At 38.7% G+C, this 72089-nt stretch overlaps 4 protein-coding genes across 5 annotated transcripts; 2 read left to right on the top strand and 2 right to left on the bottom strand.

Moving 5' to 3' along the window:
* The first annotated feature begins 26518 nt into the window (after positions 1-26518).
* LOC103421565 (CDPK-related kinase 3-like) lies at positions 26519-33019 on the top strand. Of its 2 annotated transcripts, none has more exons than XM_029099700.2 (11): positions 26519-27328; positions 28478-28608; positions 28770-28811; positions 28891-28999; positions 29102-29180; positions 29991-30287; positions 30961-31070; positions 31939-32046; positions 32138-32200; positions 32388-32555; positions 32662-33019. In XM_029099700.2, exons 1-11 carry the CDS (start codon positions 26780-26782, stop codon positions 32797-32799), a joined length of 1794 nt encoding a protein of 597 aa, XP_028955533.1. In that variant the 5' UTR covers positions 26519-26779; the 3' UTR covers positions 32800-33019. The 2 variants fall into 2 exon arrangements, 1 of the variants encoding a protein (XP_028955533.1); XR_011582531.1 differs by having other exon boundaries at positions 26522-27328; positions 32138-32341; positions 32437-32555.
* Positions 33020-38902: 5883 nt separating this feature from the next.
* LOC139187904 (uncharacterized) lies at positions 38903-39292 on the bottom strand. The gene has a single exon (XM_070804533.1). The coding sequence runs from the start codon at positions 39290-39292 to the stop codon at positions 38903-38905; it is 390 nt and encodes a 129-aa protein (XP_070660634.1).
* A 21135-nt stretch (positions 39293-60427) lies between these two features.
* LOC139197288 (uncharacterized) lies at positions 60428-62846 on the top strand. The gene has a single exon (XM_070824282.1). The coding sequence runs from the start codon at positions 60716-60718 to the stop codon at positions 61358-61360; it is 645 nt and encodes a 214-aa protein (XP_070680383.1). The 5' UTR covers positions 60428-60715; the 3' UTR covers positions 61361-62846.
* A 7993-nt stretch (positions 62847-70839) lies between these two features.
* On the bottom strand, positions 70840-71721 carry LOC103406235 (auxin-responsive protein SAUR32-like). Its single transcript, XM_008345239.4, has one exon. It carries the CDS (start codon positions 71412-71414, stop codon positions 71043-71045), a length of 372 nt encoding a protein of 123 aa, XP_008343461.1. The 5' UTR covers positions 71415-71721; the 3' UTR covers positions 70840-71042.
* Between the last annotated feature and the right edge of the window lie 368 nt (positions 71722-72089).

The raw sequence follows: 72089 nt of genomic DNA, 5'->3' as shown, positions 1-72089 counted from the left end.
GACATGGATTCCTATTTTTCTCTGAGGACCCATTTTGGTACGTGGCGGAGGCGTTATTAGCACATAAATGGCGCACCTAAACACCTGTAAATGCGAGACGTCAAGCTCGTATCTAGTGACCAACTGTAACGGTGAATGTGGTTGAGTAGCGGTGGGCCTCAGGCGGACTAACATAGATGCGTGTAATATTGTATAGCCCCAGGCAGATACCAGCAGTTTGGTTTTCATAACCAAAGTCCGAGCTATCAATTGAAGACACTTTATGAAAGCTTCTGCCAGGCCATTTTGGGTGTGAACATAGGGTGCAGGATGTTCCACATCAATTCCTACTGATATGCAATAATCGTCAAAAGTCTGTGACGTAAACTCTCCAGCGTTATCCAGTTGAATCGACTTAATCGGATAATCAAGGTGGTGAGCCCTTAGTTCAATGATTTGAGCTAGGAGTTTGGCAAATGTTGCGTTGCATGTGGACAACAAGCAAACATGTGACCATCTTTTTAATGCATTAACCAACACCATAAAGTATCTAAATGGTCTGCATATTGGTTGGATAGGTCCACAAATGTCCCCTTGAATCCTCTGAATAAAATTAGGGTGGTCGTGAATAATCTTTGTATATAAGGGTTGAGTATTCAACTTCCCTAAAGAACAAGCTTTGCATGGCAGGAGTCCAACATATAGATATAACTTATGCACGTGTGAAGATTTGAGGATACGGCACATCATGTCACGTCCAGGATGTCCTAAACGGTCATGCCAAAGCAATAAAGTGTCCTGGAACTCAAGCATAGGGCCGGCCACACTGTGGGATTCTATGCCGTGAATGGTTGTGATGTACAACCCACTCGGTAGACGTTCCAACTTTTTGTGAATACGCTTATGGTCATATTCGTATGAAGTGATACAAAGAAATTCAGAACCATTATCTTCAGTGGTTTCAATATGATATTGATTAGAATATCTCTAAAACTCAGCACCGTTCTTCCGGAACGTGAAGAATAGAGTGCCTCCTTAATGGTCAAGATTGTACCATTAGACAACATGATACGTGTCTTTCCGTATCCTTCAATCAGGTTGGATGAGCCTGAGAGAGTTGTCAAATGAGCTTTATTGGGTATTAAGTTAGTAAACTAGTGTCGTTCACACAAGATGGTGTGCGTGGTTGCACTATCTGTCAGGCAACTAACTTCCCCACTAGACATACCTAGAAATAAATTGATTGAATTGGTTACATGCATAAATATAAGTCCATTCATTCAATTAAGCAATTCGAGAAAATAATATCCATTCCAATAACAATCCATAATTCAAAAAAAAACAAAACCAAACAAATTATTCCAAATACTTAGAAAAATTGTTCAAAATTAAACCATAAACCTAGAAAATAAAGGGATAGGGCCGACCACTCCTAGTGGGTTCGGCCACTAGGGGTAAACACCCTAAAAGCATGTCTAATTTATTCATCCATAGGTGCTGACGCCTCTTGAAAATCTGATATCTCCATTGATGTAGTTGTATCATCCGGATGATCCACATATGCAAAGTTAGACTCACGACGGGAATAATACTTTGCAATAGCCTCACGGGAAGCTCGACATACGTGTGACTAATGATCCCTTGATCCACGGTGATAACACATGTCCAGTTTAGTAGAAGCGGGCTGAATAAGAGCTTTGCCCTTGTTTTTGAAGTTTAAGGCCTTAGAGCGAGTGATGGACGCTGCTAGGTCACATTTCTTCCGTTAGGTGCAACACTATGTTGACCTTGGGCCCGTGGTTGGGCTTGCCACCCATTGTCATGGACACGATGATTCTTTCGTTGTTTATGGCTGCTAGAATAGGTCGCATGCGCTTCAGGCCCAGCGTTCGAGCTAGTGGGTCGAGCTTGATGATTCTTCATCAAAAGCTGGTTTTGCTTTTCAGCAAGAAGTAAAACAGAGATTAAATTGGAAAACTTGGTGAATTTATGTGCCTTATATTGTTGTTGCATAACAATATTGGTGGCATAGAAGGTGGAATAGGTCTTCTCCAGGAAATCTGATTCGATTAATTCCACTTTGCATAATTTCAACAGTGAATGAATTCTACAAACTTCAAAGTTGTATTCATTCACAGACTTAAAGTCCTGGAAGCGAAGATACTGTCAGTCATGTCTTACTTCATGCAAGTATATGTCTTTTTGGTGATCGAAACGGTCGGCCAGAGTAAGCCAGATGATGCGTAGGTCCTCCTTAACGAGATACTCAGTCTGCAGTGCATCATGGACGTGTCTTCGAATGAAGATCATTGCAGTAGCCTTCTGAGCTTCGTTAACATGTTTGTCGGCGATAGGTGCCTCGATGGTGGCTTTAATGCCTTTTGCAGTCAGATGGAGCTTCACATCTTGAACCCACTTCAGATAGTTTCTTCCAAAGACTTCTAGAACAGAGAAATTGAGCTTGTTTAGGTTCAACATGTCCCTAAAATAGAAGGAAAAACGTGAGTAGTCATATAGTAAGCCATAAACATATATAGTAAAACATACGAGTTCTATAGACATGCATTGGTTTAACTTATGCATGAAAACTACAGGTTTCATGTGCTTTGTTGTGAATGAAAACTTCGGGTTTCAAAGGCAATAAATTTGAAACTACAAGTTCAATTTAGTTTTATGAACAATTAGTTCATAATGAAAGGTTCCTGCAAGAAACACAAAATGCAATATACTAATTTGAATATAGTGGATTTGAGGTTCTTCGAGAACTCAAGTGTAAGAGCTTCATTACTATGAAAGTATGTGATGGTTCAAAGTATAAAAATAAATTATTGAATCGTTAATGTCCAAAAGTGATCTTCAGGTCAACAATTTTAGATTCATTATCATATTAATAGACTGCATGTCACTTTTAATTAATTCAATAAATCGGGCCATACGAGGTCAATTGTAAAAGCTAAATAATATTAAAATAATATTATTGGATTAAAAATATAGCATAGCCCAAAGAATGGGCTAGGTGCCGTGAGCAAAAAGGGCTCGGGTGGTTGCGGGCCACTAGTCCAGGGAGAAACCCCAACCGCAGCTGGGTTTCATTGTAGGCCGAATATGAGGGCACGGGTAGGTCCAACACAATGCTGGCCTGAGGGTTTTAGGAGCAGGAATGCTGAGCCCAGTCACAAAAATGGCTGGCTGCATGTGTGCGTGCCGCAGAGACCAAGTCTAGCCTTGTGGGTTGGCATGGAGGACACGGCCGTGGCGCAGGCCAAGGTAGCAAATAGGCTTGGGGCTTCAGGACCTGTCAAGGTGAAGTCCAAGCTAAGGCCTGGTTTTTGTGTGCATAATGATGGTGTGGTGGGTGTGCCGCACCATGTCTGATCCCTTTTTTTTTTTCAAAATCCTTTAGGGTTTAGGAAACCCTAAATATGCTTCTAATTTAATTTAATACTTTGACTCACAAATTCCACATAACAATTTAATTGTACGATGCATGAAACAAATATATATATATATATATATATATATATATATATCGGAATGAAAATATAAACATAGAGGGGTTCATGCATCATGAGAAATGTTCTCATGCTTCGTGGATGTTTCAAATATCTTCTTTTATTTTAAGTGTACCTGATTAGCAGAAAACGAATGAGCCTTTGAATTTGGTGGATGATAGCCTCCTCCTACAATGTGTCAATTCCTCAGCTTCTGGCAAAAGCGTGCTGATAACGTGTTATAGGCCTATTTGATTGAAAGATCTAGGGTTTAGAGAGAGAGGGGGGCTGGCAATATTGAGGGAGAAGAGAGAGTGATTTAATTGTGAGGTGTGTTTGATTCACCTCATTGTGTCTTTATTTATAGTAGTAGGATATGTAAAAACTTTTCCCTTTAGGATTACTACATTTAATAGGTAATTTACTCATAATAGGAATATAAGATACATTCTCATATTTATTAGGATTTACACAATCACATTCATATTCTAAATATGACTGCAACATAAACATATTTATCTTTAATGTTTAGATCGATAAGATTTTCGATTACCTTCGCTTCACCAACATATGGTATGAATTGTTGATTGTCCTTTAAATCCGAACTCTTAGACTATGGTTCCTTAATTAATCAGATGATTAGCATTTGTCATGCCTTAATCACCTCCATTAGAAAAAAAATTATTTCCTCGTCCATTTTTGTAGGGATTTTCCATGAATTTGCATGAAAAATGTTGCAATTTTATTTATTTATTATAAGTGATATTACTAATTTAAGCTACATTAAGGGAATAGGGGAGGGTTTAAACTAGGGACAGAGTGGTTGAAGAGGAAGTCCCTATTCATTAGGACAATCTTCCATAAAGAAGTTGATCTCACTGTAACTTGTTAGACTTTGTGGTACAACTAAAGATTACTATGGTCTTGTGATATTCATTTTAACTTGTAGTTGTATGTGAGAGGTCTTAAGGTTCAACTTCTGTGATAGTGAGTTTGATGCCAAGTTATTATGGCTGACACAATTAAGGTTCACTACGGTCTTATGATATTCATTTTTATTTGTATGTGAGAGATTTTACGTTCAATTGATATGATGCGAGTTTGATACCAAATTATAATGGGTCACAAATTGTGTGGTTTTAGTCCAAATCTATTAAACTCTTGGGCCCTTGATAAGGAGCTTATAACTTAAGTTGTTAAGAACATTAGTTACTGCACTCAATAAAAACATTAATAAAATTTGAATTTTGAATCAATTGCAGAAATTCAAGTGTTGTATAAACAAGTATATAGTATACACAGTGTTAAAAGGTTATATCAATCTACTCCCACATGTTGTGGTACACTTTTTGAGTTGGAAAACTTGGATGTTCCCCCGTCTATTACCTCGTAATCAAAGTACTACATAAATAAATATATAATTTCATACATAGTTTGAAAAGTATATATTTCTTCATTAGGAGAGATTTTTTTTAGAGCCTCAAAAATTCATCGAGACTCTAAAATTGGGTTATCCACCACTTTTTCAGCTTTGTATAGAGCCTATTGGGATGCTCTTACTCAAACAACTTTTCAAAACTGCTGCTTTTTTTTTTTTTTTTGAACAAGTCATATTATCTACACTAAGGGGGAAAGTGTGTCATCTTGGCCTATACAATGGGTTAGCAATTATATGATTCAAATTCGCATTTGGCGATAATTGAACCTAAGATCTTTTACTTACAAGTGAAGAGAAATATCATTATACCGTAATACTAAGTGACTCCAAAATAGCTTCATAGTACATTAACTTTAACGTTTGATGTTGGCAATTCAAAAGGTTGGAATAATTTAGCAGGACAATGAAACAAGCTTTGGAATTGAGGCTTTGGATTTAATTAGTAACATGCAATGGGATATCGACTGGTTGTTTTTTTGTATTTGTATGACAGTCCCCACGATAGTAACATGCCCACATGTGATGTTCCATATCTACTACAAATATATTTAGTGATGTGCGTTAATTAGTACTTACACCGCAATTAAACTAAAACCAGTTTACAGGGAATGATTTGATCACGAGATTTTAACTTATAATCATTTATTTATAAGTAAAAAAAATATTATTAAATCGTAATATTAAGTGATTAAAAACTTAAGTTTAAATTAATATGACCACAAAATATTTGAGTTATCTGAAAACGTAGTTTATTCTAAATATGTGCATGATTAATAAGCATGTCACAATCATCTCACACACTCATTCAGTTTTAAAGTGCAAAAAATTAAAAGGTAAGTGTCAAAATCGTTGCTAAATATATTCTTTTTGTATGGTAAACGACAGAAGGAAATATTGAAATTAATAAATAAACTAGTAAATTAGGATGAACACCCGGTCGACTATCATTTTTATTTATAAAAAATAAAAAAAATAAAAAATAAAAAAAAAACTTCAAATGTTCAACCGAAAAAAAAAATACACTCGCATCTGTCCACTTCCAACTAATTTTTTTGTCTGTGTTATAGGGTAATTTGAGCTTTTTCTCTAAAGCATTGAGTTTAATATTTATTTATCTTTTCAAAATTGTTATCAATGTCGTACGTATGAAGTTGTGGGAGATGAATTCCACACAAGAGTAGAATTACTCTCGTGCCATACAACCAAGAAAGAAAAGACAAGTGAAACCTAGTCACACTAGTGTGGTGTGAGCCAAAAGTCTTCTAATTCCTAAGTTAGATTAAAAAATGAATCTCAAACTGTGAGTTTCTTGACTAAAGAACAGTTACCTTTCATTGTATGTATGCATGCCTCTACATAGAACATGGCATAAACTTGAAGATGATTCATTTTTGACAAAAAAATAAAAATTAAAAAGATGATTCATTAGGGCACGCTTGCACTCCTTAAGTGGTTAGTTTGAACACCACAGTATCCCGCTCATTTAGCCACCAATGATTTACCATGGAAAACTTAATGAGGGGCACCAATTAAAAGCCCGGTTAAGAGATGACTCTTAACAACATCGGTGATCTTGGCTTAGGAATGATTATCTCTTGAAGATCCGGTTGGATCTTGCATTATTAGGCCTTTCTAGATTGATCTCCTTATATTTAAGGGAATCTTAATGAAATACTCTCGGTTCTATTCACTTTTAATGAAAACGACATTTTTACCTTGAAAAGTCACTCCTTGTACTATTCATTCACACCTTAATTTTTCATTTTCATTAAAACTAAATTTTTTTTAGAATTTTTCGTTAATTTTCCTTATATTTAATTCTCAATCCACACGAGAATTAAGTGTTAGTAGTTAAAAATAAAAGCCCAAAGGTATTTCTACCTTAAGGCCCGATCTATAAAGCATACGGGGTGGCCCACTGGCCCGGGTTAGGGGTTACAATAAATGCAAAGTAGTATGGGCTCGTGAACAACTGTGGGGCTTTTTAGTCCCCACAGCAATCACATGCGTTTCCCCTTGCAAATTTGTCAGAGACTCTCACAGCCTTTGCTCATCATCACAAGGGAAGTTCGCCAATGGGATGTGACAAAATTTATGTAGTTAATCATTAAATATCATTGATATTCGTTGATTTTTTTTATACCTTGTCGATATAGGGTGAAGTTTATATTTCATCCCTATTTCCATATCAATCCTTGATTTTTCGGTTATTTCAACGAAAATATCGACCATTTAATAGATATTTTAAACACTGAATAAGACTACTTTTGGACCTTAATAAACCTTAGATGTTTTCTGATGTTTAAACACGTTAACACATTCTCTAAGGGTGTGTTTGTTTGAGCTCGCTAGCTTTCGCTAGCTTGGACTGGACTAACTGTCACTGTAATCCTGTGTTTGTTGCACACACGGACTAGCGTTAATGAGACTCGCCTACACTAACCCCGACTAAACGATTCGCTAGAGGGGCTTCGCGAGGCCCCCCAAAATCGGGCGGACTGCTAAGACCACCTCTGTCCGCTTCGCCTCTCCTCACTTCGCCCCTCCCATCTGCTTCTTCCTCGCTTCCACAACCATTTTCAAACCCATATCCCGCAAAATTCAAAACAAAAAAAATATGCAGTCGTTCCATTTTTCAAATCCAGATCCAACCTGCAAAATAGAGCCCAAAAAACCGAACCCAAAAACCTATAAAACACACACACACACAAAATCTGCAGTGGATATAAGCTTAAATCAACGATGGGATTGACTGAAGGAAAACCAAACCCAGAAAACATGAAACTCCCTGATTGCAAACCTTCTCCATCTCCCACCTTCGAGGCAATCACACATGCACCCCAACCCCAACTCCTAAATTTTCACTTTATTTCTTGCTATGTGGTTTGATTTTGAAGGTTTGCAGTAGATTATGAAGTTGTGAGAGGAAGTGAAGAGGGAGGGAGGGAGGGAGAGAGAGTCGGACAGGATAAGGAAAAGGGAAGAGACAGGGGAGAAAAAGAAGGAAATGGTTTGACCAAAATAGGCAGATTCTAGAAAATGAAAAAAATAAAAAATAAAAAGTGAATTAATTTTTATTATTTTGTTTTTTAGTCCGACACTACATCAAACGCTTCACTAAGCTAGTCTAGCTTAGTCTAGTCTAAGCCAGTCCAGCTTAGTCCCTGCAGCTAGTCCAGTCCGAGACAGTCCGGTGCAACAAACGCACCCTAATAGAGATAAAAATTCTACTATTTTATCTTTAACTCACTCTTATTAATTAGTGTAAATTTAAATTTGATAGTGATGTGCTGAATTTTATATGTTTAAATACCAGTATTCATTTTGTATGTTAAATAGCATTATTCCTTTTGTATGTTTAAATAGCATTATTCGCCACTTAATACTACGATCTAGTGGTATTCTTCTACACTTATAAGTGAGAGGTTTTAGGTTCGATTATTGCCAAATGATAATTTGAACCACATTATTGTTAGCCCTTTGTGGGGCTAAACCTACCTTCTCTCTCTTAGTGTAAATAATATCGTTTGTCAAAAAAAAAAAAAACTTTATTCCTTACAATCCCATACTTGTGCACGTGAACAAAAGCCTTTAAGATGACCTGCAATTTGAAAAAAAAAATAGCATTATTCCTTACAATCCTGTACTTGTGCGCATGAACAAAAGCCTTTAAGATGACCTGCAATTTCAAAAAAAGTTTGCAGTGCATGTGTGGTAGTAATCAACAGTCCACCAAATAGATGATGCTACAATCATATATACATAGACTCTTTATCCAAAAGGATCCCTCTAGCTTGGTAAAAATGGGAACTAATAGTGTTGTCCATCATACATCAAACTTCAATTATCCGGACTATGTATTTTTGAAGTCTTTGTTCATAAATCATTTTTACAAAAAAATCAGTTCAATCCGAAACCATTTACTCATTTGATTGTCACAACAACATTTTAATGTTTATTAGAACATAGTATTCGTTAATTTATTTGAACTCAATTGAATGCTTCAAACATTTTCAATTTGGCTAATATTTTGCAACAATGATCTACAAAGTGAAACTTGAAAAATAAATGATTTTGGTCGTTAAAGTTCAATATAATGTGAGCACCACAACTAGTTTTCACTTTTACCGAAAAAAAAAGGGAGATCCCTTTTGAGTAAAGTACACACATATATGTGTGTGAGTGGATGAATATTACAACTGAGGATTATTACCATGATTGATCCTAGCTAACAGTCCAACTCCATTCAAAGTGAGAATCATATGCTTTCTTTAAAAAGAAAGGAGGTGACCGATCGATGAAGCAGCCTATTTTCCGTATGCTCTTACGTGTGTTGCAGTGACTGTGAGTTCCCTTTGAAGCTACTCCAAGAATCTCATCAGTTACCATCAACTGCAGGCTGGCTGGCGTAATCGGAAGGTCATGACTCGTTAGCAATTAGGTGAAGGATAAGATTGACGACATTTGTATGTATTCAATTTCAATAGGATAAAATAATGGAAAACTGGTGACATGCAACGTTTGGGCCAAAGGTACCCCAAATTGCTGGCCTTATTTTAGCACAAATCAAGTTCGTCACTGGTCACTCTTCTTAACTTGGGTTTGATGGAAGCTCACGTTTTGAAATCCAAGACCAAGATTGTTTTGGGCCCCACTAATGTTTCCAAAACTTTGGACCTAAACCACATACACAAGTGACAAGTGATTGGCATATAATAAGAGTACAATGAATTCTCTACGGCGTACATTTTAAGTTACACATCTAAAAATGAGTTGTTAGATCTTGTTGATGGACATAAGTTACGAAACCAATTTTTTGAACGCAACTCTGATATGATCAGAATTAGGGGTGGGTTTAGAAGAATCAAAAATTCAAAAAAAAAAATCCTTATAAGTGCATCTTCACTTCAGATCTGAGCATATATATTCTTAGCTTATGAAGCACCCGACAAATAAGAAGGATAGGTTTTTTCAGAAGTTTCTGACTCTTGACCGAACACCGAATCAAAGCCAAAAAGTAGAAAAACCGAAAGAAAAGAAAAAACTAACTGAATCAGAAAAACTGAACCAAATTTTAATGGTTCGATTTAGGTTTCAAGGTTCGAAAACTATGCCGAATTGAAATCCCCTAAAACGACTGTCGTTTTATGTTTACCATTTAACCCTAAGGTCCTTAACCCTCCAAAGTCCAAACTCAGAAAGCTCAGCTGCTCTCACTGATAATTGGTGTTGCATGTACTTCAACATTTACGAGTAAAATTGCTCTTACTTACAGAAAAACACCATCTTCAATCACAAAGATGGGTGAATGTATGCCTGTTGAGTTTCAATGAGTATATCCCTTGCCATGATATTTCTTATGTGAAAACTTTGTTGCCAAGTTCGAAACTAAGTTTATGGCTTTTGTAAGGAGCATACTAGGCTCAATTAGGAAGGCTACTTCATTGGTTATTGAGGAAATATTTTAAAAGGCGGCTACTGATAAGCCAATATATATTGAGTATGCAAGTTATGTGCTTGGGTATGCTTTGGAAGAACCTCTTTGTTTGTTTGCTTTCGGAAGGGATACTGCAATCATTTTTCTTTTCAATTGGGATTGTCATTGGATTGATTTATATGAACTTGAATATGTAGAGCTACCTTCCCACTTTCTCGCATTTTCTTATTATTAGTCTACCAATGTAAGTCTTTATTTAATTGCTTTAAAAATAAAATAAAAAACCAATCGAACCCAAAAAAAGCAAAGAAAAAAAATCGAACCGAATAACAAATTTTGTTGCCCATTGAAACCGGATCCACCCCTAATCAGAATAATACTACATATTCATCATTCATACAGAAAGCATACTTAAAGAAAACTCTCTTACAATTAAAATAAAGAAGGCAAAACTAAAGTCTTAATAAAAAATATATACGCTCTAAATTCGCATAAATATGAACAAAATCATTCACATGCGCTGCATCGCCACTGTTGTCCAGATTGAGCTCATCCACCAGCTTACCTAAAGCTCGCAAGATTTGGTCATCAGTCCAAACTCCAAAGTGGAGTCTCAATCCAAATATATGGTTGAGATTTTAGATCTATAAGAACAAGGAGGGATGAAAATTGGCAGTGCAAACAGTATAATAAAGATCATACCAGAATCTTCCGTCATACTGCAGAGATTCAGTTGAAATTTAAAGTTGCTTTTCTGAATTAAGAATAATCGATCTTGCTTTCCACTAAATTACAAGAAGATAAATTTAAAGTTTAATGCATTAAGCTAACCAACCTATAAAAATTAAGGGAGACTCAAGCTTAAATTTGAAAACTACTTGTATGAGTTGCGATTTCTTCTTTCGGATTTCTAGTCCATCATTCATAGATTATAGATCTCCTTTTATTATTTTATGTTTCTAGAGACGAAATTAAGGATCCATCATTGACTGGTTCTTTTAAACATCTACAAGAGAACTACCTCAACTTCCTCTCATTTATAAATAAACTGGTTTTACTATATGTATTAAGAGGGTTAAAGTTTGAAGAATGACTTGTATGACACGGGTACACCACTACGATGTCGATGATATTTTGTGTCAATAATATAAAGACATGTGTTAGTTTTTATCTACTCGATTCATTCAAGTTACTCTCTATAGTTTGTGGAGATCACCTTAACTCATCATGGAGTGAGGGCTGGTTTGGTATTGCTGTGCTTTGAAAAAAAGCTGCTGCGAGAATAAGCGGTTGTGCTGTGAGAATAAGCGGATGTGAAATAAAACAGCAGAGTGTTTGGTAAACTTTTTTGTAAAAGTGCTTTTGGAAAAAAAGGCAGTCTGATAGTGGGTCTTTTCATTAAAGGAGCATTGTAGCTCGATGTGCTTTGAAAAAAAGCCAGTTTTCCAAAGCTGCAAATAGCAGCTTCAGCTTTTTCCTTTGATTTCAGCTTATTCTCACAGCAACTTCCAAAATAAGCCTTTTTTTTTCAGTTTACCAAACACCTAAAACCCTCACAGCTTTTTTTCATGGGTGTTTTTTTTGTAAGCACCTCACTCCCAAACTAGGGCTGAATTTTGTGCAGCTTTTTCTGTTGATAGACCTCTTTTTCTTGCTCTAGCACTTGGCATTCTAAATCAACCTCTTTTTCCTGCTCTGCACTCAGCCCCCTATTTTCCAAATTCTGGTCTCAACCTTCTCCCTGAACACACCCACTCCGGATGCCGCACCCAAGACCTTTTTTCAACTCAAGGCTATAGCTCAACCACTCCCTTAAATTTGGTCCTTTTTTCTATTGAAAAGAATATCAATCCTACGTATTCACCTGTTTGCACAGTGAGTAGTTTTACAACGTCCACGATATCCCTCTGAAAACCCTAATTTTGTGTAAGATTAATTTTTTTCCAAAACAGAAAATATTGTGTGTCATTAGAAGCCAAAGTAAATACGTAAATGCTTCGTAATTATATATTATATCCATGACATGATGTTTTAACATGTTTTGATGGAATATCAATTAAAATTGTTTGTTTGTTTGACATTATCTATGATTAAGGTGAAGCAAAGTAGAATACGTAATATGCATGTCCGCAATTTGAAAATATGCGTGAGAGGTTTGGCATTTAATTTAAAACCGTGACGCAAATTAGTGAATCATAATTTTTTTTTAAAATCTTAATTAGTATACACTACAGCCAGAAGGGTAGGTTTCCTAATTACAACATCTATGCATTAAAGTTAATAGTCAGTCGCATTGCTTATATATTAATTATTTGTTAGCTTGTGGTTTTGGTTACGAGTCCTCTTGCGTTTTCTTCTCATGGTTTCTATATTCGAATTAATGTCCTCTCATTTGTGTAATGATGAGCAACATTTTAAATCAATATAATTATTAGGGCGCATGATTACTAATTTTATATGCAAACCTTTTGATAAAGTCAAATAATTCTATGCAATAAGAGCATTGTTCACTTAATATCTTCCTTTTTTCTTATCATTCTGGACGGCTGGAGGGAATTGACATTGAACATATTTAAGTAATAGCGTTGGTAAAATATTCATAATTAACTAGTATTATGCTCTGCATGTATTGATATGAGATACAAATGTTCTATTTGGTCAATCACGAAAGAATGTATGGTCACTTAGTTTTAGATCAGATAGTAAGATAAAGAATAAGTATATGCTTTCGTGATTAACTAGTATTATGCTCTGCATGATTGTATTAATTCTTGGTCACTAGGTAACCAAAAGAACGAGACATTGATATGAGATAATGTTCATCAGCTTCAATATGATAATGAAAAATGATAAAGTGATTAGTTTCAAACTTTGCTTCATTCATTTGTTTTATTAGTAAAAAAAAATAAGGGGTTTCAACTTCAATATTTTTTGTTATTGGTCTAATTTTGCATTTTGTTTTAAAATGATTATTGTTTAACATGCATTAACAACTCTTTCATATAACAATATTTTTCAAGGCTCACATAGGCGTTAGTTATTTGTTTATACTAAGTGTAAGATGATAGGACCCGACCAAATAAATAAAAGTTCGACTTTTCTTTTAGTCAATGAGATTATAGAATTTCATAGGCTCTATTTTTTTCAAATAAAAATAATATTATTAGGGGAGGGAAGTTCGAAACTAATAAATAATTTAAGTGATGAGGGAGTTTCGAAATCATAATGCATGGATGGAAACCCAACACCTTATATTCACCAGAAATTTATAAGCTCTAAGAATCATAAGTTGAAGAAGTAATACAGTATATAATGACAACGACACCGATAACTATTTAAAAGTAATTATTCATGTTGACGATAACTAGCACTTGTGTGTTGTGATGATATGAAACAAATATCTCAAATTAAAAGTTTATTAAATCTTATTAGTGCTTATAAGAAGATGAGCTGCTTTTTATATTAGTAATTAGTTTTATGAAATTTTAACGAAAAACTTTTGGTACTATTTCCTTGAACGAAAAACCACATTTTTACATTAAAAAGTTAATCCTGGTACTATTCACTTTATCTTTTATTTTGTCATTTTCGTTAAAACTCAAAGTTTTCAAGTCATTTTCATTAGTTGTCCATTAGTTTTATCCTTATACGGGACTTATAAAGCAATATTACGACTATAAACTACACTAAGGGAATGATGGAGGGGGTTTGAACACAATAGATTCGAAATGAAGACCCAATCACTAGAGCAATCCACTACTTATAATATGTTAAGAGCAAAGTCTAATGGTAGTAATTAAACCAACGTCATAATTGATTCTACTCTAAAATGATAATTTTGAGCTTTTAAAGTATTTCATAATAGTTTGAATGACAGATAAGTGTCATTTTAAAGGGCTAGTTTGGTCTCTAGCCCCTATACCGTGCGCCTTCCATTAGACTGCTAAGGGACCTATAAGTTGAGAAGTTATTCCTCCTTTAAATTTACTTTATTTTCATTAATCTAGGATAATGTTTTTTTGGACTTATAACAACCTTGACGGTATGATGAGCCACATAAACAAAATGCTAAAATAGATAAGAATCGTTTTAATCTTGCCACATCACTTAGAGCAACTACACCCATGGAGTCTTTCCCCTGGCAATCCATTATTGAATCCACCATTTTGAACAGTAACTGCCTTTAATGAATAGTAACTGCCATTAATGAACAGTAATTGCCATTTGCATCTCCACCCTTGGAGCCCTCCCCCTGGCAATAGGCAATAAAATATTAGTTTTTTTTGTTTGTTTAAATAATACAAAATAAAATTATTTGTAATTTCGGATAAGATTTTTTAAATCGTTCTCGTTGCGCCACGTGTCATTTTATAAAAAAAAAACAATTATTTAGCGATGGATTTCGATAAGATTTTTATCCAATGTCATTGTGCCACGTGTCGTTATCTTTTGAGAATCTTTGACGATAGATTTTGATCAGATTTTAACTCGTTCAAAATTGCGCCATGTGTCATTATCCGAAAATATAATTATTGGAGATCGATTTCGATAAGATTTTTATCCAATACGATCGTGCCACGTGTCATTATCTTTTCAGAATCTTTGAGGATAGATTTCGATCAGATTTCAACCCAGCTAGTGCACAACGCAACATCTTCAAGAAGCAACCAATTCGAACCTGCATCAGTAGCCATTTTGTGGAAAAAATATTGGATTGAAACTTTGAGAGAAAGATAGGAATTTGATTGAAAGTAGTTGAGAAAATATGAAATTGTGGTGTAAGGTAGATGGAGAAGAAGTGGTATTTATAGAAAAGTAAAAACAAATTTTTACAAATTTTTTTTCAGATTTTTTACAATTTTTTCGGATTTTTTACAATTTTTTTTAAATTTTTATTCAAATAATTAATCTCTGCCGTTGGATTTAAAAATTTTGAATTCCAACACTCCAGATTGTGCCACGTGTCACAACGGTAACTTTTCTTAATTTTAAAACTATTTTTTCTTTTTTTTTTAATTTATAAAGCAGATTAATATCAACCGTTGATCTCAGATCGAACGGTTGATATAAAATCAGCTTTTTTTTTTTTTTTACCGTTGTAAATCGGACGGTTCTTATTAAAGAACCGTTGGGATCTAACGGATCGTGGGAAGCCACGTGGCTTCCCAACGGTAACTGGCGCGCGGGCCATCCCCCTGAAATCCTGTCGGGCGACGCGCCCCCACTCGCGAGTGAGGGGCACGCGCCTGACACAAAAAAAATAAAAAAAAAAGGTCGGACCCAGCCCTTGCGTCAGCCTGACGTCACAAGGCTCGGGGGCCAGGCCTGTCAATTTTCCACGGGCCTCCCACTCGGGCTCCCACCCTCACTCGGGCCCTTTCCCGCTGAAGCTGCTCCCACCGGCCCTCGGGCCCTTTCTCCTCCCCTGTTGCCCGAGCAACCAGCATCTGCTGGAGTTGCTCTTAGAGCATCTTCAATAATATAGATAAATGGGTAGCAAACCTTATTTGATGCGCCTCGGAAGCAAAATGTTGCTCCAATAATGTAGGCAAAATTTGCCTACACTCTTCCAAAGTAAGCAATATTGCACGCCTGCTGCAACATGAGTAGGCAGATTGGGCCCCGCATTCCATTTTATTATAATTATATGTGGTCCTTCAATTAGGTTGTATCATTTAGTTTTTTTGGTGAACAACAAACAAAAAGGTGAACTTTTTTTTAATATAATACGGTTTTACCTACTTGGATTGCCTAATTCATAGGGAAATGAGTAGTGTGGAGCTAAAAATAATCTTGAAATTCCTTGAGCTGCTATGTAGGCTTTTACCCGCAAGAGACAAAAATGCCCTTACTAGATTAGCAAGGCCTACATTTATCCCACGCGCAGTTCAACCTCTTGAAGACATAATCTAATGACTATTATTGCTCTAAACTCTGTTGATCATGGCAAGAAGAAAAGTCAAAGATATTAAAGATAGAATTAATAACCAAACTCTATCTTTAAAGCTTTCCTTATTGAAGACAAAATCAAATCAAGAAATGAATTACAATCAAATCCAATGAAGGATATCACGAGATATTCCCTAAATATTATTTCATAAATAATATCTTCGGGATAATACTTTTCTCCATTCAACAAATGACACACCTTGGCCAACTAGATGACCACACATGACTTGGGAAATTTTACACATGTGGCTGACCCTATACTCTATAAATACTTCATTGTACACCAAATAATTGTAAACTTTTGTTACGCAATTAAGCATTTAACTCTATCTTTTTTTTAAAACTGACTTAGGTATTGGATATCCATTGGTCAAATCTTTCTGCCCACTCCATGTGCATGTGACTTTGGTCTTTGAACAGAGGTGCATAATTCTTTTGTAGGAACAATTTCATCTATACTGAAGACGACGAATTTATGCTACCACAATAGACAACATGCCTTATAAGCCAATATATTTTAATTTTTAATACTTTGTTTGCCCACACCATTGGAGATGTTTTAGACTAGAGCATCTTCAATAATGTAGTAAACAAAATATGCAAAACTGTACTACAATGGTTAAAGTAGAAAATTACAAAAGTATGCACTCCACATAAAATATTTAATTATAAAAAAAAAACGTGGGGCTCGATTTGCCAATACTTTGTGAGAGTAGATGATGTTAGAGTGGTAAATTTGCCTACCCAGTTAAAGGAAAATCATCCTTGCCGGATTCTTTTTTTAGAGATCGTAGATATCATGTGATCGTGATCGTTAATCGTACATCGTGTGATTATAAATTATTTTAAATTATAAATTTTAAAATTAAATATAAATAGTATCTAATAAAAATTGACCGCACAATGTACGATATACGATAAATGATCATGATCACGAAATTCATAAGATCTTCAGAAAAAAGAACCGGCGAGAATCCTTTTTGCAAGTTAACTACTCCATTCAAGATGACGTTAGCGTGGTAAGTTTTTAAGCGGGAAGGATTTAGAACCAGAAAACTCCAACTGCCTTTTTTTATGTTTTTTTTTTTTTTTTTTTGTTGTTGTTGTCAAAGTTCCATTAACTGCTTAATTACCTATAGTTTTTTCAAAAGTTACTGCGTAATTAGCTCTACACTTCCACAGTCCACACTTATGAGGTACTTTACTGAAGTAAATAAAACAGCAACGATCAACGGTTTGAAAAGGATAACACAGCAGTCATACTTTTGTGGACACACAGTTGATCTTCGCCTATTTCGAACCTTTGGACCAGGCTGTGCATGTACGTCAGCGCTGACTCACTCCAATCCGCTTTCCAAATATTTTATCTCCTGCTTAGGTCTCCGTGAATGGACAATGTTCCTACCCACGTACCGCCCTGCCACCTGTCAAAATAAGAGCAAGATTGTAATTCCAAAACCCTCACCTAGTCAAAGCCCAGCATGTCCATCGCCTAAGAGCAACTCCACCCATAGAATCCTCTCCCCTGACAATTCACTTTTAAATCCACCTTTTTTAACAGTAACTACCATTAATAAATAGTAACTGACATTAATGAACAGTAATTATCATTTGCATCTCCACCCTTGGAGTCTTCCCCCTGGCAATAGACAATAAAATATTAATTTTTTTGTTTGTTTAAATAATACAAAATAAAATTATTTGTAATTTCGGATAAGATTTTTTAAATCGTTCTCGTTGCGCCACGTGTCATTTTATAAAAAAAAACAATTATTTAGCGATGGATTTCGATAAGATTTTTATCCAATGTCATCGTGCCACGTGTCGTTATCTTTTGAGAATCTTTAACGATAGATTTTAATCAGATTTTAACTCGTTCAAAATTGCGCCACGTGTCATTATCCGAAAAGATAATTATTGGAGATCGATTTCGATAAGATTTTTATCCAATGTCATCGTGTCACGTGTCGTTATCTTTTGAGAATCTTTGACGATAGATTTTGATCAGATTTTAACTCGTTCAAAATTGCGCCACGTGTCATTATCTGAAAAGATAAATAATACAAACAAATAATACTAATGAAATTATTAGGTAACAAATAAATAATACAAACAAATAACAATAATGAAATTAGGTCACAAATAAATAATACAAACAAATAATTATAATCAAATTAGGTAACAAAATAATAATACAAACAAATAATTATAATATATTTTTACCTCATTCGCATAATTTGCCCCACTTCGAACATTACTACTAGCTTGTGTCAAGGCATCTCTCCACGTACTAAAGGAATGGCAAAGTATTTTCCAACGACTGGACATCGATTCTTTGGTTATTTTCCCACCTATTTGCTCAAGAAATTTGGTATGAATTAAACTTCACATTTCTCGCAACTGCATCTCATTACCCGTAAGAGAATTATGAGTAACTTCAACCCAGCTAGTGCACAACGCAACATCTTCAAGAAGCGACCAATTCGTACCTGCATCAGTAGTCATTTTGTGGAAAAAAATTGGATTGAAACTTTGAGAGAAAGATAGGAATTTGATTGAAAGTAGTTGAGAAAATATGAAATTGTGGTGTAAGGTAGATGGAGAAGAAGTGGTATTTATAGAAAAGTAAAAACAATTTTTTACAAATTTTTTTTCAGATTTTTTACAATTTTTTCGAATTTTTTACAATTTTTTTTTAATTTTTATTCAAATAATTAATCTCTGCCGTTAGATTTTAAAAAATTTGAATTCCAACACTCCAGATTGTGCCACGTGTCACAACAGTAACTTTTCTTAATTTTAAAACTATTTTTTTAATTTATAAAGCAGATTAATATCAACCGTTGATCTCAGATCAAACAGTTGATATAAAATCAGTTTTTTTTTATTACCGTTGCAAATCGGACGGCTCGTATTAAAGAGCCGTTGGGATCGAACGGACCGTGGGAAGCCACGTGGCTTCCCAACGGTAACTGGGTTGCTGGGCCTGTGCCCTGAATTCCTGTCAGGCGACGCGACCCCACTCGCGAGTGAGGGGCACGTGCCTGACAAAAAAAAAATAAAAATAAAAAGCCCGGACCCAGGCCTGACGTCACGGGCCTCGGGCCACAGGCCTGACGTCACGGGCCTCGGGCCACAGGCCTGTCAATTGCCCACCCCCTCGGCCCTCAGGCTCTCCATGGCGCCCGACCCCCGAGCAAAGAGCAAGGCTGGACTTGCTCTAACATACACCAATCCGCATTAAAAAATACTTCCCATTTCCCCAAAAAGCCTTTTGTTTGAATTCACAATTACAAAACGGCCAATATATAAGCATAATTAAAATAAAAAATCATATCAATTGATGAAGCTAAAATAATATAGGTGAAAAAAACAACACATAACCCAAACAAAATAACAAAATCATAAGAATTTAACGTAACCATAACTATAATCTAGTATGAATTTAACATCCTATATAATTTAATTAAGACTTAATTATAAGACTTACTTAAATTTAGAAATTAGGGCATTGAGTGGTGGTGGTCGTGGAGAAGAGCCAGTTGGTGGTTTGGAGGTTTGGTGTAGAGGAAACAGTCATTCGAACCTATCTTTCTTTTTTTGAATAAAAAGGGTGAGGCTCGCACATGGTTTAAGAAGAAGGCTAGATTTTTTTAAATGGTTTGACTCAAAACGACGTTTTTGCTTAAACTTAGGTGGTACTCGGAGGTTCACACAACCACTTATATGGACTGCCCAGTGATCCTGTGACCACCCATGTTTTTAGTAGATTCGTCCCTGCACTTGCTATTAATTTCTTAAGTAAGTACATTGTCATATCCCGGCCTAGGTCAACCACATCCCGGGCCCGTTCCACCAACGTAGCACGATATTGTTCGCTTTGGGCTTACCATTCCCTCACGGTTTTTTTTTTTTTGGAACTCACGAGCAACTTCCCAGTGGGTCACCCATCCTGGGAGTGCTCTGGCCTCATTCTCGCTTAACTTCGGAGTTCCTACGGAACCCGAAGCCAGTGAGCTCCCAAAATGCCTCGTGCTAGGTAGGGATGTGAATATACATTTAAGGATCGCTCCCATGGGCGATGTGGGATGTCACAATCCACCCCTCTCAGGGGCTCGACGTCCTCGTCGGCACACTTCCGGCCAGGGATTGGCTCTGATACCATTTGTCACATCCCGGCCCGGGTCCACCACATCCCGGGCCCCTTCCACCACCATAGCACGATATTGTCCGCTTTGGGCTTACCATTCATTCACGGTTTTATTTTTGGAACTCACAAACAACTTCCCAGTGGGTCACCCATTCTGGGAGTGCTCTGGCCTCCTTCTCGCTTAACTTCGCAGTTCCTACGGAACCCGAAGCTAGTAAGCTCCCAAAAGGCTTCATACTAGGTAGGGATGTGAATATACATTTAAGGATCGCTCCCCTGGGCGATGTGAGATGTCACATACATGCACTTCTTCAATAACACTTCTATGAACGTTTTAAGTATGCATCAAAATACCATATACAGTAGAATTTAACTATATGATCATTCACTATTAAAAGTAAGACTGGCAAGCACACGTACTTCTTCAATAACACTTCCACGAGCATTTTAAGTATGCATCAATATACAATATATATTAAGATTTTAATTGTATGATCATTCACTATTAAAATAATCGAAAAGTAGTTATCAAAAATCGAACCAAACATATTGGGAATAAAAAGAAAAAACCAATCCCGAACAAAATATTTTGGTTTATAGAAATCGGTAATTCCAAAATTATTTCGATTTTGGTTGGGTACGAGAAACCAAAATCCCTTGATCATGCTTCAAACTGTAGGAGGATTCAAACATCGATCATCAAAAGCCAACAATTGCAAACAAGAAACAACCAGACCAAATTAAACACAAATTGAAATTTGTTGATGCACAAAACCGGAGGGGTCTTGGAACAACATAAATCCGACCGTGAATCTGCAAGAAAGTAAAGAACACAAGATGTATTGTGGTTCACCCCAATGTTTGGGCTACGTCCACACTGATGTTGATATTGTTTCACTCTGAATGGTGGATATACAAGAAGGCTAGAGACAGTGTGCTCTTAAACCTATTTTCAGTGTTGGCCCTCTCTGAGATGTTTTCCCTCTTCCCATGGCCTAAAACTTTGACCTCCTCTAATGAGGAGAGTAAGGAATCCTTTTATAGAATAAGGGCTCATCACTTATTACATATTTGCCCCTTCATTTATTACGTAATTACATTTGAGTGCCCTGAATATTTATACGAAGTCTAAATACGGAGGCCCTAAATATGGTACAAACAGTAGTCCCCCAAATCTTCAGTCAAGTGAGTCTTTTGGTTGGAGACTTGAAATTCAGTCCATATGTGAGCCGAAGTAACTAGATGTCATCTAAAACTGATACTTGATATAAGGCGGTGCTCAATGTGAAATGATGTTCAACTAGAAGTAGCACATGTTGCGAGGCTACTCGGCTTGTGGCTTATGTTGCCTTGGTTGGATCAGCTTGTGGCGTTTGAAGGTGAGATAGTCAATTTTATAAAATAAAGGCTCGCTCCTCAATACATAAATGATGGGCCAGAGTTGATGCTTGCGGTGAGGGGTTGCTAAGCATGTGGTGATGCTTTCTAATGATGGTGAGGGAGTCCCTTTTATAGAATAAGGTCTCGCTCCTCAATACATAAGTGATGGGCTAGAGTTGATGCTCGCGGTGAGACGGTTGCTCAGCAGGCGGCGATACTTTCTAATGATGGTGAAGGAGTCTATTTTATAGAATAAGGGCTCGCTCATCAATACATAAGTGATGGGTTATGAGTGATGCTTCTATTTTCTGTGGTTGCTCAGCTGGCGGCGATGCTCTCTAATGGAGGTGAGGGAGTCCCTTTTATAAAATAAGGGTTCGCTTCTCAATACATGAATAATGGGTGCTCTCTAATGAAAGTGAGGGAGTCCCTTTTATAGAATAAGAGTTCACTCCTCAGTACATAAACAATGGGCTAAGTCCCCCAAGTATTTTTCATGATGCCCAGTTGCGGAAGCCCAATATATGGTGGCCTAGTTGCAGAAGCCCAATATATGGTACATAGTGTAGTCTCCCAAGTCTTCAGTCAATAGAGTTTGTTGGCTGGAGACTTAAAATTCAATCCATGTCTGGGCCGAAGTGGCGGTTGTTCGGAGGCGGTCTTTGTATACCATGCACTGAAGCTTTGTAAGTGAAGCTTTGAAAGTGAAGTTTTATAGGTGAGGCTTTGAAAATGAAGCTTTGAAGCTGGAGTTTTTGTAAATGAAGCTTTGAAGTCGGAGCTTTGTAAATGAAGCTTTCGAAGTTGGTTGACATGAGTGATGCTCATGAATGTTTATGTATGATTGACATGAGTGATGCTCATGTATAATTTTAGAGTAATGGACATACTTTTGATCACTTAGTTGGTGATAATAGCAGCAGGCTGCCGAATAATTTTGGAGTACTGGACATACTTTTGATCACTTGGTTGATGATAATAGTGGCAGACTGCCGAATAATTTTGAAGTACTTGACGTACTTTTGATCACCTAGTTAGTGATAATAGCGGCAGGCTGCTGAATAATTTTGGAGTACTGGACGTACTTTTGATCACCTAGTTGGTGATAATAGCGGCAAGCTGCCGAATAATTTTGGAGTATTGGATGTGCTTTTGATTACTTGGTTGGTGATAAGCAAGTGGGTGTCCGGTTAGACAAGAGATCATCATGAGCATGTGGCTTATCAGTCTATAAGTTGGTAGACTTCTTTAATCAGCAACAATGTTGATCAGTGGATCTAGTTGCTCAATAATTCCTGACAATAAATGACAGTATAAGTACGATCGTATAATGAATAAATCAAATTGACAAAGTTTGTCAAGGCAAAATATTGTATTATGTGCCTTTTGTGAATAAATGATTTATTTTGTTGTGTGATAAATGACATGTTGCATAAATCAACAATATATTAGGTATTGCCTAAATGTGTGTGCATATATATAATCATGAATAAATGATTTATTCAGTTGTTTGATAAATCACATGCTGCATAAATCAACAATATATTAGGTATTGCCTAAATGTGTGTGTATATATATAATCATGAATAAATGATTTATTCAGTTGTTTGATAAATCACATGTTGTATAAATTAATAACTTGATAGTAATCATGTGATATCAAAAAAAATAATTATATTGAGAAAACATAATGATGTCTGCTGAAAAGGAAAAGTAAAACTTTTTTTATTTTACTTTATTTTATTTTTCTTTTGGCAGATGGTAGACAGAATAATGATAGAATTGATAATAGAGTGATGGTAGATGCCAAACGGAATAAAAACTTATCTTTCTTTTGAATTTGGTGGTTTGTAGCTTTTGATAAAGCTTCCTGCACGTTCTAGTCTTGAGAAGGCGAGGAACAAACAGAAGATAACTCAGAGGCAGACGATGACCCACACTGAAGTCACCTCTCTGCTTTCCCTCTTGTCTGTTCTCTTTGCTCTTTCTGCAACACTGAGAACACCACCTTAGGCAAACCAAAAAAAAAATCAACCACCGCCAGTTCGGCCTCTCGACGTCACGAGCTCCAACCCGATATCCAGTTCGTAGTGAACTGTGCACAGAGGCCCAAAATCACAGCATCCACAACAAGTGCTCGAACAGCACAACCTCGCATGCGACGTTGATCGTGTCGTCGTTTGACCTGTTGGCCAGCTCCTTGAAAAGCAGGTGGTCTACGATGTTAGAGGCCACAAGGTAGCGTCTTCGGGACTTACCCACGTAGACAGGGCGTAGGTCTCATGAGATTACGTCCGTGGAGTAATCGTCATCGGCGGCAGAGACAACAGAATTGAGGCTGCAACGGCTGTTCTGCTTGCTGAAGGAGTTCCATTTCTTCAGTACTGACTTGAGCTTTGTTAGCTTTCCACCTTTGGCCATTCGAATAATGGTTTTTTTTCACACAGAGAGAGAGAGAGAGAGAGAGAGAGAGAAAGAGAAAATTGAGCTTAACTTCGGTTTCAACCAGGTGCTGCCGTGCAGTCTGAGTGGAGGACAGTCCGACTCAGAGCCAATCAACGAGGTCTTACAGAATAATATGCAATGGGGTCATAAGATGCTGCAGAACCTTATGTCTAACTTCAGATTGCTATAGCATGCACTTTGCCAATAACCTCGCCGGTGTGAAGAAAAATATTGTAGAGATGGTTATCCTCCATCCAGTATTGCAGGTTGCCGATCCAAAGCGTGAGGACCTCGTCGACGGAGGCAGGCTGGGGGAGCTATATAGCTGGAGGCGCCACATGCGATTGTGGGGCCCACATGGCAGGTGCCTGGGCATTCGGCGTTGGCATCATCATGTAGGCCTGCGCGGGTTGTTGGCCCAATGCCGACGGAGCCACACCACCTGCACCCGGTTGCATCATCATGTGAATGTAGAGAGAGAAGGGGAAGAGAGAGAAAGAAGAAACTGTGGTTGAGTTTTGGAGTTTAGTGAATGTTTTTTTTTCTGAAAAAGCCCAAGGAGGGAGGTTCTGGGTTCTTGGGTTGTGCAGATTCACGGTGGTGAAATGAAAAATTGAGAGAGAATTGACATAACTTTTCGTGTCTTTTTCCCGGCGCCAAATGTTGATGCACAAAACCGGAGGGGTCTTGGAACAACGTAAATCCGACCGTGAATCTGCAAGAAAGTAAATAACACAAGATGTATCGTGGTTCACCTCAATATGTATCGTGGTTCACCTCAATATTTGGGCTACGTCCACACTGATGTTGATATTGTTTCACTCTGAATGATGGATATACAAGAAGGCCAGAGGCAGTGTGCTCTCTAGCCTATTTTCAGTGTTTGCCCTCTCTGAGATGTTTCCCTCTTCCCATGGCCTAAAACTTTGACCTCCCCTAATGAGGAGAGTGATGAGTCATTGTATAGAATAAGAGCTCCTTACTTATTACATATCTGCCCCTTCATTTATTACGTAATTACATTTGAGTCACTCGAGTATTTATACGAGATCTAAATACAGAGGCCCTAAATATGGTACAAACAAAATTAAAAACCATAATTCGATTTTAGAACCCCCAAATTGAAGACACTAAATTTTAAAATCCCTAAATCGAAAAGCCTAATCCGATTTTCAAAAATCCCAAATCGAAAATTCTAATTCCATTTTAGAATCCCTAAAACCCAAAGCAATGAAACTACAAACATGTTGATTGAGAAAAATAATTTTTGACGAATGGAACACGAAATTGATGTTTCGAAAGCTTTGAAATCATTATTATTGTTATTGAAAAATGTTCAAATGAACCTAAACATTTTTTTGAAATCATTCGGCAAACTAATGTTCAGATAGTTTGAAATCATTCGGCAAAATAAAAAATGAGTGTTATAAGATTTGAGAAATGTGGGGTGTGTGTAGAAAATATAAGGTGTATATTAAGAACGTGGGGTGTGAGAGTATTATAGAAAAGGAAGTGGGGTGTATTAAGATAATTTTTAATTGAAAAAGTAAATGTGAGGCATAATAAGTATGTGAGGTTTATTCAACAATTTATGGGTGCTAATATAATAAGCCAATTTAAGCTATATATATTCTTAAATTCAGTTTGTTTCAGTATTACCGAACTAATAGGCTTGTGATCTTGATATTTGTACTGAACTTTTGCAAATTTTTTGATTTCGGTTACCGAATGGATTGGTATAATTGGTTCGGTTTTTTTTTCGAGCTGATTTCGATATGATTCGGGTCAGATTTGGTTTATTGGGTTTTTTTTAAGGAAAACTAATGAAAAGGACTTGACAACTTTGAGTTTTAACGATAAGGACAAAATAAAGGGTAAAGTGAATAGTACCAGTATTAACTTTTTAGTGTAAAAATGTGATTTTTCGTTAAAGTTAAGAATACCGGAAGTTTTTTGTTAAATTTTTTTTTAAATTTTTTATTTTTTATCCTGATGCATGCCATAAAGTCGAAGCATAATATAACTTTCACACTTTCACGCACTTTTCTGAAGATAACTTGAGTTTTATTAAAAATCTCAACGTGACACTTACTAAAATGTTTTATATAAGAAAATAATCCCTCCTGCACCAAGATTTAGACCATCCATCCCTGTGATTAATCAAATCCAACGACCTAGAATCTGTCAAACATTTGTTTCCTAGTAAGGAGTAGAGCAGCTTATAATACCTCGTCACTCGGCTCATTGTCCCAGCAGCACAGCGCCTTACTCATTCTGTCTCAGTCCCTCTCTCTCTCTCTTCTCTCTCTCTCTCCATTCCCCTGACTCAAATTCTCTTTCATTCTCTTGGTTTATCGTTTTCTCGCCGTAGATCTCAAATTTCTCATTTCTCCCATTTTGTCGTCTCTCGCCGGCAGGGGGACGACTCAGATTCCATAGGGGCCGTCAGATGTGCGGACTTTGACTCGGGGCTCGTGATCCGATACACCGCCGGAGACTGAGCTTCGACGATGGGCCAGTGCTACGGCAAAACCATTCCCACCACCGAAAATGACCCCAACACCACCACCGTAACTACAATCACTACCTCCGTTCACCAACGTCAAACGACGCCGTCTCAGGCCGGGCAGAACGGGGCCGTCAGCGTAAAAACCACGCCGGCCAGGTCGTCGAACCCTAGCCCGTGGCCGAGCCCCTACCCACACGGTGTATCGGCCAGCCCGTTGCCCGATGGAGTGTCGCCGTCTCCGGCGAGGTCGTCGACTCCGGGTAGGTTTTTCAGGCGGAGGTTCGCGCCTCCGTCTCCGGCTAAGCATATAAAGGCGTCGCTAGCGAAGCGTTTTGGGAAGCCGAAGGAGAGTCCGATTCCGGAGGAGGGTGGGGCGGAGCCGGAGCAGTCGCTGGACAAGAGTTTCGGGTACGGGAAGAATTTCGGAGCTAAGTACGAGCTCGGGAAGGAGGTGGGGCGAGGGCATTTTGGTCATACTTGCTCTGGTAGGGGAAAGAAGGGTGAGCACAAGGACCAGGCTGTGGCTGTTAAGATAATTTCGAAAGCCAAGGTACAATTGAGCTCTGATATCAATTCTGCATTCCTTTTAATTGCTTGTTTAGTGATTGTTTTCGAAATCCGATTGTGTTTATATTGAAAATGTAGTGAAGTGGGTACTAAAGTTAACACATTTATGTTGAAGTTAAGCGATTATCGCCAAGCCATTATGGGAAATGTAGAGGGATTGGATGCCATCTCTTATGGGATTCCTGTTTCGGGTTCGTGCATTGGTGGTGGCATGTGAATTTTAATTAGGGAAGAAAAATTGGATGGGTGTGGATAGAGAAACCACATTTAGGGGAATTGTTATGGTAAAGCAGAATTTATGAACGAGATACGGTGGTTTAGTTCGCAGTATCCCACAATGATGTGGGATATGCTGCATGAAAATGATGTGTTTAACTCAGGGATCGTTAAATCTTACGCTGCTTCTTGCACTGCGGACATGTTGCTACATGTCTGCAGAAGGTAGATGTACGTGTCCCTGTCTCTTGGTTGCGTTAATGCACGATAATTCTCTTTCTGTAATGATTACGTGATTATCTGAGTTCACAAAGGGGGTACATGACAAGTTTGTTGGTAACCGTTTCTAGAGTTCTTACTCTACACGTATCTTAAATCATTTCTCGTGTAAAACACAAATAAGAATTGTTAAAAGTTTCTGAAATGACTTGCCAAATCTAGGGAAATGCACATTGGTTTGCTCCTCAATGTCATTCACCTAGGTGTCGAATGAAGCGTAGTACATTGTAGGTTTTACATTTGTTATGAGGTAAAATCAATTTTACTTTTCAAATTGAATTATTTGTGTTTAACTTGCCTCGGAGCTAGATTTTATTGACCTTTCATTCAGCCAGATATCTGCTCACATATGTCAAATTTGGTTATTTTAGGACAGCATTATGATCTGTTATGATTTCTTGTCTGAGGTTGTAATTTATAGCTGGAAATGAATCTGGTCTACGATCTGTGTGTGAGTACATAGCAACTATGATAACGCCCATGCTCCGATGATTTGGACATGTGCCATCCTTCCTCATATTCTATTTCCTTTTTCCCTTGGGTCTCAAATTTCTGTAGCTGTAATGGCATGAGATATTATGAATAATGACACCCATTTAATGCCTTGTATTTGTTTCTTACCAAATTCATTTGGCAGATGACGACAGCTATATCAATTGAAGATGTTCGTAGAGAGGTGAAGATATTGAAAGCTCTATCTGGGCATAAGCATCTTGTAAAATTTTATGATGCATGTGAAGACGCCAATAATGTTTACATTGTCATGGAGTATGTATACCTTGTTTTCTATTCATCCTTTTTATTTTGACGGTCAGTTGCATGCATGATTGTTGAATGACGAAGTATATAAACTTTTCTGGTTGAGGCATCATATGCCATGTCTTGTGCTCCTTTGGTATGACATCTGTGGATTTGTGTTCTCTTACCAGATTGTGTGAAGGGGGGGAACTTCTTGACAGAATTTTATCTAGGTAATTTCTTTTCTAGTGTTGAAATACTCATTTCGTTCCAAAGGTGTATTGTATGTTGACAAACTCACCTTAACTGCAGAGGCGGAAAGTATGCAGAGGAAGATGCAAAACACATAGTTGTGCAAATCTTAAGTGTTGTTTCATTTTGTCATCTTCAAGGCGTTGTGCACCGTGACTTAAAACCAGAGGTTTTGATTGTCAACCTATGTGTTTAAGTTAATTATGACTTCTTATCTGGTTCTACCTCCAAACATAGTGCTGAATATTTTTTTCTCTTTCCTGTTTAACAGAATTTCCTTTTCGCTTCTAGAAGTGAAGATGCCGATATGAAGCTTATTGATTTTGGTCTTTCTGACTTTATCAGACCAGGTATCTATTGATGATCATCCCTACTCTCTTGTTAGTTGAAGTTGGATATTATCCTTGTTTTAATTTTGGTCTTTCTGACTTTATCAGACCAGGTATCTATTGATGATCATCCCTACTCTCTTGTTAGTTGAAGTTGGATATTATCCTTGTTTTAGTAAATATATTAGAGCTGCAGTTAGAGTACCACTTGGTTTTAGTTATTTTTTTCCTTTTTGAAACGGACAACATTCAATTTTCTTGACTACTTGATGTTTCAATTGAATGGAACACCTTACAATGACTTGGCACCTGGGTATGCTTTTGATAAGTTTGATGATTTTTATCAACTCAAGGTTAATTTGGTTGAAATTGAAGTTAAATACATGTTTTTGTATTTGTATCGGGTATGAAATGAATTCTTTCTTAGAAGTGTTCTGTTTTGTCCGCCATTTTTTGGATTTGTTGGAAACTTGTTGAATGTTTTCAACAAGTCCAATCTAATTCTGGTAAATCTGTGGATGCAGTAGTATCAAGTCCAGTATAATTCTGTGCAACATATCATATCTAACCCCTCCTGGAAAGAAAACAGAGAGCGTTTAGTTGTTCATCATTTTTCCAAGAAAAACTAAATTTGGTCATAGGCACCAAAAAAGAAATCATGTACGATAAGAACTGTAGTGGAAAACATGCAGTCCTTTTTCAACTAGCCAAATGCAATGGGTGTTTCCCCTCTTTTGACTGCTAGATCTAATTCTTACTTTGTTTGTACTTATTACATTAAAGGAGGAAACTTTATCTTCATTATTTATCCACATATGCGTTTATGTGCAGATGAAAGACTTAATGACATTGTTGGAAGTGCATACTATGTTGCGCCTGAAGTCCTCCATAGATCTTATAGCCTTGAGGGAGATATATGGAGCATTGGTGTTATCACCTATATCCTGCTATGTGGAAGCCGACCTTTCTGGGCACGAACCGAATCTGGAATTTTCCGTGCAGTGCTAAGAGCTGATCCTAGCTTCGATGATTTACCCTGGCCTACTATATCTCTAGAGGCCAAGGACTTCGTAAGAAGACTTTTGAATAAGGACTACAGAAAAAGAATGACTGCTGTCCAAGCCTTGTGTAAGCCAAATTTCTTTCTATTGCTGTCTAAAGTATTACCCAGGAGATAAAAAATTGGTGGACAGTTTTAAATGATATGCTTTGCTCTTAATCTTGTTTGGGTGGTCTTTGTGTTTCTCTCCCACAATCTAAATAACTTATTGATTTCAGGGTAGCGGGTGGGAGGTTTCCATTTGGTTGCTCCATCATATTTGGACTGCATCCATCTATATTGTGTCGTATGCTGAAATACATGTGTTCATCATTTTCGCAAAAAGTGTGGTTATAGAATCATCCCAAACATATCCTGCAATATAACTACAATTATTGTTAGTTTGATACCGAATATTCTTTTTAAGCAAAAGTGACTTTAAATTGAATACTATTTGAATTTGGCATTGTTATTTGATAGTGATGATAAGTGATATTTTCTATTTGTTATTCAAAGCTAATAATGACACATAATGCTGAAATACATGTGTTCATCATTTTCGCAAAAAGTGTGGTTATAGAATCATCCCAAACATATCCTGCAATATAACTACAATTATTGTTAGTTTGATACCGAATATTCTTTTTAAGCAAAAGTGACTTTAAATTGAATACTATTTGAATTTGGCATTTTTATTTGATAGTGATGATAAGTGATATTTTCTATTTGTTATTCAAAGCTAATAATGACACATAATTGCAGCTCACCCATGGTTGCGAGATGACAGTCGTCCTCTTCCTCTAGATATATTGATATATAAATTAGTCAAATCATATCTCCATGCTACGCCGTTCAAACGTGCAGCACTTAAGGTATTGTTACCATTTCCAAATATGACTGTTTCAACCTTCACCCCATTTCTTTTTTCACTATTAGAAATTTTCGATATCGCATTTGGTGCAATGGCAAGTGCCCTCGCCCATGAGCGGTAGGTCTCGAGTTCGAGACTTGGGAGCAGCCTCTCCATAAATGGGGGTAAGGCTAGCCGACATTCACCTCTCCCAGACCCTGCGTAAAGCGGGAGCCTTGTGGACTGGGTACGACCTAATTATTCATATTACATATAGCTTGGCTGTGTCTGCTCTTAAATGTCAAAGCTTCATCTCTTGGTTTTACTTGATGATTAAGCTGTTTCCTTTTCGTTTTGGGTCTCAAAGAATGTATCTTCAACTGTATAATATATCATCACCTTCACCCTATGGCATCCTTGAAAATGATGCTTATAAAATGTCAATATTGAGATATCTTTGTTACATGGGAAGATACTTCTATGTAATCAATGTCTACTTTTTAAGAAACTTAATTGGCAAAGTGAACAGAAAAATCAACCTTTGTTTTGTTAATTAGTGGAGAAAGAAAATTATTAAATTGCTATCTCAGTTTCCACTTTTTGGTTCTGATGTCTAATGGAAGTGAGACGAAAAGGTAAAAACGTCTAGCTTTTCTCTTGAACCCTTTACAAAATAGGCAGTGTGATGGTTCATAGAGACATTCTAATTTCGTATCAATTTCTCCATTTAGCTAAATCCTGGTAAATTACGTAATTTGTTCCTCTTTTTTTCTCCTGTTTCCTGTGTCTAAGCTGTGTGATCAATAATCTGCCATTTCTTTCGCTTTTCATGGAGCCCAATATATTCTGCATTAAAGATATGTTTCTGTTTTTTCATGACGTGACTGCAGTCTCTTTCCAAAGCTTTGACGGAGGAAGAGCTGATATATCTAAGAGCCCAATTCATGCTATTGGAACCAGATAAAGATGAGCGTGTTTCTCTTCGTAATTTCAAAATGGTTATCTCCTGCTCCTAATTCTTTTAATTTGAGTTTCCAGGCAATGTATATTTTGAAGAGGGGCTTATGGTGAGGAAATTAAACTTTGCAGGCTCTACAGAGAAATTCAACTGAAGCGATGAAAGAGTCAAAGGTTGTTGATATCCCAAATGCGGTAAGGCTTATTTTATATTCTGCTCTTGCTTTCGGATTGTGTTAGTTGAAGTTTGCTAGCATGTGCAGGCTACCGTAACTTTAGCATGTGCAGGCTTAATTTATCTGACACTTAAACCTTTTTTATCCCATGGTATTTGAGGTCAGCAATTATCAGTTTCTCAATTCCCTGTTAAAATTGATTTCAGATGGAACCGCTTGCTTATAGAACAATGAACTTCGAAGAATTTTGTGCAGCCGCAATCAGTACCCATCAATTGGAGGCCCTTGAAGGGTGGGAGCAGATAGCCCGTACCGCTTTTGAGCATTTTGAACAGGAGGGTAACCGAGTCATATCAATTGAAGAACTGGCAAGAGTATGACCAACCATGCCCCTCTCGTTTTCACGGAAATCTTGTATCCTTTCCTTTTACAGCAGATTTTTTGCTGCATTTCTTATTTTAACTGTAACGGTTTCTGCAGGAATTAAATCTCGGCCCTTCTGCCTACAATATCCTCCGAGATTGGATCAGAAGCGCAGACGGAAAGCTCAATTTCCTTGGATATACAAAATTTTTGCACGGTGTGACGATCCGGAGCTCCAACACCAGACACCATTAGTTTTATTCTTCTCTCTTTTTACCCACTTTCTTTTTAGCTTTTTGACATATAGTTTCTTATAAGATTCATGGGTTTCGGATGATTTGCGGGAGTTTTAGTTTCTTTTTCTTCGGGCGGGTCGGGGTAAAGAAAAATGTGTATAAAAAATGAACGTCTTAGGGAATCCTGTTGGGAATTTCGACCCAATTTTTTAAAAGTTGTTGATTTTTCTCCTTTCTCATTCCCTATTTTGCAGTTGATGTGGTTGAGTTTTTGTTGCACATCATCTTCTGCGGATTTTGTAGCTTTTCTCCCCTTTCCGGGCGTGCACTCTGATGCTCCCGGTAGTTTCGGTCGATCATGTTCAATTTGATTGCTAAATAATGGCTAAATAATTCAACCAGCTTCTATTCTCTAAACAAGTGGCCATCTACTATACACTACTATATTCTCGCATATAGTATGTAAGAGGTCTTAGCTTTGAATTTCGTCAAAGACGAATTTGAACAACATTAGTGTAGATAATATCGTTTGTTCAAAAAAAAAAAATATATATATATCCTCCCAATTATCCTAATCAATTTAAACAAACCATTCAAGTGGCCATCTTATTTATGCATGTTTTTTGAATTTTTTTGAATTCAATCCAAAAGCCATAAGTAAACACTATTTTGCGAAGCAAAATTTTTCTACACCCCACATATACAATGGATAGATTAACAAACTAAATTCTTGATTCAATGGAGAAGTTGCTCGAAGAAAGTTGAGATTTTATCATACAATTAACTGGCATTACGAAGAGTAGTCTAATTAAGAATATTCAAATTTAAATAATACAAACACAAAGGTAAATATAAAAGTTAAATTGTGGCATGTACGCATATGCCGAACATGCATGGCTAAAAGCAGTGGCATCCATAGACAATCAATTTCTTGGTTATGAAGCAAGCAGATGGTAGCGTATATCAGATCATAAACCAGTCACGTAGAAACAAAAAAATAACTCGAGGAGAAAAATAAGATTATAATTTAAGAAATTTCCAAATCTGGCTAAGTAAACATGATGCTGGAGCAAACCCTAACTGATAACAACGAATAGGGGAAAATAAAAGAGTAATTTATTTTGAACTATTTTAGTACTTTAAATCTAGCTAGCTAATCTAAGATTAAACTAGACATGGATCTTAATTAGCTTTTGGGGGTGCCGGTGAAGGTGAAGCTTTGCTGGAGCAATGGTTCTTTAACAAAGCTTGGAAGAAATCGTTGTGGAACTTGTAGAAGACATAGTTGGCGCAATCGTCGTCCATTTCAACAATGGACTTGCAGCAATCTTCTTGAATGGCGACTTTGCGAGTCCAGTAAGATACGCAAATCTCATGGTAACAAGTTGCAGAAGCAGTGTGGTCAGCTCCAAGACACTATACAAGCTTAGGATTACGGTTCCACCACGAGTACTTTGGGGATGCAGGTGTTTTGGGTGCTACGGGAGATGTGGAATCGGAAGCAGCCAAACATTGTGTCAATGCTTAAGCAAAAGAGAAGGAAAAACACAGCAACTCCTCTCGTCATCATCTCTGCCAAATTAGAATCGCAAGTGAGAAATATAATAAGTAATCGAGTAAGTGATTTGATCGAGTGAAAGATGTGAGTGAATGATTGTGAAATGTATGGAAGTATATATAGGCATGCATATAGAAGAGTTGGAATTTAAGTTAGATAATCACTCTAGATTTAGATGAGATTGATTTGATTTTATCTAAATTAGTCGACTGATGAGGATTAATATAAAAGTAAGTAAACCATCATGCATAGGTGATTACAAACTCAAAGTGTTTAAACAATAAACCAATAAGAAACCTTTTTGAATTAGGTTTTTCTAATTTGACAGTAATTATCAATTAAAAGAGAATTAGATCAACAAGACTTCAGTTGATCTAATAGTTTGAATTAATTCACTCTTCTAATTTACTGTATACTACTATATACTCACATATTATATAGCATGTAGTAATTTAGAAAAACTAAAAATGTTCTAAGAAATGCATAATTACTTATCGATCCCTTTAGATTTGATATCAAAGATTAAGACTAAAACATTGATAAATATCTATTTATCCTCTACTTATATCAAGTCTAAAAATAGGCCATCATAAGTTCTTGATCACCCCCAACCTCAAGAGAACATGACTCATTGTCCAAATCCGTTTAGTAAAGCCTGAAGATTATTATGAGCTCATTATCTTTTAGGATTATATGTAAAAAAATCATCATCCATAGTTAAAATCAGACTCTAGTTTATAAATAGGATTCTTGTTAGAGATTGTTATTAACTCTATGAACTTTTGGCACGTTGGGATTATGCTTCAACTGTATTAATCCCAACAAAATTTCAGTGTTGTCACCTGTCAATTCTCATAGCGACACTCTGTATGAGCTTTCAATTGTCAAAGAAAAAAGTATATTAGAGTTGGATAATTATAAATTAAAAGAGAACAAGAATTTGATTTTATCTAATAGAAGCATGTAGTAGACTAGTATTGCACATCAACCACCAAGGACAAATTCAGTGATTGGGAATGAATTTCAAGCCTGCATTCGACGAGGTGCGTTCTGGATTCGATTCCTGGCGTTGGTGAATCACAAAATAGTGGTAAGGGGATGCTGAAATTTTTCTGGAGTCTTCCGGTCTTTCCAATCCAAAAAGGATGGACTGCCGTGACAAAGTCACATGCTAGTTTTTTTTTTTTTCTTTTTTTTTTTAGTAAAGTACAAAAAACTACCTCAACTATTGGTGTCATGACACTTTCATACCTCATCTTTTAAAATTGACAATATCATACCTCATCTTACGAATTTGTGTTAATGTCAGACCTTCGTCAGTTTTTCTGTTAATTTTTCTGTTAAATACTGACGTGCTTAAGATGGACTCCACTCCTTAGTCCAACTAGATTAAAAAATAATTAAAATATTAAAAAATTAAATAATATTTCTATTTAATATTTTTTTCCCCTACAAATTCATCACCCTCACCAAATTTAAATATGTAACCAAACAGCCCCACAATCCTCCTCTTCCGCCATTGCCACAACCCCAAACTCTCTCTCCGTACAGTTACACCACATCGACGCCATGGCACTTAACAAAACCCTCACCCAACTCTTCCACCTCCGCCTCCAGCGTGACGCCTTCAGTGTCAAAATCCTTACCTTACTCGCAGCCGCTGCAACATCCCCAAACAGAACAACCTGAGGCGGCGGTCACATCCCTAGTCAAAACAACCAGAGGCGTCTTCTCCATCTCCAGACACTTATCTGTTTTCTTTCTCATCTCCATTCTACACCATCGCCGTTCCCCGCGACCTCTCTTCCCCTCTTTGACTTTTTTGCCACTGATCCGCCGCTTCGACCTCCCCTGCTGCTTCCGTCTTCTCTGCACCGATCACTACCACCATACAAAACCCATCATCCAAAACCAATTGACACCAAAAACCCATATCTGAAATCGAATTAAAATAAATAATTTCTGGATACCCATCAATCGAAATCATCAGAAATCCAAAACCCATATCTCGAAATATTTCAAAAAGCTGTGAAAAGCCAGGAAAATATGTACTTGAAATCAAAGCTTGAATTTTATTTTTTCCAGGGGAAACAAAAACGAACCATCATTCAATAGGAACATGCAGAGAGGAAGCTCGTTCTTGAAAGCATCGATCTTCCTCATGGGATCTGGGTTTGGGGTGTTTGGGTTAGGGAAGACGAGAGGGGGAAGGTTAGGGGGATGGGTGGGAAGGGTTGCCTAGAGAGAGAGAAGAGAGAGAGAGGCGAGAGTGAGAGAGAGGAGAGAGAGAAAGAGAAAGATGAGAGAAGGGTTTCTGGGATTTTGGGGATGGGAGGTCAAATGGAGAGTGGCGGTAGTGATTGGCGCAGAGAAGACTGGAGCAGGATAGGATCTGGGTTTGGGAAAGACGAAAGGGGGAAGGGGGAAGGTTGGGGGATGGGAGGGAAGGGTTGCCCAGAGAGAGAGGAGAGAGAGGCGAGAAAGAGGCGTGGATCCCACAATTTAATATAAAAAAATAATTTAATTTTTAATTTTTAATATTTAATTATTTTTTAATCCAGTTGGACTAAGGAGTGGAGGCCATCTTAAGCCACGTCAGTATTTAACAGAAAATTTGACGGAGGTCTAACATTGACACAAATTCGTAAGATTATGTATTACATTGTCAATTTTAAAAGATGAGGCATGAAAATGTTGTGACACTAATAGTTGAGGAAGTTTTTGTACTTTATCCTTTTTTTTTTAAGACTAGTACTGCACATCTCTATGTTACTATATATATATATATATATTGACAAGCATTATATCCCTATACAATTGCAGTTAGTTTGACGCTATGTACTTCATACTTATTCTAAAATTGCCTTTGGGATACAGCTATGTTATGAGCAAGGTACAAAATATCGATGATATAAAAAATATCGGTAGTCCAAAAACACAGAAATTTCGATGGAAATATCGGGATATTATCGATATCGATAAAAATTGAATAAAAACCACGGAAATTGTAAGAAAAACTTGAAAATTTTTATTGAAACTTTGCAGGTTGTTATTTAGTCAATTATCTATTAGTTTATCACAAAAAATTGGAAGGAAATGCATTGCATGATAAATATAACTGATTTAAGTTGATTATATAGCGAGCTGGCAAATATTGTGAATGTAGAAAATATGTAATAATTAATGAAATAAGTTTAAACACACCATAATCATTTATATATAATGAATTAGTACAATATTTTACACTTTATACATTGCATGGTAAGATACATGAGTGAAGGTCTAAAATATCGATGATATCGGAAATATCGGTAATCCAAAAAAATATCGGTAATCCAAAAATACGAAAATTTCGATGAAAATATCAGGATATTATGGATATTTTAGACCATGATTATGAGCAGCGTTTTGAAAGGCATGCGATCGCACGCCTTGTGGAAAGTCATCACCGAAACGCTCTAGGCGCAGTCATGAAAAGGTGACAATCCCGAAAGGCGTTCGCCGCCGTGGTAAAAAAGGCATGCGATTGCGAGGAATGCGTACAGATAAGGAAGACGCCCAAAAGACCTAGACGTTTGGTTTTTTTTAAAGTGAGATAGCCTAAGGAGAAGTGGGCTTGAGAGAATGCAGCCCAAACCAACACAAAGAGAAAAGTAGCACAACCCAAAAATTGTAGGAAAGTAGCACACTTAAAAACTTTCATTTAATAGGTCTATCTCAGAAAATTCTTCCGATCTACATAACATTAAATGCTACAAGTACTGAATGACTTGAATTAATTTGAATTATTGTTTTGATTGTGATCTCGTGAATTCTGTTTTCAGCATTAATACAACAAAACCTCACGCTCTCATTTGCTAATTCGAAATACCAATTTTCTTTATGTAGCACAACATACATCTCTTAGAGATGCTATACAATAGCTTTGTTTCGTAAGAAGAATTCTTTGGCACACAATTGATATTAAAAGTCGATTGTTACTTGGCTTCGAAAATGATTTTAACAGCCACAAGCTATTCAATGCTACGGCATGACAATTCCGACGACCGAACATGAGCTCGGTGTACAATTTAATGGAGTGCTGATATCAATTATACAATCCTTTGAATTGCTGTTCTTGTCATAGGAGGGTGTTAATATTCGCTTCAAGGACATAATATAATAAAACTAGGATATTATTATCCCTGGTTACATCTTATTAGGGTACGTGTCACGAAATGAATTGAAAAAAGGGTACCAACACAAAACTAAATAGAAAAGTTAAATTGTTGGCAGGTACTTATATGCCAGACATGCATATATAATTATAACATTTCATTTCGTGGTTATAAAAAAAGCAGATGCAAGCGTGAAGAGCATAACCTAGCACATAATAAAAAAAGAAATTACTATTAAAAAAATATTTTAATTTAAGATATCTAAGGTTCCACTATCTATTTAAACATGCCCCGAAGAAGAATGCTGGAGACCCTAAACGAATGGAGAAAATAAAAAGAGTACTTGTTTGCTTTGAGCTATTTTTTTGTACTCTAAACCTAGCTAGCTAATCAACTAGAGATGGATTTTAAGCTTTTGTGGGTGCCGGTGAAGGTGAAGGTGAAGCTTTGCTGAAGCAATGATTCTTTAACAGAGCTTGGAAGAAGCAGTTGTGGAACTTGTAGAAAACGTAGTTGGCGCAATCGTCGTCCATTTCTACAATGGCCTTGCAGCAATCTTCTTGAATGGCGACTTTGCGAGTCCAGTAAGATACGGAAATCTCATGGTAACAAGTTGCGGAGGTAGTGTGGTAAGCTCCAAGGCACTTTACAAGCTTAGGATCAGGGTTCCACCGTGAGTACTTTGGGGATGCGGGTGTTTGGGGTGCTGCAGGAGCTGTGGAATCGGAAGCAGCCAAACATTGTGTCAATAATACGCAAAAGAGAAGGAAAAACACAGCAACTCCTCCCTTCACCATCTTCGCTAAATTAGAATCTCCAGTGAGAAATATAAGTGATTTGATCGATCGAGTGAAAGATGCGAGATGGTGTTTGCATGTCAAACCTGTGGAAGTATAAATAGGCAAATATATAGAAGAGTTCCAATTTAAGTTAGATAATCACCTAAAAGTTAGATGAGAGTGATTCGATTTTATCGAAATTAGTCAGAGTGAAGATGTTATTTTCGGGAAAAAAAAAAGTAAAAAATGACCATTCATAGTTGAAACCAAATTCTGGTTTAAATGTAGATCCAGAGTTCGTGTTAAGAGAAGGGTTAATGCGCATTACAACCCTTAGACCATCTCCAACCCTTGGGCTAAAAGCCAAATTTTTTAGCCCGGAAAATTTGGCTTTTAGCCCAAAAACATCTTTTCTGCTTCAACCATTCTGCCCTAAAATTTTAGCCCGGAATTATTAAAGAATGAACTTAGGCTAATTTTTTTTCTTAAATCAATTTTTTTTAAATAAATATGTAGATTATTGTAAATTAATTTTATGAACATTTTAATCTAAAAAAAATTAAATTCCGATAAACATTTGGCATTTAGCCCGGGGGGAAAGCTGGGGGGGGGTATTTGGCCCAGAAATAAAATTTGTCATTTAGCCTAAAATTTTAACATAGGTTGGAGAGTGTTTGGGGGGGGTAATTTGGCTTTTAGCCCAGGTTTGGAAATGGTCCTACAACTAAAAGAGTTTTAATATTTGTTTAAAAACCAAGAGAGTTAGTAATTACATTTCAAATTTCTCTCCTTTCCACTTCCTACTTTTTCTTCTTTTATCATATGCTTAGGAAGTTGTTATTAGTTAATATTAAAAGAGATCACAGCTAGGGACGAATACATACTCTATCAACTTACTTGCAGGGACGGAGCCAGAAATTTCTTTCAGTGGGGGCAACCGAAAACAACTAAGAAAACCTTATTATAGTATGGTTATACACAATATGATATTAAAGATGGTTTCAAATGATGATGTATTACAATTCCAATGTTATAAAAATTTCAATATAGTAGTGGAAAGTGGCAAAGTGATGAGAAAAATATAAGTACATGATAGGCATGAGAGAGTTTTTTCAGTTTGAATAACAGAACAAGAGCACTATTGCTCATATAATATTTGATATAGAGTATAAGTAGAATGAATGTATGTTGGATATTAGATACATATATTTTCTTCAAATATAACCTTTGTATATAATATAATTGTAGTCTGTACCTAAACAAACGAATTACTACAAACGAATTACTTGAGTGGAAGCATCTGCCCCCAGTGAGCCTTCATTGGCTCCGTCCATTCTTACTTGAGATACTTCACAATGTCTATCATTGATTAATTTGATGTTATCTATTCTCTCCATTTAGCAAAAAAAAAAAAATTTATGCTATCCATTGAAAATGCCAATCAATCATAATATCAGCATCCTTCTCACCCTTAAGCATTGAAATTAAATTGCTTGAATAAGATTCTATTATCACCCTATTGCAGCCCTCCTCAACACAAGCTGACAACGCCTCCCTCACTGCCTGCATCCATTGCGTAACCTAACAATCCCTTATCGTTTGGCCACAAAGGGGAAAATACTTAATCCAAGGAAGCAACAAAAATCGACATGCTAATCCTCCCTACGGACCCTTCCCATCAAACGTGGTTATATGTAACATGTCTGTGTTTCTAACTTTATACATAACATAGAATTCTCAACCACCATAGTGTGTATAATTGTGCCAACAACCCTTCACTTAAATAAGTGTATTTTCTGCTACTTTATATATATATATATATATATATATATATATATATATATATTTTATATATTTTTTGTCTAAATGTTCTCTACTTTATGTACAACGTGGATGTATATTTTTATTTTGGTTTATAAAGAGTATTTAGTGCACTACCAAAATAAGCATCAAAGAAAACGTTCTTTTTCTTTGGTGCCCTTGTTAGAGGTTCTTTTGTACAAAAGAGTGCCCATTAAACTTATTCTTCCCCAATTGTTTTTTGAAATAATGAAATTAGTTAAACGACAAACTCCGTGGGCATCCAGTACAAGAAGAGTAAAAACATAAAGCCTGCGTAACAAGGGTAGGACAAGAGTGAAACCAAACATAATCTGAATTGATAAATGACTATAGGTGACAAGAGCATCAGTAACAAACTTCTCTTCTCTCCAGTATGGCGAAATTGAATGCTAACAAAGTGAGAAGTCAGGAGGTGAATATCCAGTGGAATGGTCCTGAGCCTCTAGGGAATTAACAATAATGATATACTTACCATGTTTTTATATCACATTTATATGAGTAATGTTATTCATACCATGTTTTTATAACGTATTTCTATATCACCTTAGGTGGCATTTGATGTGGACAGTCACATCATTTGAAAATTTTGCAAAACCCAAGGAAATAAAAGAGAAAGACTCATTGTATATCACAATCATCATTTAATTAACTAGTTCTTCTTAATTATTAGTTTATTAAATAATGAACTAAATTTAAAAATCTGATTAATTCAAATGATGTGGCTGCCCACGAGTAATGCTATTCATACCCATGTTTTTATACCACATTTCTATACCACCTTATGTGACAGCCCATCCCGAAATATTTTATCAATGGTGTGAAATGTCTATTTTACCCTTGAGCGTTGTGTGGTTTAAGTTTTGGATGTGGACCAAATATGTTAAGTCCTAATTGGAACTGACACACCTCGACCTCGATGGAGGTATGTTGACCGTCACGTGAGGGTGACGTAGCCATGTGCACAGTGCATAAGCAATATTAATATAAGAGATGTGAATAAATAAAAACCAAACCAACTAGAGCACTAGATAAGATAAGGTGTAAGTGCGATATAAAGTGTGATCACACAACTAGAGCATAAGTAGCCTAAGTGCAGTACAGTAGGACGAATACTAATTATACAATACTAAAGATGGTCCTACAATTGTGATGATCTGTCAGAACCACCGTCAAATCCTCCTGAGCCACCAAAGAGCACTCCTACCTAAAACCTGGAGGGGCGCAAAACAGAAAGTGTGAATGGGCAAAAATAAAGATTTTCAAAACCATTTCATTTATCAAAAGTTCTAACATCTCGCTGTAAAACATGTATAATTTCCCAGAAAATAGAATATATATAATATCACAAAACCATGCTCAGAAAACGATATTCATAAGTATGCCATGCCAAATATCTCAAAATGACAGAATAAGTAACTCAGGCGAACTAACTCATGAGAAATAACATATTAGCCGGATTCACCTAAAGTGGCCTGTACAACTGAATCTATAGCTCAACAAGTATGTTTGCACACGAGTCGGAATCACCTATAGTGGTCTGCACGACATGACTGGTTGTAAATAAATACGCTCTAGTGCTACGATCACGTGAAGATTGTGCGAATAATCGCGGGTCACCTATGAGTCAAAACCACCTATAGTGGTTTGTATGATAGGACTGTGCACCTAACTTGGATCCAAGGTAAGCGTATAGTGTGGGAGGTGAACATCACGTGGAGGACTGTGCCTTAACCATGGGCGGGAGCACTAACACCGAGGTGCAAGTTTATGAGCTCTCAACATATCTCACCTAATCATCAATTCACAATAACAATCTACAACTCACCCGTACTTACTTGAGCGTCCACAACGTCGAACATAGATATATGCAATTACTATACTAATTCATAGTCTAAGCATAAATCAAAATGCATGACATTTCAAAACATAATTATATTTAAACACATTTTCTGGGAAAAATACCAAGTATATAAGTATAGACTGAAAACCAAAAGCCCACTCACTGATATGTGGAAGGGTCGTAGCCCCTGAGTCTCGCTTGATTGTGCTTGTCCTCAGGATAGGTCTCACCTATATGCAAAACAACTATATAAACGTTATTTTAAAGCACATACACAAAACTTGGTAATAATTTCTCATACATTGCTCAATTTGGGTATTTAAATATACCAACGTGGCCTACTCAACCCCATGAACAACCCCATATTTTTAGAAATTTTTTTCGAGCACCCACGGGCCCTCACGCGCCGGCCAAGGCACAGCCAAACGCGCAGCCCACATGCAGGCATGTGCCTGGCACACTGACGAATTCCCTAACGGTGTTAAGGAATGTTCCGTTAAATAATAGCATATACCGTTATATATACCTAACACCGTTAGCATATTCCGTCAACTTTGACGGAATATTCTCCTTCTTCAACCTTGGTTAGTCGGAGTCCGGCGCCGGTGACCCTTGCGATTGCCAGATTCTAGAAAAACTTTAAACTTCAATATCTTCTTCATTTCTCAACCGAAATTCAAGAAATTTATACCAAATTGAAGCTTAGGACTAGAGGAACACATCCTTACCACTTTTAGTTCTAAATCCAACGAAATCTCACCGGAAAAATCTCGATAATTTGGCCACCCCTGTAACTCACTAAACCCGAGAGTTCTAACGTCAAAACCACTCCAAAATTGATCCAACGAGCTAGAAAAGCAAGAATAATACCTTCTTAAGTCTCAAAACTACCTGAAACCTTCGCGATCACGTCGGAGGAATCTCCACCCCTCACCGGAGCTCGGGTATCTCACGTTCGACAAGTCCTCACGTCCAACCAAAGGTATAGATCGATTCTTGAGCTTGCAAGGAGTCCAAAGATACCATTCACGACCTCGATTCGTGCCTGCAAGGGTTGGTTCACGAGTTGACCGTACAATTGTACAGAAATGGAAGAAAATCCGAGAGGGAATGAGAGAGAGAGTCAACGGTTTGTGTGTGTGTGTGGTCCAGCTTGGGTCACCAACCAAAAACAAACAAAATCTAAGTCCTAATTGGGTCCAAAAAATTAGAACTTAACATATTTGGTCCACATCCAAAACTTAAACCACACAACACCACACAATGCTCAAAGGTAAAATAGACATTTCACACCATCAATAAAATATTTCGAGACGAGCTGTCACAACTTACCCCCTTAAGAAAATTTCGTCCCTGAAATTCCATACAATAATATGCAACCACTTATAATCATAAAATAAGCGTGGATACATTCTTTCATACACTATTCTGTCTCCTAGGTGGCTTCCTCCACCGAGTGATTTCTCCACAAAACTTTCACCAAGCGCACGGTCTTATTCCTCAAAACCTTATCTTTCCAATCCAAAATTGTCAATGGCTCCTCATCATAAGTCAGATCTGGATTAATTTCCAATGGTTGAGGAGGTATTACGTGTGACGGATTTGAAACATAATGACGAAGCATAGAAACATGAAACACATCATGCACTTTAGACAACTCTAGAGGCAACTCAAGCCTGTAAGCAACTTCACCGATTCTTTCGGTGATCTAATACAGTCCAATGTACCTAGGACTCAACTTACCTTTCTTCCCGAACCGTACAACACCTCTCCACGGTGACAACTTTAGAAACACCCAATCGCCAATTTTATACACCCGATCAGTGGCACGCTTGTCTGCTAAACTCTACTCACAATTATCATCTCACTCAAACTTAACATATTTTCTGGTTAACCTCGTCAGCGGTAATGCAATAACTGAAAAATCCTTAACAAACCGTCAATAATAACCAACTAGGCCAAGAAAACTCCGTACCTCAATGATGGTTCGTGGTTGCTCCTAATTCTCAACAGCTGCTACCTTTTGAGAATCCACCAAAATACCTTGAGCTGATGTAACATGTCCCAAAAATGCCACTTGATCCAGCCAAAATTGGCATTTGCTAAACTTAGCATACAACTGGTGTTCCTTTAATTTCTTCAACACCAAAGTAAGATGTTGAACATGCTCCGATTTAGACTTAGAGTACACCAGAATATCATAAATAAAAACAATGACAAACCTGTCTAGATATTACTGGAATACTCGATTCATCAAATCCATAAAAGTTGCAGGTGCATTAGTTAATCCGAATGGCATCACAAGAAACTCATAATGACCATATCGAGTCCTAAAAGCTGTCTTAGGAGCATCCTCACTTTTAATCTTCAATTGATAATAACCAGACATCAAATCAATCTTAGGAAACACACAGGCACCTTGAAGCTGATCAAATAAATCATCTATATGGGTAATGGATAACGGTTTTTAATCGTTACTTGATTTAATTGCCTATAATCAATGCATAACCTCAAAGTTCCGTCTTTCTTCCTCACAAATAAAACTGGAGCCTCCCAAGGTGACGTACTAGTCTGAATAAAACCCTTATCTACTAATTCCTGCAACTGAATCTTTAATTCCTTCAATTCAGCAGGAGCTATTCAATAAGGAGTTAAAGATATAAAATCTGTACCTGGAAGCAAATCAATAGTGAACTCCACATCTCGGTCTAGCGACAATCCAGGTAAATCATCAGGGAACACATCAGGAAAATGCCTAACTACTCGCACATCCTCCACACTACTAGGAGTATTATCATTCCACACTACATGAGCCAAATATCCCTGACAACCTTTCTCTAACAACTTTTTAGCTCTTATGGCAATAATAACACCATGCCTCACCCTACTACGCTAGCCCACAAAAGTAACCTCAGGCAATCTAGGACAATGAAAAGTAACTGATTTCCCGTAGTAATCTATATTGGCACGGTTATAGTGCAACCAATCTATGCCCAAAATCACATCAAAATCCACAATATCTAACGGGATGAGATTAGCTGGCATAACTACATCCTCCACTAACATGAGACATCCTGGATATACATAACTAACATAATATATCTCCCTTCTAGGTATCGCAAACTCTAAATCATACCCAAGACATGTAGGATGAGGTTGTGTCATTTGAGCGAACGTATGAGAAATAACAGAATGCTTAGCACCACAATCAATTAATACTCAAGCAAAATGACCAAGACTATTCAACGTACCCATGATCAAATTAGGATTATTCTGAGCATCCTGCAATATCATGTGGTGAATACGTCACTGGGCCTGTTGTCGACCTCCACGGCTTCTACTAGCCTGATTATTTCGTCTCTGCACACTAAGCTCATGACCTGGCTGGCTAGGCTGCCTTGATGATCCTGCACTGCTAGAAGCAACCTCCACGTGCTGGGAATGTCCTCTAGGATACCACTGAGATCCATCAGCTGGATAGAGAGGATACGACGTATAACCTCCAGAATGCTGAGGATAACCACTTTGCTGATACGGGTCTTGTGGGTACTGATAATGCCCTGCAAAATAAGGAGCTACATCACCCTAGTAATGATAAGCACCTCCACGACCCGTCTGACCATAACCACTAGGTCCTAAAACTTGCTGAATCGGCACTGGTAGTGGTAAGGAAGGCTGCGGGGGCCTCTGCTGATTCTGCAGGCAATGCATAGCCCTATGCCCCATTTGACCATAAGTATAGCATCCGCTATTGCCTCGCCTACACTCTCCAAAGTGTCGATTATTACACCTACGACATAAAGGTGCACCTGTGCCACCTGAATCTCTCTCCCTCTGAAAACGAGGACCTCTAGGGAATCTACCACCTCTCATTTGACCAGTGGAACTCATACCCCCACTAGAAGAACTGGAACTGGCTCCACATCTCTTAAAGCTCTGAGTCTTGTGAGGTCTCAAAGATGATTGACCTTTACCTTTATCATCTTTCTTCTAATTTCCATCATTTTCTTCCTCCTCACTATCACTAGGCATCTTCTCTGAATCTTTAATTCTTAGCAGAACGTCATAAAACTCTTGATAAGTAGCACAAGAAGCTGTGGTCGTCATAGAACGCTACTTCTTTCGAGTACCTAACCTAAAACGACAGAGCTTCTCAACTGGATTAGCAGCAACCTCCGGGTAATAGCGAGATAAATCAGTAAACCTTATGTAGTACTCATTAGCTGACATATTCCCTTGCTTCAAATTTGTAAACTCTTGTTTCTTATGATCTATATACTATGGATGAATGAATCTCTTCTGAAATAATTGCTTAAAAAACTTCCCAATCAGCAGCTTCATCTGGTGATAACTGATAAGACTCTTGTCTCCACTAGGATGCAGACTGCTCACCTAAAAACCAGGTAGTCGTCTCAACCCACCTATCTTCCAGAAGATTTCCCTGTCTATGCATCAAACGACAAGTCTTCTCAAGATGATTAGTCCATTTCTTTGCTCTTTTAGACCCTTCATAACCCAAGAAATGATTCAACTTCAAATTATACACAGTCTCCAGGGGAGTCCTCTCGGAAGGGCGAAATGATGACTGAATAACATTAGCTATAGCTTCCCTTAACTGAGCTATATTAGGGAAACCAGACTCAGCTAAAGGACGTGGCTCTCTACGAGGCATCATAGTTTTGACAGAAGACACCAAGATAATTAGAACACATTCAAAAAATATGTAGGACTGCCAAACCTAGGCTCTAATACCAAACTGACACACCCCGACCTAGATCGAGGTATACTAGCCGTCACGTGAGGGTGGCGTAACCATGTGCACAGTGCGGAAGCAATATTAATATAAGAGATGCAAATAAACAAAAACCAAACCAACTAGAGCACTAAATACGATAAGGTGTAAGTGTGATATAAAGTGTGATTACACAACCAGAGCATAAGTAGCCTAAGTGCAGTCCAACAGGACGAATACTAAATATACAATACTAAAGATGGTCCTACAATTGTGATGATCTGTTAGAACCACCGTCAAATCCTCGTGAGCCACCAAAGAGCACTCCTACCTAAAACCTAGAGGGGCACAAAACAGAAAGTGTGAGTGGGCAAAAACAAAGCTTTTCAAAACCATTTCATTTATCAAAAGTTCTAACCCCTCGTCATAAAACCTGTATAATTTCCCAGAAAATAGAATATATATATCATAAAACCATGCTCAGAAAACAATATTCATAAGTATGACATGCTAAATATCTCAAAATGACAGAATAACTAACTCAGGTGAACTAATTCATGAGAAATAACATATCAGCCAGATCCACCTAAAGTAGCCTGTACAGCTAAATCCATAGCTCAACAAGTATGTCTGCACACGAGTTGGAACCACCTATAGTGGTCTGTACGACAGGACTGGGTGTAAATAAATACGCTCTAGTGCTACGATCACGTGAAGACTGTGCGAATAATCGCGGGTCACCTACAAGTGGGAACCACCTATAATGGTTTATGCACCTAACTTGGATCCAAGGTGGGCGTGTGGTGCAGGAGGTGAACATCACGTGAATGACTGTGCCCTAACCACGGGCGGGAGCACTAACACCTGGGTGCAAGTTTATGAGCTCTCAACACATCTCACATAATCATCAATTCACAATAACAATCTACAACTCACATGTACTTACCTGAGCGTCCATAGCATCGAACATAGATATATGCAATTACTATACTAATTCATAGTCTAAGCACAAATCAATAGGCATGACATTTCAAAACATAATTTCATTTAAACACATTTTCTGGGAAAAATACCAAGTATATAAGTATATCTGAAATCCAAAAGCCCACTCACTGATATGTGGAAAGGTCGTAGCCCCTGAGTCTTGCTTGATTGCGCTCGTCCTCAGGATAGGTCTCACCTATATGCGAAACAACTATATAAACGTTATTTTAAAGTACATACACAAAACTAGGTAATAACTTCTCATACATTGCTCAATTGGGGTGTTTGAATATACCAACGTGGCCTACTCAACCCCACGAATAACCTCATACTTTTAGAAAAAAATTTCGAGCACCCACGCGTAGGCACGTGCCTGGCACACTGACTGATTCCCTAATGGCGTTAGGGAAAATTCCATTAAATAATAGCATATACCGTTATATATATCTGACGCCATTAGCATATTTCGTCAACTTTGACGGAATATTCTTCTCCTTCAACCTTGGTTCGCTGGAGTCCGGCGCCGATGACCCTTACGAATGCCGGATTCTGGAAAAACTTTAAACTTCAATATCTTCTTCATTTCTCAACCAAAATTGACAAAATTTATACCAAATTGAAGCTTAGGACTAGAGGAACACATCCTTACCACTTTTAGGTCTTAAATCTAAAGAAATCTCGTTGGAAAAATCTTGATAATCCGGCCACCCCTGCAACTTACTAAACCCAAGAGTTCTAACGTCAAAACCACTCCAAAATTGATCCAACGAGCTAGAAAAGCAAGAATAATACCTTCTTAAGTCTCAAAACTACCTGAAACCTTCGCGATCACGTCGGAGGAATCTCCACCCCTCACCGGAGCTCGGGTATCTCACGTTCTACAAGTCCTCACATCTAACCAAGGGTATAGATTGATTCCCGAGCTTGCAAGGAGTCCAAAGATACCATTCACGACCTTGATCCATGCCTGCAAGGGTTGGTTCACGAGTGGACCGTACAATTGTATAAAAATGGAAGAAAATCCGAGAGGGAAGGAGAGAGAAAGAGAGTCAACGATTTGTGTGTGTGTGTGTGTGTGTGGTCCAGCTTGGGTCACCAACCAAAAACAAACAAAATCTAAGTCCTAATTGGGTCCAAACAATTAGAACTTAACATATTTGGTCCACATCCAAAACTTAAACCACACATCATCACACAACGCTCAAGGGTAAATTAGACATTTCACACAATTGATAAAATATTTCGGGACGGGCTGTCACACCTTAGGTGGCATCTGATGTGGACATGCACATCATTTGAAAATTTTACAAAACCCATGGAAATGAAGGAGAAAGACTCCTCGTATATCACAATCATCATTTAATTAACTAGTTTTTCTTAATTATTAGTTTATTAAATAATGAACTAAATTTAAAAATCTGATTAATTCAAATGATGTGGCTGCCCACATCAAATGCCATCTAAGGTTGTATGAAAATGTGGTACAAAAACATGGTATGAATAGCATTACTCGGTTGTCCACATCAAATGCCACTTAAGGTGGTATGAAAATGTGGTACAAAAACATGGTATGAATAGCATTACTCCATTTATATACCACCTTATGTGGCCTCAGATGTGGACAGCCACATTATTTAAATTAATCAGAATTTAATTTAAATTAAAAACATTTAATAAACCAATAATTAAAAAAAAGCTAGAATTAAATGGTGATTATGGCATACAAAGAGTATTCTCCTTCCTTTCCCTTTCAATCCTGCTTCTTCTCCTGTTTCTTCTTCCATGCCAGTCTTTCATGCCATTTTTTTTCACGTTAGTGTGGACTACAATTATTTAAGACTAGCAATTGACAATTTCTGAAGTGGGGTTCTAGGTACAGATTTCGCATTGGTAAGTTTCTTCATAGCAATTTACATCATATCCAGATTTTAATTTGCCTGTGAAAATGCGAAAATTAGCTTCATCAATTTTACTTTCTTTCTACAAGAAAACTCAACAAAAAACATTTAGCATACGTATGCAAAATGCTATTGTTTTATTCCTTATTCTCCACATATATTGATCTGCAAAAATGAGAGTCTGGAGATTGAAATTAAACTGAAAGCAAAACGGTATCTAGGTGCTTGTAACCATCATTTAGTACTTGTTTAACACTTGATTATCTATATAATCAGTAATACAACAAAATTGAGTTTGGAGTGGTTGCAGTCCCAGACGGTAATGAAGTTGTCGTCAGAGGTCTTCAGGGCCTCCAAAGCATCGACGACGGTGGCGGAGGCAGAGAGGGACCTCATCGGCGACGGTGGTGGTGGTGGTGGTGTGAGTAGTGTGAAGTGGGTACAAAAGTACAAGAAAGGGTGGTAGTCCACACTAATGTGAAAAAAATGGCGTCAAAGAACTGGCGTGGAAGAAGAAATGGGAGAAGAAGCAGGATTGAACGGGAAAGGAAGGAGAAGACTCCTCATATACTACAATCACCATTTAATTCTAGTTTTTTTTTTTAATTATTGGTTTATTAAATGTTTTTAATTTAAATTAAGGGATACTTTGGATGCGGTCTCTAATCCTTAACATTCTTTGACTAAAACCTTAATGGTATTCAAAGTTTGATCAAAGTCCTTTGACTTTGTACACCTCATTATATTACAATTAATATTCATATTTTTATAGTTTTGACATTAATTGTTTGATATTTTTTGAGATTTATAATCCTATAAATTTACAAACCTCATTATAATACTATTAGAAATGGTTACAATAAAAAAAATTCAAACATTTTGATTGAATAAATGGATAAAAACTATGTAAAAATAAAAAATAATAAATGGCAAAAGAATGTATCCATAGTGTTAAAAAAATTGGTACATTTCACATATAACAAAGTGATACTGTAGACATCGAAATTTCGGTAAATAAATGTTGACCGATAAATCAAAGTTTCAACGCTCATGTATTACATAAATTTTACACGTAGCGTGTGACTCAACGAAAATTGAAATGAGTTGGAAAAGTCATCAAATAGGACACGTGTCAACACCTGGCAGAAACGACTTATTTCATCTGGAATATTATATTCAAAATTAGGCCTTGGAAATTTCTATAAATACAAGCCCATTTCATTCATTTGGGGGGACCAATTCATATTACACCTTGAAGCTCTGAAGCTCTGAAACTCCGAAGCTCTTAAGCATCTAGGTTCCCGAAGAATCAAGAAAGCCTTCTTCGTTCTTCGTTCATCGTTCTTCCAAGATCAAGCCCCGACGGCCTTTGGATCAACAATCATCCACCAATTCAAGATCAAGCCCCGACGGCCCTTGAAGAAAGTGTTCTTCGTTCCTCGTTCATAGTTCATCCAAGATCAAGCCCCAACGCCCCTTTGGATCAACAACGTCGACAAATCCACACATCCAACCGTTTCTTCAAGATCAAGCCCAAAAGCCCTTGAAGATCCGTTCATCACTGTTCTTCAAGATCAAGCCCAAAAGCCCTTGGAGATCCGTTCATCACTGTCCTTCAAAGATCAAGCCCAAAAGCCCCTTTGAAGATCCGCTCAAATCCACCTTCAAGATCAAGTCCACGGCCCTTGAAGAACGTTCATCCTTAGATCAAGCCCAACGGCCATTTGGATCAATCACACATCCACAAATACACACCTTACGGAGATCGAATCAGAGGATCAAAATAGAGAGAGATTGTAACCCAAAATCATCAAACATTTAAATATTTGTTCGTGCACGTTTGTTCTTGTCTCTTTCGTTTCAGGAATTTTCCGTGTTCACAAATTGGCACGCTCGGTGGGACAATCTCTGCCTCTCATCTCTTTCTCCAAAATTCAAGCGCACTTCGAAAATTAATGGCATCAAGGAAGGCTCAAACTGTTCCCGCAACCGGCGCAAAGAACAAGAGCGTCCTCGTCGCAAGTGGTGTCACTTTGGGCATCACGACTCGAAGCATGGCAAGAGCTACTTCTGCCACCTCTTTCACCTCTGCATCAACTCTGCCAAAGGGACAAGAGTACCCCAGGCGCGAGCCTATGATCACCTTAGCCTCACTAAGGGCACCAAGGGGGGAAAGACCAAGGGAATACTCCGAATCCATGCTCTCCGATGACGATTCAAGCGGCAGTTCAGCCATGCAAGTCATGACCGCTGGAGCAACTTCAGTCGAGGAACAGCTTGCTCAAATGAATGAAGCAATCGCAAGACTAACTCGAACTGTGGAAGAAAAAGACTTGCAAATTGCGGCATTAGTCAACCGACTGGAGGCGCAGGACAGCGAGAAACCCGACCCAGAGGATGATCCACTAAAGGGAGGAGCTGGCGGAGACGAAGAACCCCCGGTGAAGAAAATCGATGGGAAGCCGAAACCAGACCAAGCAGCGGCACTCATGGGATCTCTTTCTATCCAGCAGCTGCAAGAGATGATCACCAACACCATCAAGGCACAGTACAAAGGGAGCTCATATACCTCCGGGTTGTACTCAAAGCCGTATTCAAAGAAGATCGACGCCCTAAGGATGCCGAGGGGTTATCAACCACCAAAGTTCATGCAATTTGATGGAAAGGGAAACCCGAAACAGCACGTTGCCCACTTCGTTGAAACTTGCAACAACGCAGGAACCGAAGGGGACTACCTCGCCAAGCAGTTTGTGCGCTCGCTGAAAGGAAACGCCTTTGAGTGGTACACGGATCTGGAGCCTGAGTCTATCAACAGTTGGGAGCAATTGGAGCGGGAATTCCTCAATCGCTTCTACAGCACCCGCCGCACTGTGAGCATGCTAGAGCTAACAAGCACAAAGCAGTGGAAGGACGAGCCAGTCATGGACTACATCAACCGATGGCGTAATCTAAGCCTCGACTGTAAGGACAGACTCTCCGAGATTTCTTCAATCGAGATGTGCATCCAGGGCATGCAATGGGGTTTACAATACATCCTTCAAGGTATCAAACCACGAACTTTTGAAGAATTAGCCACCCGTGCCCACGACATGGAGTTGAGCATCGCCCACCATGGAAAGAAGGAGCCAATCACCGATTTCAAAAGGGATAAGGTGTTCACTTCAAGAGCAGACAATCATGGGAAAAAGCCCGCCAAGGAAGCTTTTACCACCAATACCACCCCTATCAATACCTCGTCTGTGCCCGTCAAAATCTCTTTCAATAAAGCAAGGGAGACGAAAAAAGGTGAGCCTTCCCACACCCAAGATAGGTACAAAAACACCTTGAGGGAATTGGAGCAGAAGGTATACCCTTTTCCGGACTCCGACATGGACGCAATGCTGGACGACCTACTGGAGAAGAAGGTGATTGAGTTACCCGAATGCAAACGCCCTGAAGAAATGAATCGCATCAATGATCCCAAGTACTGCAAGTACCATCGTATCGTGGGTCATCATGTGGGCAAGTGTTTCATCCTAAAAGAACTCATCATGAAGTTGGCACAACAAGGACGGATTGAGCTCGACCTAGAAGACACAGCTGCGACGCACACCACTACGGTCGTGTTCGGATCCTTTGATCCCGTGTTTCTTCAAGAAATGCCTGACCATGCTCGGCAATACTCGAACCACACTGCACATTCTGCACCACCGTCACTGGGGGCAAGCAACCAGGACGCACCTATTGACGATGACAAAGGATGGACATTGGTGACCTATGAGAGGACGAGGAAACCAAAACCGCAAGCTATAAAGCAAAAGGGGGAACAAGGGAGAAAACACCGCCGTCGCGGCAATAGGAAGCCTCAGAGAAACATAAGAGCTGCTAAGCCAATATATGCTGGGGAACCTGCGGAGCAAAAGCCACGCATTCCCGTCTCATTGCACGAGTACTTCCCGGAGGACTTCTTCCAACATTGCACTATCACCGCATGTCACATGGTCGAATTAGAAATGGAAAAACCTTCAAAGGGAAAAATTGTCGCCGCTGAGGGAGAAAATACTCTGACACCTGAAGAAGGTCTGCCAATACACTTTAGCATCGAGGAAGCGCTACAATTGCCAAAGAAGATACGAAGGGCATTGGCAACGGTTTTAGCGAGTCCGAACGACCACGAAGTGCAAGAAAGCAAGAACGAAGGCTTGAGGCCTCGGCCACACGAGTGTGCCACATGTTATGCCACCGAGGACACAATCCACTTCGCCGACGAAGACTTGTTGCTAGGATCCAAGCCTCACAACCGACCTCTCTTCGTCTCTGGGTACGTAAGGGAGCATAAAGTCAGCCGCATGCTTGTGGACGGCGGGTCAGCCATAAATATCATGCCAAAGTCAACAATGACCGCAATCGGCATCAAGGTGGATGAACTATCCCTAAGCCGTCTACTAATCCAAGGTTTTAACCAAGGAGGACAAAGAGCGATGGGCATGATCCGAGTGAAGATGACCATTGGTGAACTCAAGTCAAGCGTGATGTTCCACGTGATTGATGCAAGAACTTCCTACGGTCTGCTCTTAGGAAGGCCTTGGATCCATGCAAACGGAGTGGTACCGTCCACCCTTCACCAATGTTTAAAATTTTACCAAGAACGAGTGAAGGTGATCTATGGCGACACCAAGCCATTCACCGAAGCTGAATCACATTTCGCAGACGCCAAGTTCTACATAAATGAAGACACGGTGCCCGAAACTCTTCCAAAAGAGATTAAATCCATGAGCAAAGCAGCGCCTAAAAAACAGGAGTGGCAAGCTATGCCCAAGAAGCAAGAAGAAAAAGCTATGCCATCTTCAAGCAAAAATGACGACGAGCTTTCTAAACCTGCAACAACCAGAGGAAGTAGGACGACCTCAAACGGACCAAGCGTACCCGTCTTCCGGTACATCCCGACCTCGAGAAGAAAGAATGGTCAATCCCCGTTCGAAACTACAGCGAGCAAAGCCGATGCACAGCGGCACATAGATAATGTAAAGTTGCTAAAAAAGAATGCAGTTTTGCCTCTGACCCAGCTAGGCGACACTAAGGTTGTAAAACCATCACAGGGCTTCATAAAAGGCCTGCCAAAGGGGGTAGAACCAAGCTTTCTCCCAACCAAAAGGACCGAAGAAGGTTTTGATCCAAACGCCTACAAACTTATGTCGAAAGCTGGGTATAACTTCACCTCCTCTGCAAATTTGGGAAAGAATGATTTGAACACCGTCAAAGACAACGAACGTGATCTCACTAAAACTCAGAAGAAGTTAGAGAAGCATGGTTACGGGGTTAGCAACAACAAAGCTGGGCTTGGCTTCACACCAAATGCACCGGTGAAAATCTCCAGCAAGGCAAAAAATGCTAGCGCCCAACACATCAGCGTACACATTATACAAGATAGAGAGAAGCCTCAACCTGCCCCCCGGACATCAGTATTCGATAGAATGAATTGTTCAAAGCCCAGAGTTTCGGCACCTAAACTCATTGGCGGTCAAAACAAAACTTCCGTCTTCAAAAGGCTTAACACGTTAGTATCTCGAGGCTCTGTTTTCAAAAGGTTATCAAAACCTAAAAAGCAAAGCAATACGACTAGCTTCCCTCCACGACAGTCAGTTATGGAAAGACTTGGAGAAGCCAAAGAGCCTTCCAAAAGGAGAAAGACGACACCAGAAGTAGAAGAGATCGATAGCCTGGCAGAAAAGGATGGCGTTCGAAGTTCCATTCCTTCAAGAATGAAGCGCCAAGCAATATTGGAGGTTGACACAGTTGGATCACTGAAAGTGAAAAGGCGCACCATCATTCACACTGGACAATCTTCATGCCAACTAGCTCGGGAGGTTAACACCGAAGAAGAAGCCCAAGGCGTCTTCCACATCACAATCCAAGAAGGTGAAGAAGATGAAAGCCTCGAAGAAGATGTCATTGCGGCACCGTCACAACTCGAAGATGGGGGGCAAGCCACAGTTGACGATCTCAAAGAACTCAACTTAGGCACAAGTGAGGAACCGAAGCCTATCTTCGTAAGCGCATTACTAAGTGCAGGCGAGATAGAGAAGTATTACCAGCTGCTATTAGAGTTCAAAGACGTCTTTGCTTGGACCTACAAGGAAATGCCCGGCCTCGACCCTATCATTGCTGTGCATCATCTTGCAGTCAAGCCTGGAACGCGACCAGTAAAGCAAACTCAAAGACGCTATCGATCCGAGCTCATCCCACAAATCGAGGCCGAGATTGACAAGTTGATCGAAGCAGGCTTCATTCGAGAGGTGCAATACCCCAAGTGGATCTCCAACATCGTCATAGTCCTTAAGAAATCTGGACAAATACGTGTTTGCGTGGACTTTCGAGACCTCAATAATGCTTGCCCGAAGGATGACTTCCCCTTGCCAATCATTGAGATCATGGTGGACGCAACCACTGGCCATGAGGCACTATCATTCATGGACGGCTCTTCTGGATACAATCAAATTCGCATGGCTCTTGAAGATGAGGAACTAACAGCCTTCCGCACTCCAAAAGGTATTTACTGCTACAAGGTAATGCCCTTTGGTCTGAAGAATGCTGGAGCTACATATCAACGCGCAATGCAGAAGATCTTCAATGACATGCTACATAAGAATGTAGAATGCTATGTAGACGATGTGGTGGTCAAGACAAAGAAAAGATCAAATCACTTGAAGGATTTGCGAGTAGTGTTCGAAAGGTTGCGAAAATACAACCTCAAGATGAACCCATTAAAGTGTGCATTTGGCGTCACATCTGGAAAGTTCCTTGGCTTCATCGTCAAGCATCGTGGCATTGAAGTGGACCAATCAAAGATCAAGGCCATTCAAAGCATGCCCGAGCCAAGAAACCTGCACGAGTTGAAAAGTCTACAAGGTCGGCTAGCCTTCATTAGACGCTTCATCTCCAACCTTGCAGGGCGTTGTCAACCGTTCAGTCGACTCATGAAGAAAGATGTTCCGTTCGTATGGGACAAAGCATGCAACAATGCTTTTGAAAGCATAAAGAAGTATTTATCAAGTCCACCTGTCCTGGGGGCACCTGTACCAGGGAAACCGCTCATATTGTACATTGCTGCTCAGGAAAGTTCAGTTGGAGCACTCTTGGCACAAGAAAACGAGGCCTAGAAAGAATGAGCGCTCTACTACCTCAGTCGAACGCTTACCGGCGCTGAATTGAACTATTCCCCAATAGAAAAAATGTGCCTAGCCTTGATGTTTTCCATCCAGAAGCTCAGACATTACATGCATGCTTACACCATCCACTTGGTTGCTAAAGCTGACCCGGTCAAATACGTCATGTCTAAGCCAGTTTTGACAGGGCGACTAGCTAAATGGGCATTACTTCTCAATCAATACGAGATCATCTACGTCTCAGCTAAAGCCATCAAAGGACAAGCGCTAGCAGACTTCCTTGCTGACCATCCAATCCCGGCCGATTGGAAAATCTCAGACGACTTGCCCGACGAAGAGGTGTTCTGCATCGACATATTCCCGACATGGACGATGTTCTTCGACGGATCTGCACGAGCAGACGGAGCGGGGGCAGGAGTAGTATTCATGTCGCCACAAAGGCAAGTACTACCTTATTCATTCCAGCTAAGCGAATTATGCTCCAACAATGTCGCTGAGTACCAAGCACTGATCCTCGGGCTCCAAATGGCAATCAACATGGAAATCGCAGCCCTTGAGATATACGGCGACTCCAAGCTCATAATCAATCAACTCCTGGCTGAATATGAGGTGAGGAAAGATGACCTTGTCCCATACTTCCGGCTGGCAACGCAGTTGCTACAAAGGTTTGAGGCCGTAACACTAGAACACGTGCCAAGAAAAGAGAATCAAATGGCAGACGCTCTCGCCAACCTAGCCTCGAGCATGACATTAGGAGAAGACGAAGCTACAAACGTGCCAGTCTGCCAAAGATGGGTAATCCCGCTTGTCACCGAAATGGTATTAAGTGATACAAACGTTATTTCAATACTTCCGGTCAACGTTGAAGAGTGGAGACAGCCTCTGATCAACTACTTGGAGCACGGAATGCTTCCAGATGATCCGAAACACCGCTCTGAAATACGTCGACGAGCACACCGCTTCCTCTATTACAAAGGAACACTCTACCGGCGATCGTTTGAAGGGGTACTTCTGAGATGCCTAGGCGAGGAAGAAGCCAATCAAGCCATGGAAGAAGCACACTCAGGAATATGTGGAGCGCACCAGTCCGGACCAAAGCTTCATTTCCAGCTCAAAAGAATGGGTTATTACTGGCCAAGCATGGTAAAGGACTGCCTAGAATACGCCAAAAGGTGCCAAGCCTGCCAATTTCACGCCAACTTCATACATCAACCGCCTGAACCATTACACCCCACAGCTACTTCATGGCCGTTCGATGCATGGGGATTGGATGTCGTAGGACCAATTGCGCCAAAGTCATCTACAGGAGAGGCTTACATCCTGGCTGCAACAGATTACTTCTCTAAGTGGGCTAAGGCCATACCCCTGAAGGAAGTCAAGAAGGAAACTGTCGTTTGTTTCATCAAGGGACATATCATCCATCGATATGGGGTGCCGCGCTACATTGTCACCGACAACGGAAAGCAGTTCTCAAACCGACTCATGGACGAGCTCTGCGAGAAATACAGGTTCAAGCAGCACAAATCCTCCATGTATCATGCTCCGGTCAACGGTCTTGCAGAAGCATTCAACAAGACATTGTGCAACCTCCTGAAGAAGGTAATCGGTAGAACAAAGAAAGACTGGCATGAAAGAATAGGCGAAGCCCTATGGGCATACAGGACAACATATAGAACGCCTACCCAAGCCACACCTTATTCCCTTGTATATGGCGTAGAAGCTGTTCTACCGCTCGAAAGTCAAATCCCCTCGCTAAGGATGGCTATACAAGAAGGCTTGACTGATGAAGAGAATGCAAAGTTACGTCTTCAAGAACTGGAGGCACTGGATGAGAAAAGACTCGAAGCCCAGCAACACCTGGAGTGTTATCAAGCGCGACTTTCTAAAGCCTTCAACAAGAGAGTTCTCCCTCGGTCTTTTCAAATGGGAGATCTCGTCCTTTCATTGCGTAGGCCTATCATCACAACTCACAAGACAAAAAGCAAGTTCACGTCAAAATGGGATGGACCATACGTAGTACAAGAAGTCTACACCAATGGCGCCTACTTAATCATGGCGGAGGACGGCTTAAAGATCGGCCCTATCAACGGTAGATTCTTGAAGCGCTACTACCCCTGAAAGGCAACAAATTCCAGCTCCTTGACCGCACGAGCCTAAACTGTAGGACACAAGGCTCCTCGCCTGCACGAGCCTAAATTGCATGGCACAACACTCCTTGCCTGCATGAGCTGAAACTGCAAACGGCACAAAAAAAAAAAAAAAAAAAAAAGAAAATCCAAAAAATATGTATTTGAACTACGTTATGACTTGATCTCTTCTTTGGAGGGGTACGTAGGCAGCTCGAATGTTCAATTTTTCGAGTTCAGTCACATCAAAATATAAATAAATGTTTTATTAAAGAAAGTCAATCTTATTAAAAAAAAAAAAAAAAAAAAAAAGGGGTTTGATTAAAGTCTCATTAATGAAGGTCAATTTTATTACAAATTTACTTGCAATTTTCTTGGTACAAAATTAAATTACAATTTCTTTAAAAAAAAAAAATTATTAAAAAAAAATTAAAAAAAAAAAATATATATATATATATATATATATATATAAATATATATATATATACATATCTGAGCCCAGCTACAAAATTTGGCCCATCTCCATCTCTCCTCAGACCCAAACCGTGAGCCCGGCTACAAAATCTGACCCACTTGGCTCATTTCCCCATGTCTTCAGCCTGATCACTAGAGCTCTCCTTTCGGACCGACGCTGACGACCTGAGAATCTCACCCTGGAGCACCGATGGAGTGCGCTGATGCTGGTCTGCAAGCCGTGGCTGCAGGTGTGCAAGGATCCCTGCCTCAACTCCGCCTTCGACCTTGAGCGGCGGATCGATTCCATACTCCGATCTGTCGTCCATTGGAGCGCGGGCTCGTTGGAACAGATCCGCACCAGGCACTGCTCCAACCAGTCCTTCCCACACACTCCCCACTGAGAAAGCGAGAGACAACAATGGCAGTCTCGATACCCATAGTCGCCATCGTTACCTCCCTCCATCTCATCGCCTTCATCTTCGCCGTCGGCACCGAACGACGCCGTAGCACGGCAAAGATAGTGCCCGATGAGTACGACGAGCGTACCTACTGCGTGTACGGCACGGATGCCTCCACGGTGTACGGACTAGCGGCGTTTGGGCTGCTTGCCGTCAGCCAGACGGTGCTTAACGTCGTCACCAGGTGTCTCTGCTGCGGCAAAGGTCTAGTCACTGGCTCCTCCACCACTTGGACCGTCTTCTTCTTCGTCTTCTCCTGGACAACCTTTTTGGGAGCGGAGGCGTGCTTGTTGGCTGGGTCGGCAAAGAATGCATACCACACCAAGTACCGGGGAATCTTCAAAGTAGATGACTTGTCCTGTGCTACTCTGCGCAAGGGCATGTTTGCCGCCGGCACTGTTCTTACGCTGTTGTCACTGGCAGGGTCAAGCCTTTACTACTGGGCGCATTCCAAAGCTGATACTGGAGAAACGGAGAGTGTTTTCTCAGATCAAGGGCGAGGTCGGATTGAAGATTTTATCCTGTCTTTGCCGTTCCCCGACCATCCATGCTCATCATCATCGTCCTCTCAAGCCTCCTCGCAAGGTCCCCAAGACACCCCATAAGGTTCTGGATGCTCCATCACTACAAGATGACTTTTACTTGAACCTTGTGGAATGGTCTTCCCAAAATGCTCTGGCAGTTTGACTCGGCACCAGTGTTTATCTTTGGAGTACATCAAACAAGCAAGGTGACAAAATTGTGTGACTTGAGGCCTAATGACGGTGTGTGCTCTATCCAACGGACACGGGAGGGGTCAGACTTGTCAATTGGCACAAGTCTTGGTCGAGTCCAGGTTCGGGATGGGATGCAGTGCAAGAGGGTTCGAACGATGGGTAGGCACCAAACAAGGACTGGAATTTTGGCGTGGAACTCGCGCATATTAGCTTCAGAAAGCCGAGACCGGAACATACTTCAACATGATCCTCGAGTCCCAGACAATTACATCAGCAAGCCTGTTGGCCACAAGTCTGAGGTATATGGGCTGAAATGGTCTAATGACGACAGGGATTTGCTGAGGATCTTCTCTCTGTCAGAGCTCCGTAAAGCTTTCAGAGAAAATGGTGGATCTGCTGTCGTCGTACCCTCATCCACTTCAAGGCCGAGACTTCCTGCATACGCCACGAACTCCACTCCTCCGTCTTCTTCCTCCACGGCTGCGTCAAACTCCAAGCTCTCCACTTCTCTTCCTCGGCTGCCCAGCAATGGAAGCAGCAACCCAGCTTCTTCTTCCTAGCTGATCATCCTTCCCCAACAGCACCGTGTCGAGAGTAGCAGCAGGCGGAGCGAGAGAGACGCCAACGGCAAAGATCTCGACCTCGAGAGAGACGGCTCTCGTGGCATCAGCGACGAAGAGAATGGCGAGACGTGCAGGAAGAAGCTCAGGCTCTCCAAGGATCAATCTCCGCTGTCTCTGTGACATCCAGCCCAACCCCTCTTCACCATTAGAGCTCCACATTCGAGATGCTGGAAGGTGGTGCCAACTCTGTCGCCGCGTCGTCTGAATCTCCACCAAACCCCACCTGCTGTATATGGTGCGCACACCCGGAGCAAGTTGGGCTGCGCTCTCGGCATCGACTCCTTCCACCGCAGCGCTTGGCCTCCATCTAATAATTTGCACCATCCAAGGAACCTGCACATCCTCACCAGTACCTGTACCAGTATCTTAAAACTCCTCGAGGTCCTGCCATGGCGTCTCTGTCCGTCACAGCTGCCCTGGTCACCTCCACCTCCACCGTCTCTTGCCTCGCAGCTGCCAACAACTTCAAAGACCGCTGTCAAACGACTAGCCGGCCGAGAAGCTCTTCCTCAAACTCGAGCTCCGCTCCCTGCAAATTCCTCTACCCACCACCCAAATTTATACAGAAAAAATATATTTTAAAAAAAAAAAAAAAAAAAAAAAAAAAAAAAGGATGGTGGAGCAAAGTGGTGATGGCACCACGTGAAAAAAGGAGAGGTGCGTCTGGCACCATGATTAAAGAAAAGAATTGTTTGATATTTGGTGCTCAGGCACCATGTGCAAAAAATAAAACAGAGGAAAAGAAAGAAAAATAAAAATAAAAAAATAAAAAAATAAAAATAAAAAAAACATTAAGAGAAATAAAAGTCCATTTTATTTATTTTTCTGGAAATTTTACATAAATTTGCATTATACATACCTAAATAAAAAAAAATAAAAAATAAAAAATAAAAAAAATCAAATCAAATCAAATTCACAAGAGGGGATATTCAAGGACGATCAGGTGGCGCCTCACAACTCGGCAGTGCTCCAGGAAGAGAAGGCGCCGGAGGTTGACTGTTTGAAGCCTCAGCAGTCGGTACAGCCCCAGAAGACGAAGGTAAATGCTGCTGGAACAAACCCACAAACCTCTGATGATCAAGTAAAATCTGACCATCAGATTCCTGCATCTGGTCAATCTTCCTCTTCATGTTTGTCGCATAGCTATGTGCGAGCTTATGCAACTGTTTATTCTCCTGCTTGAGCCCTCTAATCTCCTGTTTGAGACTCATCACTTCAGCCGCCAATGATTCAACTTGACGGGTTCGAGCAAATAGGCGTTGGGCCATATTAGACACAGAACCTGCACACTGCACACTGAGAGCCAGAGAATCCTTAACAGCCAACTCATCAGACCGTTTGGAAAGTAGTCTGTTATCTCTGGGAGTGACAAGGTTTCGGGCCACCACCGCAGCGGTCATATCATTCTTCACCACCGAATCCCCAACGGTAAGAGGACCAGTAGGGGATATGAAGGATGGGCGCCATATGTTGTCTGGAGAAGGTGGGACTGCCTCTTCACCAAGATTCAAGTCAAAACGACGGTCGGAGGGTCCAGACATTTTCAAAGTGTTGAAGGAAGAAGAGATCGAACAAATCAAGATCTTAGAAGTGCAAGAGGGGAGTTTTCACAAGCGAAAATTCAAGTGTGCTTTGAAACAAACTGCATGCCTCTATAAAAAATCAGCACTCGACGGGATTTCAGAGATCGAAGAGGCGAGCTCAGAATTCGAAGAGGCCATTCAAAAATCGAAGAGGCAAGCTCAGAAATCGGAGAAGCATCTTGCTTTTCCAGACGCGTCAACACCCGTCACACGCAAACTCAGCTTTGCGGAAATCACGGGCAATTTGTTAAAGCGCCAATCCCAGATATCGAAGAGGCGCCAGTCTTTTCAGCCTCGTCATCACCTGTCATATGCACACTCAACTTTGCGCAAATCACGGGCAATTTGTCGAAGATTTTCGGTGAAGGAGAAAGCACGTGAAATTTTACTGTTCAATCACGCGTTAGTTGTCGACACGAGTGAAAGAATAGTACATCTACAAGTATTAAAGAACTTCCTATAAACTGTCTACCTTCACCCTACATAGTAAGGCAGACATACATAACATTTCTTCATCTCCAAAAATGCTTTCCCAAAGAAACCTCTCGAGTCATTCAGTGTTCCTTATTCCTTGGGGTACCTCTGCAAGCCAATGACTCCAAAGCAAAAGTATCTCATATCACCAGGGTAGAAAGCAAGAGTATCTCATATCATGCGTTCTCTCTGTCCTTTCCTTTGTCCTTGTTCTTACCTACAAAGACAAGGATAAAGAAAACAATATGCCGGAACTTCCACTCAAACTCGGGTAAGGAACCGACTGCTTGGAACCCTTCCCTGATTGCCTACCTAGCACTGCTCTCGAGTACTCGTGCTGTACTTCCAAAGAAGCTGCCACATCTGCCTGGAGAACAGATAAGGCAAGTGAAAATGATACCTTGCAGCATGTGGAGACAAGGTGCAGAAGGAACAAGCAGAGAAGAATGCGGTTTGCACAGTCAACTCAGCAGAAGGAGTCCGAACTGAGGAACTCGAGAAGCTGCCATATCTGCCTGAAGAAACAAGCAGAGAAGAATGCAGTATGCACAGCCAACTCGGCAGAAAGAGTCTGAGATGAAGAACTCGTTTTGACCCTCAAATTCTTGGGTCGACTTACTAGGCGTTGTGGGCTGCACGTGCCGATTCACCACCCTTGAATCGAATCCTTAAAGATCAAGTCACCAACTGGAAGAAAAACCCATCAATCTTGAAGATCATACCGTTGACCAAACTGCTCAGGTGTGAATTAGAAAGATTGAACAAAGAAACAGGTTGTCACCCTCACCTCGTGCCTGCTTGCCATGTGTTCGAGTCAACCTTCAAGAATCAAGCCTCAACGGCCCTTGAAGAAGTTTCCGGCCAAATTCAAGATCAAGCCTCGATGGCCCTTGAGGAAATCACAAGTCCGATTCAAGATCAAGCGTTCACCATATTTGAATCAAATCCAGTTCAAGAACAAGCTGTGGAAAATCAACAATTGGAGGAATCCAGAAAATCCTCCAACCCAGTTCAAGATCAAAGCTGTGGAAAGTCAACAAGCGCAACAAAATACGTGCCGATTCATCCACTACCAAAGCCAAATATCATCTACCACATGAAGCTCCTTGTGGCCCAATTTCAACCTTCAAGATCAAGCCTCGACGGCCCTTGAAGAAATTTCAAACAAAAGTTCAAGAACAAGCCTCAACGGCCCTTGAAGAAATCTCAAGCCCAATTCAATATCAAGCATCAACGGCCCTTGAAGAAATCTCCAGCCCAATTCAAGATCAAGCCTCAACGGCCCTTGGATCGACATCTACAGTAAGGGACTTCAAAACGCATCTCCTACACGTGACAAGCACATGTATACGACGTGCCTTGAAGTGGGGGCATTTGTAGACATCGAAATTTCGGTAAATAAATGTTGACCGATAAATCAAAGTTTCAACGCTCATGTATTACATAAATTTTACACGTAGCGTGTGACTCAACGAAAATTGAAATGAGTTGGAAAAGTCATCAAATAGGACACGTGTCAACACCTGGCAGAAACGACTTATTTCATCTGGAATATTATATTCAAAATTAGGCCTTGGAAATTTCTATAAATACAAGCCCATTTCATTCATTTGGGGGGACCAATTCATATTACACCTTAAAGCTCTGAAGCTCTGAAACTCCGAAGCTCTTAAGCATCTAGGTTCCCGAAGAATCAAGAAAGCCTTCTTCGTTCTTCGTTCATCGTTCTTCCAAGATCAAGCCCCGACGGCCTTTGGATCAACAATCATCCACCAATTCAAGATCAAGCCCCGACGGCCCTTGAAGAAAGTGTTCTTCGTTCCTCGTTCATAGTTCATCCAAGATCAAGCCCCAACGCCCCTTTGGATCAACAACGTCGACAAATCCCCACATCCAACCGTTTCTTCAAGATCAAGCCCAAAAGCCCTTGAAGATCCGTTCATCACTGTTCTTCAAGATCAAGCCCAAAAGCCCTTGGAGATCCGTTCATCACTGTCCTTCAAAGATCAAGCCCAAAAGCCCCTTTGAAGATCCGCTCAAATCCACCTTCAAGATCAAGTCCACGGCCCTTGAAGAACGTTCATCCTTAGATCAAGCCCAACGGCCCTTTGGATCAATCACACATCCACAAATACACACCTTACGGAGATCGAATCAGAGGATCAAAATAGAGAGAGATTGTAACCCAAAATCATCAAACATTTAAATATTTGTTCGTGCACGTTTGTTCTTGTCTCTTTCGTTTCAGGAATTTTCCGTGTTCACAGATACATTAATAAACAAGAATGGGTACATTATAAATAAATTAGGGTACGGATAAAAGATTAAAAAATTATGAGTACAAATGAATTTTTAAAAAATATAGGCACTAAAAGAAATTAATACATGGTTACAAAATAAAACTAAAAAGAAAATACTACATTTAAAAAAATGTTGCAAATTAAAAGTGGGTACAAACTCAAAATATAAATATATGATACAAAGTTTAGGCATAAAACATAAATATACCATATGTTATTTTTCTATCATTGATTAAATATACAATGTCACGTGACGATATACACATGGGTACAAACACAAATAAAACTTTAAAAAATATGGGCACAAAAGAAACTAATATATGGGTACAAATTAAAAGTGAAAAGAAAATTGGTACAAATTAAAAATAGGTGCAAACTAAAAATAAATATATATGATAAAAAGTTTTGCCATAAATATAAATATACTAATTTTAACATTTTTAACACCAAAGGAATATATTTAAAAATAAAAATATTTTATTATTCAAATAATTAATGATGTTATTAATACCCAAGAACCTGATCAAAAATTGAAAATGAATAGGATTTTAATCAATGGAGTAGCAAAAAGAATGATGTGAACCTAATTTCTCCTTAAATGAAATTTTGATTAATTTAAATGATGTGACTATCCACATTAGATGCCACATAAGGTGATATATAAATGTGGTATAAAAATATGGTAAGAATAGCATTACTGAGGAATTGAACATGATACATCAAGACAATCAATCAAAGGCTTGGAGTCACTCTCAACTTGAAACATGGGTAAGGCCAGATCCTCGAGTTTGAAGTAGGCCAAACTTCAAAGGTGAGGCTTCAGCAATAACCACAACAAGCTTAGAGGTTACACACAAAATAAAAGCAGAAGATTTTATCTCCCTTCAGAATTTCTGATTAAAAAACCGGCAGCCGCGAGGGAGTTGTGCACATGCCGAAACATGGTTGAGCACGTGAAAGAGAAACTAAAAATTCGAAATTATATGAAGTTGTCGTGTTTGTTTCAGCATTTACGATTTTTTTATTACATTTAGAATGTCTACCCTAATATGTTATTAATCTTTTTTTAATATAATTTATTTTGAACTAATAAAAATATAATATATATAAATCTAGCACCAAAATATATAATAAGTCTCAATACGGGCTGTTGCTATAATATTTTGTTGCTTTAAATGCACTATTATTTTAATAATAATAGTGTATATAAAATTCAGGATCAAGTACCTAAAATTTCCTAACTTTTTACTATCATTTCAAATTGATATCAATTTTTTTGTAAACATTTCAAATAAGTACCAAACAATAAGTCTCACTTTTTAGCTTACCTGGTCACTAAAATAATAATAAAAATAACTTCAAAAAAGACATCAAGATGAAAAAATAAAAATAAATAAACTAATTCATGAATAAAATGGAAAACATAAATGAAGATAGAAAAATATCAAGCGCCCAGCACCTCCAAGCTCAACCTACGATCACTAATACCCCATCCCAACCCTTATTTTTAAAACACACCAACTGTGTATATCATGGTCAATATTAACATTATTTGCCTCAAAATCTAAATTTCAAATGTAGATTATATAAGATGGAACCCAATGATCAAACAAGTATTGAATTGAATCGAAAATGCACCCAAATTGAGATTACATCAGGAGGATAATCACCTAACAAATAAGATGATTAAGAATTCATATAGGATTTCAAAGAGCTTTTTTCTGCTCATGTGATTTCCTCATTCGCCGATTCTTGATTCATAAATCTTCCAATTCTCTTTATGGATGGTGAAGATGGTGGTGGCCACATCATGACAATTCATACCATTTTAGCAACCTCCATGACCTTCTTTTCAATGTTGGCGGCGTGAGTTGTAAGGTGGAGTTGGTGTTGTGCGTGAATTTGGAGGTGATGACCTGATGGGGGTGATAGTGTGGAGGCCATGCGACATTTGGAGACAAAGTAAATCCTAATTAATTTAACATAAATCTAATTGAGGCTTAATGGATGTGATGTTTTAAATAAATTGGATACTTATTTGGGATGTTTAAAAAAAGGGATACTTTGGATGCGGTCCCTAGCTATCAATATTCTTTGATTGAAACCTTGTTAGTTTTTAGTTTTTGATTGAGGTCCCTAACATTAATGTAATAATGTAAGTTACTATATTTTTTAAATTAAAAATTAAAAATTGAAAATTGTAATTGTTTATATTAATGAGATTTTAAACAAAACCCATAATTTATGGGATTAAAAATAATAAAATATAAATTATACTCTCTATTATATTGTGTGTGTACATATATGTATGGGTACATTAACCAAAATTAACAAAAAAAGTTATTGTACCAAAACATGGATACATTCTCAAATCAATGAAAAAGAATGTACCCATATAAGTTTAAACATGGATTAAAAAATTTGAATGGATTTTATATTAAAAAAGGGTACATTTTACATATAACAAATTGATATATATGAGAATGGGTACATTGATGATTAAAAAAATTGAAAAATTATATGAATGGGTACATTTAAGATTAAAAAATTGAGAATCTTTATATATATATATATAACTAATAGGTACAAACTTAATTTAATTTAATTTTTTATTATTTTGAAAATGTTTGAATTGAAAATTAATTAGAAGTTTAATAGAGGTGTGAGTATTAAACCCTAAATTAATTACTAATTTTTATATTAAAAAATTATATAATAAACATGTAAATTCATTATCACATTAATATTAGGGACTTGAATCAAAATTTGAGAACTAATAAGGTTTTAGTCAATGAACAGTAAGAACTAGGGACCGGATACTAATTTTTCCTTAAAAAAATTGAAACCAGTTTAGAATTACATCAAAAAATTAAGGGATTTTATGTACTTCACATCGCATGTAGTATTTTGGATGAAAGAGGTGAGAGAACCTTTATCAATAACATACATGTGGTGTTGATAGTATCGGTTCAACTGTAACAAATATCCAAAGACATGCTAATTATAATCTCAGCAGACCCTCGCAACAATTTGTAACATGCATATATTTAGATACTCAACATACCCAAAGTTTAAAAAGTAGGAGCCGGACAACCAAAATAAAATTCAGAACCTAACAACCAACACCTCCACGAACTCAAAAGGCGAGACATTTTTTCAAGTGCTCGTATTAAGTTGGTACTGCTTGAAACCTCGATTGCATGTTAACTCTATGTCTCTCATGAACTTCCAAAATTGTCATAAATGGTGTTTAATTAAAAATGGCAGTGAGACCTGGTAATTAATACCATCTGAAAAAGGTCCAAACTTGCTTTCTGTTTGGCTCCTCTATCGAATGACACAGTGTCTACCATGCAGAGCCTTGACACACCAACTGAAAAACTTGAACAACTTAAACGTGGATGTCATGCACCCACCGGAAACACACACACTCTCTCTCTCTCTCTCTCTCTCTCCGTAGGTAGTCTTCCTCCATGATCGATCCAATTTAATGCGGTCCAAACAAAAAATACCAGAAACAATAAGTGGAAGTTTGCAAACAAAAATAGAAGAAAAAGAAAATGGGAAGTGATATATACAAAACGATTCCAAAGAGTATTCACTATTCAGTGATGTATGAGCAGTGTGGAGTACAGACTCCAGATAGAATGGTCCACACTCTATGTTCAATTTATGGCCCATCACTACTGTTTCCAGTTCCCTAGAGTTTCTGTTGGCATCTTTGTAGTCATACAAATAATATCTCAAGTGAATGATATTATTCTGTTTATTCAATATTATCAATAATATCTCTGTTAAAAAAATATTATCAATAATATCAATTATATAACTTTCGAATCAATATGTTATTACCAAGTATCGAAAAAGAAAAAGAAAGGAATTGAGAAATTTCTGATTTTGCTGCATTTTTTCCATTGTTTAATTATTTATGATAACCATTTCAAAATTCAAAGGTTAAGAAAAAATTTACATCTTTTCAACCAACCAAGCAAATTGATCATGGTCAAATTACTAAAGAAAGAGGTGTAATTGTTGAAATTGAATTGATCATGGTCAAATTACTAGAGAAAGAGGTGTAATTGTTGAAATTGGAGAAAAAGGAAAGAAAAAAAAAGAAAAAAGAACAAGATCTTTGACAGAAATTCTTTTTTGGAAGAAAATATTGTTGGTAAAATTTATATGCAAATATTGTCTCTCAAGAATATATCATTGACCTAGCAATTTTAATGGCCTAGCAACCTCTTTGACCCTACAAGCATTTGGCCTTGTCTGTTCTCTCCCTCTCAATGTTGTACCAATGATGCCCTCCTTCCTTATCACAAAAACTTTTGAATACTCATCAACAATAAATAGAAGAAAAAGGAAAGAAAAAGAAAAAAGAAAAGCAATTTTGAATTTATCTTTATCATCATTAAGATTCCTAACAATAACAAAATGACTGCAAATGCAATCCACATTCACAGTTCTTTTTCATCATCACCACATCGTATTTGCCATCACCTTCCAACTAAAAAGGAAACAAAGAAAAATAACTAAAAAAACTCGAAATTTACAGAGAATTGGGATTCAAGCCACAATCTTTGATTGATGATCAAACCCTAAAGCACCCGACATGGTAATGGTGGTGGTGGTGGTGATGGTGGTGGAGGGACTTCTCCCTATCGATCATGCCTTGGACGGACCTAAACTCCTCCACATGGCAAGGGATGGTGATGGTGCCCTTCTGATCAAACCCATACTCTTCCTCGGCTTCCTTCAAGAGCTGTATGAAGAGTGGGTGATTGAAGTAGATCACAGGAACTACAAACCTCTGTTGCTCTTCGCCCTGGCCCACCTTGATTGCCAAACACCCTTTTGGAACATCTCTAATCACTTGTTTCTTCCCACCGTGATGATGGTGGTGGTGGTGAAGATGCGGCAGGTGCAGATGGAAATTTCTCTGACTTCTCTCTCCGCTACCCATATCTGAAAAAATATTAAAAGAAAAACCAACAAACAAAGGCGAGAAGATGAAGGCAAAGACAAAGGCAAACCCTAGGGCTTTTGATCTTCTCCCCTAGATTAAATCTTACAAGAAAAGGAAGGAAAACGGCCAAGGATCTGAGGCTGCGATGGCTTGCTTGAATAGGGTTAGAGAAGAATAACTCAGAGACCTTGGTACGTTGGTCATCTTTGATAAACCAGTCCTAGTGCAAAACGCATACCAACCAGAGAATGAATTTGATATATAGCGAGAGAGAGAGAGAGAGAGAGAGAGAGAGAGAGAGAGAGAGAGAGAGAGAGAGCCCAAGAATAATGTGGGCTTTCATTAGTTGTGTAACTAGGGTTTCGTAAGTGGGCTCCTTTGACCCTTGATTGATGATCAGTTGACAATAAAATATCGTCATCATTTCAAAACAATCAGATAAGAAAGTGGGGTGTTGTAATTTATGGTACTTTGGGTTTCTAGTCCTTCACGCAAAGTGGTTTAATTGCCGTTTTGATTAATAGGGGACTTGGACTGTTTGACTATGATAAACATGGCACAAAATTATGTTACATAAGTTGTACCAAGTGGCCATTTAATATTACGGTTTAATAGTATTTCTCTTAACTAGAGATCTTAAGTTCGATTCTTGCTAAAGATGAATTTATACCA

This window comes from Malus domestica, chromosome 01, assembly GCF_042453785.1.
Source record: "Malus domestica chromosome 01, GDT2T_hap1".
NCBI lineage: Eukaryota > Viridiplantae > Streptophyta > Magnoliopsida > Rosales > Rosaceae > Malus > Malus domestica.
Note: the sequence above shows the minus strand (reverse complement) of the source record. Positions and strands in the feature narration are given on the sequence as shown.

Bases quoted from the DNA above. Each gene is read 5' to 3' on its own strand.
- LOC139187904 (XM_070804533.1), bottom strand. From the start codon at position 39,292: ATGGTGAAGGGAGGAGTTGCTGTGTTTTTCCTTCTCTTTTGCGTATTA.
- LOC103421565 (XM_029099700.2), top strand. From the start codon at position 26,780: ATGGGCCAGTGCTACGGCAAAACCATTCCCACCACCGAAAATGACCCC. The intron at 28,812-28,890 runs GTAATTTCTTTT...CCTTAACTGCAG, and splicing joins CTTGACAGAATTTTATCTAG to AGGCGGAAAGTATGCAGAGG. The intron at 29,181-29,990 runs GTATCTATTGAT...GTTTATGTGCAG, and splicing joins TTCTGACTTTATCAGACCAG to ATGAAAGACTTAATGACATT.
- LOC103406235 (XM_008345239.4), bottom strand. From the start codon at position 71,414: ATGGGTAGCGGAGAGAGAAGTCAGAGAAATTTCCATCTGCACCTGCCG.
- LOC139197288 (XM_070824282.1), top strand. From the start codon at position 60,716: ATGGCAGTCTCGATACCCATAGTCGCCATCGTTACCTCCCTCCATCTC.